Source organism: Ipomoea triloba, chromosome 6 (genome assembly GCF_003576645.1).
Source record: "Ipomoea triloba cultivar NCNSP0323 chromosome 6, ASM357664v1".
In the NCBI taxonomy this organism is placed as follows: domain Eukaryota; kingdom Viridiplantae; phylum Streptophyta; class Magnoliopsida; order Solanales; family Convolvulaceae; genus Ipomoea; species Ipomoea triloba.
The window spans coordinates 11,280,631-11,352,719 of NC_044921.1; the positions used below are offsets into that span (position 1 = coordinate 11,280,631).

At 38.0% G+C, this 72,089-nt stretch overlaps 3 protein-coding genes across 5 annotated transcripts; 1 reads left to right on the forward strand and 2 right to left on the reverse strand.

Moving 5' to 3' along the window:
• Positions 1 to 4,396: 4,396 nt before the first annotated feature.
• On the reverse strand, positions 4,397 to 11,368 carry LOC116021627 (NADP-dependent malic enzyme-like). Of its 2 annotated transcripts, none has more exons than XM_031262076.1 (18): positions 11,181 to 11,368; positions 10,699 to 10,886; positions 9,820 to 9,940; positions 9,617 to 9,691; positions 8,933 to 9,084; positions 8,701 to 8,806; positions 8,456 to 8,521; positions 8,229 to 8,324; positions 8,042 to 8,113; positions 7,863 to 7,946; positions 7,672 to 7,770; positions 7,526 to 7,573; positions 7,293 to 7,445; positions 7,025 to 7,192; positions 6,865 to 6,942; positions 6,671 to 6,761; positions 6,401 to 6,529; positions 4,397 to 4,667 (listed from the first exon to the last, which is right to left on the reverse strand). In XM_031262076.1, the coding sequence occupies exons 1-18, from the start codon at positions 11,220 to 11,222 to the stop codon at positions 4,579 to 4,581; spliced, it is 1,857 nt and encodes a 618-aa protein (XP_031117936.1). In that variant the 5' UTR covers positions 11,223 to 11,368; the 3' UTR covers positions 4,397 to 4,578. The 2 variants fall into 2 exon arrangements, with proteins under 2 accessions (XP_031117936.1, XP_031117938.1); XM_031262078.1 differs by having other exon boundaries at positions 10,699 to 10,902; positions 11,181 to 11,313.
• A 1,520-nt stretch (positions 11,369 to 12,888) lies between these two features.
• LOC116023471 lies at positions 12,889 to 13,323 on the reverse strand. Its single transcript, XM_031264473.1, has one exon. It carries the CDS (start codon positions 13,321 to 13,323, stop codon positions 12,889 to 12,891), a length of 435 nt encoding a protein of 144 aa, XP_031120333.1.
• Positions 13,324 to 33,466: 20,143 nt separating this feature from the next.
• On the forward strand, positions 33,467 to 39,869 carry LOC116021868 (protein SAWADEE HOMEODOMAIN HOMOLOG 1-like). 2 transcript variants are annotated; one of them, XM_031262373.1, is made up of 9 exons: positions 33,467 to 33,660; positions 35,217 to 35,302; positions 35,421 to 35,466; positions 35,552 to 35,699; positions 37,188 to 37,251; positions 37,962 to 38,013; positions 38,083 to 38,226; positions 39,244 to 39,363; positions 39,473 to 39,869. In XM_031262373.1, exons 1-9 carry the CDS (start codon positions 33,607 to 33,609, stop codon positions 39,536 to 39,538), a joined length of 780 nt encoding a protein of 259 aa, XP_031118233.1. In that variant the 5' UTR covers positions 33,467 to 33,606; the 3' UTR covers positions 39,539 to 39,869. The 2 variants fall into 2 exon arrangements, with proteins under 2 accessions (XP_031118233.1, XP_031118232.1); XM_031262372.1 differs by having other exon boundaries at positions 37,962 to 38,226.
• Positions 39,870 to 72,089: the final 32,220 nt, after the last annotated feature.

The following is a 72,089-nucleotide window of genomic DNA, read 5'->3' on the forward strand; positions in this document are numbered from 1 at the left end:
GGAGAAACCCTACCACACAGGAATTGAATTATATATATATATATATATATATATATATATATATATATTAAGAGCATTTTATCTTGAATAAATCACTAACTACTAATATTAGTATGTGATCGTTTATGATTTGTGTTGAAGATCATGCATTAAATTTACTTCTTTAAATAATTTTTTTCATATTTTTCTACCTAAGTGTACATATTTTTGCCTTTCTAAAGTTCAAGTGCATCTTTTTATGCTTTCCAGAGCACATTGTTGTGTCTTCCACTTTTAAGATCGTAGGTATATATATATATATAGAGGATCACGTTGCCAAAGACCTTGTGATCAAGTGGCATCCGGTGTTCCGATTAACACTCCTACATGGATGATGGGAGTGGGTTCGAGCCGAACAGATACTACATTGTAACAAAGTCAGTAGTACTCAAAAAAAATATAGAGGATTGTAACAAAGTCAGTAGTACTCAAAAAAAATATAGAGGATTGTAACAAAGTCAGTAGTACTCAAAAAAAAATATAGAGGATCACGTTCAGGTGCGTACTGGCCGCCCAAGAGAGAACTGCGGACGAATCGCAACACGCCACGTGTCCGGAATGTAGTTGCACCTAACGTTATAACTAGGTGCACCCAAGTGCATAAATGTTAACAAGGTAAATTATTTGCACTTGTAAGTGAAAATAGGTGCACACATGCAAGTTACTTGTATTACAAGTGCAAGTAAATTGTACAATGAGCATCAATACTAAGTGCACCTGATGTTATAACTAGGTGCACCTAATGATATAACTAGGTGCACATAGGTTGCACCCAGATGCACGAATGTTAACAAAGTAAATTACTTGCACAAATGCAAGTAAAATACTAAGTGCAACTAATGTTATAACTAGGTGCACCTAATGTTATAATTAGGTGCACCTAGGTTGTACCAAGTGCATGAATATTAACAAGGTAAATTACTTGCATTTGTAAGTGAAAATATTTGCGAAAATAGGTGCATGAATATTAACAAGGTAAATTACTTGCACTTGTAAGTGAAAATAGGTGCGAAAATAGGTGCACTTGTAAGTGAAACTAGGTGCACTTATAAGTGAAACTATGTGCACTTGCAAGTGAAACTAGGTGCACCAAAGTTCCAGTTATTTACAAAAATGTCACCGCATCATTTTTAAAAAATTGCATCTGATTTGTTGATCTGGACACATGGACGGCTGTGGAGCGTTCTCATTTCCTACCTGGGCGGTAGTTCGCACGAGAGTGCAACCATATATATATATATATATATATATATATATAAAGAGTTGAAGATCATGTATTAAATTTAGTCTTTTCAATAGTTGTTGCATATTTTTGTGCCTTACGGTGCACATTTTTGTCTTCCAGTACATATTGTTATGCATTCCAGAGCTCATTGTTATGCCTTCCAGTGTACATTGTTGTTGATCGTAAATGAGAAATTTTTTTTATAGATAAGTTTATCTGTGGCTGAGATTCAACCCCATTTTTCACATGCGGCCTTCATTGCACTAGAACCTAAGCATATATATATATATATACACACACACACACACACACACACACACACACACACACACACACACACACATAGAAATCTGCTCAAATGTGGTCGCGTCTTCCCATGCGGTTGGTGTGGTATACACCACTATGTATACAAATATACAATACTCAATGTTAGAAAATGCACAACAATGGAAATACACAAAAACACTAAAAAACACACAACACAACCAAAAATCCAAAATAATGCACCATAACTCTCATGTCCCTAATTGTGCATTTCCGGACACTATGTGGTGTATATTACATACCTAGTGGTGTGTTTTTCTTTTGTGATGCGTACCTAATAGTGCATATTTGTGTTGTGCATTTTCTAACATTGGGTGGTTTATATTTGTATACATAATAGTGCGAACGCACCAGAACTCTCCTATATATATATATATATATAAACACACATAAACACATCTCTGTAGTATAGTTTACATATTATTGCTTTCTGTACCTCTTTTATTGCTGAAAACCTGAATCTATTATGTTAAAAGATGTTAGTTGTTAAATATTTAATCAATTGTTTGTGGTTCTGATTTTTCATACATATTCTTCACCGAAATATAACATCTAAAAATAACTGACAGATATGCATTTGAAAACTTATTTAATTTATTAAATTTAAATTGGCCTCATTATGTGAAATCACTTTTAGTGTTAGAGATTTACCTGTTAAGGACAAGTTTTTTCAGAACATGTTTTCCTCCAAAATGTAAGTATAGTGTTTTATATCTTCATTCATAAAGTGTTAGTGTTTTCTGTATATTTTTTTTAAACATAAATATCTTTTTCTTTCAACTGGTATTCTCAATTTAAATTATATTTATATTCATTAATATTGTGAGCATAAATATAATATGTGCAGTCCAACTATCAGTTTAGGCTTTTAATTGAGATGGAGCACATGTTTTAATTTGGTATCAGAGCAATACAAAAAGTCATGAGTTCGAATCTCCGCGTCACCCAAAAACGAGACTTCCACGTGTTGCGAAGTCATGACCCAAAAACGAGACTTCCACGTGCAAAAACGAGACTTCCACGTGTTGCGTTTGGAATCCACCGCACACCCAAAAACGAGACTTCCACGTGTTGCGCTTGAAATCCACCGCACACGTTTATGTGCAGTCCAACTTTTAGTTGAGATGGAGCGCATGCTTTAATTAATATAATAAATGAATTTTAAATGTTTTTATCATAATAAAGCACATTTGAATATTGTAGATGTAGGAAAATACTCCGTAACTTAAAACCAATTATCTAAAATCATGTATACTTATCCGAATAATTGTTTAAAATCTTTTATTGTAGATGTTTGTAGATTTCATAGTGAAACGAACTATAACCTCAATTTGAATTTAATTTTTTCTTTTTCTTTTTTTAACAAATAAAATTAATGTATACAAAATATATCATTAAACAGTTGAATTTGAAATCTTTGACACATACATATTATTTAAATATTTTAATTTTTTTTTAAAAAAATAAATCTATAAGGCGGTTCAATGAATCTTGGATTAATTACCCCAGGTAATGAATTACCTCTAAGGAGATAATGTGAGATTTTGGGAATGCAAGATTACCTTGGTCCTGTTTGGTAAATGACTGTTAGCTCATGCTATTAGCTGATTGGGTTAGAAAGTATATTAATTGATAATATTATATTAGCTAATTGTAGAAAAGTGTTTGATAAATTAGCTGTTAGCTGATAAATGTTTGATATAATTTCTTTTATCAAAAGACTAATTGAAAATGTTGCTTTGAGTAGCTTTTTGAAATTTAGTATTTTGGAGTTACAAAAAGTTTATTAACTAAACACTTATATTGATTTTTTAACCAAGTCAAACAACTAATAATAGTCAAATAGACCAAAATTGACTGATAGGCTAATTATTTACCAAACAGGACCTTGTGTGTGTTGGTTTGAATTGTGAGAAATAATATTTACCTTATTTGGTTAAAAGTTTATTTTATGTTATATGAATTAATTTACTATAATTTACTCAATATTCTTTGGTTGACTATTATTTATACTTACACTTTTTAATTTTGTGATTTTATATTTTCTAGTGTTATTGTATATTTTCTTATAGATTTATTATTATAAGTATTGATGTAATTTGTAATGTTAATTTTTATTTATAATTTTAAGGATTTAAAAATTTAGTTAAAAAAAGTTTGGTTAATAGGTTAACCGACCAATTAACGGAAAAAAATATCAGTTCGATTAATTCAGTAATAAAAGGTTCGATTCAACTAACACTTAAGTCTTTAAAATTTCAGTTCAATTAATCAAATGCACATTCCTAGGTGTGACTTATGTTTATTGGGTGCCATAAATTAATTAGCCCACACACTTTTAATTAAATATTAAATAATTCAAATAGATGGTGCCACATAAGGAGGGAAAATTAACCCAAAGAATAGCTCAAGGGCAAATTATTGTATGGAGCATGAATATAAGGTATATTATTTTTATATTGAAGGTACATTATTTTTGTACTAAAGGTACATTATTTTATAGTACTATAAAATAATATACTTTCAGTACAAAAATAATGTACTCTAAAATAATGTACCTTCAGTACAAAAATAATGTACTTTTAGTATATTAAAAATGTACTTTTTATTTGTGGTCCACACAGCTGTGTGAACCATGGTCCATGCAATAATGATTAATAGCTCAAGTTATTTGTGGGGACGCTTCCCGGAATAACCCGGGTTTCTATGCCTCTCGAATGAGGGAAAATTAAGAGGGATGCCTAACTAGAATGTAAGAAAAATCTCATAGAAGTCATAGTAAAAATATAAATTATAAAACAGTAACAGTAGTATTTAAAATGACAGGTTTTTTTCTTCTTCTTTATTGAATATGTAAAGTTGTATTCAATTTCATCTTCTTCCACACAACGTTCATGTAAACAAAAAGCTATAATGTAAGAAAAATCTCAATTGGGTACAATGAAAACTAATCAATTTCAACAAATACTTCAGTGGCAAATGGGAAAAAATTAACGATAGTTGCGATAGACTGGAGTGTACATGCATCTCTCAGCATACTTAACAAGATCCTTTGGGCGAGGAAGATGGGTAGCCAATCCTGAGAATCGAAGCAAGTAAAGAGAAATTAGCTTTGTTTGGTAACATAGTTAGCTTATCAGCCAATTTTGACTGGTTTGACCACTATTAGCTGTTTGACTTCGTGAAACAGTCAATATGAGTGTTTGGCTAATCAGCTTTTTGTAACAACTTATTAGAGTGAATTCCTTTTTTGGTCCTAGACTTATAGTGGCAAAGACAATTTTAGTCCTCCATAAAAAATTTGGACAATTTATGAACACATTTATTGTAACGAAGACAATTTTGGTCCTCCGTCTGTATTTTCGTTAGATGGCCGTTAGAGAGGGGGTATTTACGTCATTTCATGATAACCCCTTCTCTTCTATTCATCCCTGAGCGTTTTTTTCTTGATTGCAGATTCACGAACCAAATTTGTTCTCTGCACGGCGTAAATTGCGCAGTTGAGATCAGTGCGTTCATCTTAGATAGCCTTTACAACATACCAGAGAACTCACTCTCCGCTTCCACCGTCATTGGTGTAAGGGTACGGTGGAAGAATCCAATGGCTTTCTTCCTGTTCTGGCGCCCACCGAGCACGATTACGGCAAGCCGCAGCGCCCACCGAACACGATTACAGCAAGCCGCAGCACAGGGGCAAGTACTAGCGATATGACTGTGATCAGAACCCAATTCTCCATTAACCCAAAATTTCTTTTCGATCTAGAGAAGATCCAACTCTGAGAAGCCTATAGATTTCAGCAATAGTATAGAAGTGGAGCCCAACTCGGTTCGGTTCGATTTGGGTTGGTTTAAGAATAAAAATCTGTAATTAGGAGAAAAAAACCCTCAATATCAATCGCAACTTTGTTCAGTGAGGCAGAGGCGAGTGGTTACTGGCGAAAGGAGAGGAAATTCGAAGCCAAAGTTGAGTTCTTGATGGACTAATCATCCTCAGAATAATTGTTACTTGTTCGGGAATGTGGTGCTCACCGGGTTGCACAATCCTAGTTGGGGGCCTTTGGCTTGTATATATTTGATCGCTTGGTTTGTAGGCTTGTAGTCTAGCTCAGAGGAGTAAACTACAGAGGCCAAAACATGCAACATAATTGTTAATTCTAATAAGATGAGCTTCATTGTTTGCATGTTTTCTTAGCCGTCAGAATGCTGGGAAGGAGGAGTTGGCAATGGACTAATGAGTGTTGCCCGAAATCAAGAACAAAACACTCAGGATGTAATAAAGAAGAGGAGATATCATGAAATGACACATTTGCCCCTTCTCAAACGGCCATTTAACAGGAAATACAGACGGAGGACTAAAATTGTCCTCTTCACAATAACTATGTCCATAAATTGTCTGATTTTTTTATGGAGAACTAAAATTGTCTTTGACACCATAAGTCTAGGACCAAAAAAGGAATTGACTCAACTTATTACTTCAAAATGCTAAAATTCAAAAAGCTGCTCAAAGTAGCTTTTTCGATAAGCTTTTAAAGAAAATAAATTATACCCTTAAAGGCCATTTTGCATGTAATCAACTATTAGCTAACAGTTAATTTACCAAACATCTTTCTACAACTAGCTAATGCTAATAGCTAGTCAAACCCGCTAACCCAATCCGCTATCACTAACAACTATTTGCCAAACACCCCTAAGTATGGGGAATCTGGTAATAACTTGATCAACACACCAACAATAAGAATGGAGTAAGTGAGTAATTCATTTCATGCATGCATTTGGTATGTCTATTCATTTAATTCCAACATAGCAACTCACCAAGTTCATATGCCTTTGCAGCTACATTGGCAGCAATATGGGCTGATATCTTTCTGATCTTAGTGAATGGTGGATATATGAGTCCTTTAGCGTAGTTTTCTTCTGTCACCTCAGCTGCCAAAGCTTCCGCTGTTTCACCAAACAACGATACATAGTGTCACAACCAAACCATTCAGTTCAAGCAAATTAAAGGCGGTTTTATATTGCTGCAGAATCCTAAAGTTAGTTGAAACGAATGTATGCACTAGGACAGATAGGGGTGCTACTTACATGCTGCCAAGAGCATGTCATCATGTACGCGAATTGTGCCAGACATGATTAGGCCTAACCCGAATCCAGGGAATATGTATGCGTTATTAGCCTAAAAGTAACGAAAACCAAAAATTAGTTTGCAAGAAAACACAACATTATTGTTGTTCTAATTAAGGAGTGGAGTGGAGTATAGTATAGCAGGCAGCACGTACCTGGCCCGGGATAAATGTCGTCTTCTCCCCATATTTAACAGGCTCAAATGGACTCCCACTAGCAAAGATTGCCCGGCCCTGCAGCTTCGAAAGTTAATAATGGTGTTGCTCCAGGCAGTAATGTTTTAAAAGACACGAGCAAATTCCACCATTTACGTACCTCTGACCATGTATAAGCTTCTTCAGCAGTACACTCTGCTTGTGAAGTTGGATTGGATAGAGCCATGATCAAAGGTTTCTCATTGAATGTTGCCATGGCCTCCACAACTTCCCGGGTGAATGTTTTTCCAACTCCTGAAGTTCCTATCAGAACCGTAGGCTTTATTGCCTGTAAGGAAATAAGATGGACAAAAATGCATGTAACGAGGAGGCCGGATTCAAATTCAATTCCTATAACTTCGTAAAGATGCAACTAACTTCCACCATACCTTGACAGCATCTAAGAGTGACTTGACGGGTTGGTGATCATGAGCCCAAGGCTTTTTGAAGTGCTGAAGAGACTCAAACCGAGAACTTACGATCAGTCCCTTGGAGTCCACAAGCCAAATCTTTTTTCGAGCTTCTTGCAGTGAGACGCCCGACTGCAAAATGACAGAGGAGATCAGATTGACCCAACGACAAGTTCAGATAAACAAAATCAAATGAAATTACAGTTCAGTACCTTCTTTGATATCTCGAGTGCTATAAGCTCAGCAATACCAGTTCCAGCCTTCAGTACGTACATCAAATACCAAAGGTTAAAACAAAAACTCATAGGAAAGATCGAGATTCATAAATTAAAGAAAGCCACCCAAACAAGCTCGGTACCTCTCCAGCACCCAGGAATAAGAAAGTATGATCAGATAGAGTTCCACCGACTAATTTCAAAGCTGCCACAACCCCAGCAAGAACCACAGATGCCGTTCCCTGCAGGCACATACATGTAAAGAATTTCACAATTCCACACTGTGATAACACGGGGAATGCTTATAGTTAAGAGCTATAGCCTCAATTGTTACCTGTATATCATCATTAAACACGAGATGTTTTGTGCGATACTTTGCCAGCAGCTCGAATGCATTGTGGTTAGCAAAATCTTCAAACTGTGATTCCAAATTTAGGATTAAAATATCACAAGATAAGTTTTGGGAATGTCTTTTGGTTCAGTACTTAAAAAACTTCAAAGAAAAAGAAGCACCTGAACGAGAACTTTTTCTCCATAGGCTTTTTTAACAGCAGACATGAACTCATCCAATAGCTCTGCATATTCCTGTGTTGAAAAACAAAAATAAATGAGAAGGCAAACCTTAAAATACTAAAGATTGGAAACCTTAAACCACACATAAAAAAATCACAAAGGAAAATCAAAGATTAAAAAATAAAACCTGTCCAGTTGCTCTCCTCTGCTTGAGTCCAATATAAAATTCATCATCTAGTAATTGCTGATTATTTGTTCCTACATCAATGGTAATAGGCAGACACTGGGAAAAAAAAACACATACAAATGGGTTAATAATGGATACCAAATATACAAAAATTAAACAACAATCTGTTTCTTTTTCCGTTAAATTGCTGCTGAACAAGAACAAAATTTATCAAATATTCTACTTACTGCAGAGGGACGAACTCCTCCGAGAGCAGTATAAAGTGAAAGCTTTCCAACAGGAATTCCCATTCCCTGCACAATTTTTACGCATTTTAGCCAATATAACAACTCAGCATGAAATATAGACTTGACCAAACGTGTATCAGAAAGATTTAGGTAGACCCCTGCCCATTTATTTAATCATGAAGTTCTCTGAAACTCATATTTAAATGCCAGTTGATGGATAAGCCAATAGAAACATGTATTATTACCTGGCAACCAAGATCGCCAAGCCCCAATATGCGTTCACCATCAGTTACTACTATGACCTGTATATTCCTCTCGGGCCAATTTTTCAGCACCTCAAGAATCTTGCCCCTGAAAAATTCCCATGGCAAGAATCAATAATTAAACTGTTTGGCTAGAACTCTAATTAATATCAAACTGTTTGGCTAGAACAACTTTATGCTGAACTCTAATTAATATCAAAATAGAAGTAATTACTTCTCTTTTAGACTGATAAAAAGTCCCTGAGGACGCCTGAAAATACTTCCATACTTCTGGCAAGCTTCACCCACAGTTGGAGTATAAACAACTGGCAATAATTCTTCAACATTATCAATGAGAAGCTTATAAAATAACCTCTCATTTCTCTCCTGCAAATTTGCATAAATTCATGAAATTAATTTAGTACTGAAATGTTGTAGCAAAATGTTATCACTATTCAATCTACCTACTGTTAATGTCAAGGAGTATTATTATAAAAGGGAAAAGCAAATAAATTATCTCATGCCATTAAATTCCTTGGAAACAAATACCAAAGGAATTATGCAGGTAATCTACTGGAAGCTCAAATAAATCACAATGAAGTGATGAAATCCAAAGCACATGTCTAAAAGGATTCCACAAAAGAAATTATTTAAAAAAAAAAAAAAAAAAAGAGGGAGGAAATCTGAAAAAGGGTAAAGATATTCTTTGCTGTGTCTATGGAATTCAGCTCTTAAATGTTAGTAAGCTGCTGGAGTTGCAAACTACATGTCACAATATCGTTATTAGAGAAAAGAAGTCGCTGATTTTAACTGTCCACAAACTGCTGGACAATCCATTCACAACCATTTCTCAACCCATTCACATTCTTGAAATAAGTCAGACCGAGGTAAAATGGGCACTGTAGAAGAATAAAAGTACCTGAAGATCCATCATGGCTATGTATCTTTGCAATGGAACATCATATTGACGAAGATTATGCATTAGTTTCTTCTCCTGGACACGGAGATTTTGCGTAAAAAAAAAAAAAGGGATGATAATTAGGAACAGCTCAATTTTGTATAAGATTGGAATTCAAATCAAAATTAACATCTCTAATACGGAATATTTCATTATCAAGTTACCTGAAGTTCCTGGGACACAACAACGGGAGGTAGAAGGCCTCGCAAGTAATGCACATCTCTCTCTTGCTCAGTGAAGGCAAGCCCTTTGTTGAAGTGTGGATCACGCATCAAAGTATATCCACTATAAAATGACAAACAAAATTCATCAATCTGCAGATTGAAAGAGAGATAACTCCACAAAAATGACAAAATATTTATCATGCTTATGTTCATTGTTTTAAACATCACATTGAGTACCCACATAAATTATTACAGGGTAGCAAACTGCTTAAAGACTTCTAAAGATTTTTCAGCAGTTAACAAAAGAGGAAATGATCACCAATAGATGGCCTTGGTTAGTTAATTTACAAACTAAATTCATCCTAAACACAATCCAGCATTTCTGAACACTAGCTGATGAGGAAGGCTCATTGTTGGGCGGAGGCCGGTAAAGGCCAAGTCTTGTTGGGCAGAGGCTAGTAAAGGCCAAGTCTAGCACCCGGTGGATGAGAGATTGTTGGGAAGAGGCCAGCCAATAAAAGACCCAACGTCTCGAAAATGTGTGGCGTTATAAGGAAATAAAGTTACACCTTCGCTACGAGCTATAGATTTTGGTGTAGTGGTAAGCGTTTGATCCTAACACTAACTAACTAATGAGTTTTAATTGAGTAAAATCGATTCACATCCAATCAATATATTGGAACTGAATAAAATCAATCTGTCACGGTTTAGAGCTAAACCATTCAGCCATCCAAAATACAAATCAAAGAACAAAGAATGTGCCACTTAAATGGAAGAGAGAAAATAAGGAGTGCATAAAATATGCTTAAGAATTGGCTTCGAAATAGATTAGCAAAATCCAGAAAAATTAATCAAGATATTCAACATAAATTTACTTACCTAGCAACAGCAGAAGTCCAAGGGATGATAGTCTGATCCTCAGTGGCTCTATCCTCACCATAGATGTCCTTAACACCACCCCCAGCTCCAGAATTATCACTCAAGCCATTGCTAATCTCCTTCAATGCACTATCCATTACTACCTCTCTTCTTTGACACAAAGGAAACACACCTAATGCTGCCTTTCTCTGCCAATGACACAAACTGAACCACAAAACAACAATAACCCACAACGCAAATACAATTATAGACAAGAAGTTCACAGCCCGTTTTGTTTTGCGTTTCTTGAATCTTACTTAATTGTACTACGGGTAGCCAGGGGAAAACCCCCTACTTATAACCAAAGAAAAGCGAGAAAGTTCAAATCTTTCTGCAAACCCTTTGACGGAATCGAAATCTTTGGGGAGGGTGTGTGTGAATTTGAAATCTTGAGCCAATGTAGTTTGAAAGCAGCAATGTAGAAGAGAGGAATGGAAATTTACCAGAAGATTGTTGGCCTTTGACTTGAATAACGAGAGGGTCATTGTGAAAAGAACTTGTCCAGAAAGGAAAATATATGAAGCCTGGCGGCTCTGTTACTAGAAATGCAGAGAGAAGTTGGTGGTTTCCGCGTTCTCTGGAAGATGGTAAATGGCAGTTATACCGCTGTGTTTGCTGATAGGCTAATCATCTCTTTGCCACCATTTTTGAGATTTTTTTCTTTTCTTGTGAGTTTATTCCACTTTTGGATTTTTATTCTATTTTGTATTTTGTATTTTTGTATGAATTTAAAAAAGGGAAAAAGCGTCCACTTGTAGCCTAATTCGGTTAATTTTAATTTACTTCTTAACTTGATAAAATTCATTACTGAATTAAAATGCTTATGGCCAAACACATTGTGTTCAAATAGCATGTAGTGACTATCTCATATGTACTAATGTATATATATAAACAGTACAATGTATTATAGAATCTATAAATGTATATAACCAATACATATAAACATTGTATATATAAACAATTAAATAGTGAAGTGTATTATACATACATACATACATACATAAATATATATATATATATATATATATATATATATATATATATATATATATATATATATATATATATATAGAGGCCCCATCAAATGCGGCCAGCCTCCCCCGTGCGGCTGTGTGGCCTGATTTGCACCATTAGATCCCATGATCTAAGGTTTCATATTAATCCAAACAATACAGCGCTTGATCTTTAGTTACGCGAACGAGAATGATAATGTTGACAATTCACTACAATTTCAAAACCAGATCAGACGACGACGGAGACTTGAAGTCAACGAGCACTGGGTAACAAACACTAGACGAGCGTAGGAGGGACTCCATCACCGGCAACGAGTGCTCCGTTCTGAACAAAATGCACAGGTCGACTCCAACAGAGGAACAAGAATGGAGTAATTCGCAATAGTCTGTGCATTATCAACATTAATATGGCTCATATTTGAGATAATATTGGTGTAATTCGCAATAGTATGGCTCATATTTGAGATAATATTGGTGTAATTCGCAATAGTATGTCTCATATTTGAGATAATATTGGTGTAATTCGCAATAGTATGTGTATTTGGTGTGTGGTGGTTAAGTGGTGTGTTTTAATCTGAGAACTGGTGCATTTGAATTGAGTGGTGTATTTCAGTATGGTGGGGAATGGTGTGTTTTAATTTGTCCAGTGGTGCATTTTATTACGTAGAATGGTGTGTTTTAATACACATGGTGGTGAATTTTACGAGAGTAGTTGCATTTGGTGTGTGGTGGTGTGTTTTAATCTGAGAATTGGTGCATTTTATAACGTATAATGGTGTGTTTTAATTTTGTTGGTGCATTTGAATTGAGTGGTGTATTTCAGTATGGTGGGGAATGGTTTGTTTTAATTTGTCCAGTGGTGCATTTTATTACGTAGAATGGTGTGTTTTAATACACATGATGGTGAATTTTACGAGAATAGTTGCATTTGGTGTGTGGTGGTTAAGTGGTGTGTTTTAATCTGAGAACTGGTGCATTTTATAACGTATAATGATGGTGTGTTTTAATTTTGTTGGTGCATTTGAATTGAGTGGTGTATTTCGGTATGGTGGGGAATGATGTATTTTAATTTGTCCAGTGGTGCATTTTAAAACGTAGAATGTTGTGTTTTTTTTTTTTTTTTTTTGAGAAAAAAGACTTAATTCATTGAATCCGATAAAAGACAGTCAACAAGAAACGGAGGAGGGGTATCAAACCACTCCCCGCAACCTGACATAGAAACGGCCTCCCGAGCAAGTAGGTGGGCGGCACGATTCGCAGATCGCTTAGCAAAATAGAAGTCTACACCCTCAATCATAGATGCAACTTCTTTGACATCATCAATAATAAAACCAAAACTAGAAACAAAAGAACTAGAAGATAATGCATAATAGACAAGTTGAGAATCAGTTTCTATGTCCACATCTCCCATCCCGGTTCCCTTCAACCAGCTTAACGCTTCCCGAATGCACACAGCCTCGGCCTCTTGAACGCTATAGTTGCCATTGAACCTGAGAGACTTAGCTGCTAAAAAGATACCTCCTTCGGCACGTAACAACCACCCTAATCCCATAACTTTGTTCTGAGAGTCCATAGCAATATCAGTGTTCAGTTTTAACCGGCCAGTAATTGGGGGCCTTCATCTGTGCAGCAAAGGTTCATTCCCAGTGGACCCTACACCTGGCTCCAGTGCTGCTGTCCAGTTTGTCAAGAAGGAGATGGACGATTGAACCATAGCATTGCAGTTAAAAGCCTCCCCTTTCCAAACTGTTGCATTCCTGCTGTTCCATAGACCCCAACACAACATAACAAATTTACTTTTCATATCTTCATGCAAGGTGGCTATCAAATTTAAAAACCATTCAGAAGGAGTACCTTGAGCATTAACAGAAGATGAAATTCCCAGAGCAGTCCAAATACTCACTGCATGCTGGCATTCCATAAATAAATGACAAGCTGTCTCCTCAAACTGACCACACATATGACAAACTAGTGAGCAATGTATGTGCTTTGTACGTAAAACATCACAGGTAGGGAGTATAGACATGGCAAGCTGCCAACAAAAAATCTTCACCTTAGGGGGGACTCTTAGATTCCATATAATGCGCCATGGCCGATCATCATGCACCTCCCCTAGCAACATTCGATAACAAGATTTTACAGTGTAAGCACCTTTCGGCTCCCTGAACCAAACCCATGCATCATAGTGGTGAATTTTACGAGAGTTGTTGCATTTGGTGTGTGGTGGTTAAGTGGTGTGTTTTAATCTAAGAACTGGTGCATTTTAGTCGTTGAATGGTGTGTTTTAATAATACATTTGTTGGTGCATTCTGTACTCTACCATTACCTTCCCACTTACAATTACCATAAAGCCTCCACTTAAGTTACGCGAATTAAACTTCCTAAGTTCTAATATATAACCTCCACCGTTAGATCACTTCAATCTAGTGGCATACGTTGGGCCACACGACCGCACCTAATAACAAGGCCGCATTTGATTAATATTCTATATATATATATATATATATATATATATATATATATATATATATATATTTGTTTATACATACGTTTATATTACTTATATAAATGTATAATGCATTGTAAAAGAAAAAAATGGAATCAAATCCTTTTAATAAAAAAATGCCAATAATATTGGGATTGATTAAAAAAAAACAAAAAGAAGGCGGTGTGGTGGGGTCCCGCCTAGCCCGTGGGCCAAGGGGCGGGGTGGTCTGGGCCACTACAACCCAAGCCCGCAAAGGAGCGGGCTTTTTTTGGCCCACCCCATTTAAGCCCGATGGTTGGCGGGCGCCCCGCCCCGCCAGCCCGTATTAACAACTCTACTTCATGATAAGTCACAACTTCACATCTTGAATTGACCAGGGGTTGAATTTGGTCAATTCAGTCGATGCCCAACAATCCCCCTCCCAACACCTGTCACAACCTTTGATCACAAAGCTCAGTTGCACAGCATGCCTGACTCGGTCTTTAGCCTCTACACCCATTAATATCTTTCTCGGTATTGAACTTGGCCCGACCTACGCCATCCATCCAGGACTGGAATCGGCTACTGCCTTGCAAAAGATTCAAACTCGTGACCTCGGCTCTTATACCAATTAATGGATCTCAGCGCTGCACTATGCTTACTTCCCGAATATCTAACTCTTCAAACTTTTCGGTTAGATCTTTTACTTCTCTATTGACGTGTGTTTCATAAAACACCACATGAATTGACTATTCTACTACCATTGTCCTTTTGTTTAGCACTCTAAAAGCTTTGCTGGTAGTAGAATAGCTAAGAAACAATCATTTGTCAGCCCTTTCATCAAATGCCTTAAGGTTTGACTTTCCGTTGTTATGAATAAAACACATATTGTCAAATATATGAAAATAACTCAGAATTGACTCCTTGCCTTTCCATAGTTCATATGGGGTCTTCCCGTGAGCTTTATGAATTATAAACCTATTTTTGGCGAAACAAGTTGTGTTAACAGCTTCAGCCCAAAATCTCTTAAGCAATCCGAAAAGTAAGATCATTGACCTTGTGGCTTCCTTAAAAGTAAGCCCAAAATCTCTTAAGCAATCCGTGATTCTATTTTGTTGAGGTGTTCTAGTTGTAAATAGTTGATGTAGAATACCATTCTGACCACAAAATTCCTTAATAACTTAGTTGACAAATTCTATGTCTTGATCTTGACAATTGTTAAACCCTTTTCATTATGAATTTGTCGCATCAACTCTGGAAGTACCTTGTCCAAGTATACTTAGTGTAGTCATCTACTACTACTAAAGTATATTTTCTCCCACTTAGACTTACTGATCAACTAGTCCAAACAAATCCATATGGAGTAGACGCATGAGTCTAGTAGCTGACTCCATGGATTTAGATTTAAAAAAAGATTTGATTTGTTTAATGTTTTAAAATTTAAAGTAGTACTTATGTAACAAGTTATTTTAATTATTTATATAGTGTACAAATGGTAAAACTTAACAAAGCAACAAACTAACAACTTAAGAATAAGGTAAAAAAAAAAAAAAAAGGTGGCGGGATCCATCATAGCCCGCGGGCCAGGGGCAAAGCAAGGCGGGGCAAACTAACAAAACCTAAGCCCACCAAAGAGCGGGTTTTTTTTACCTGCCTTGTCAGCCCATTTTGACAACTCTAGCCACATGTGCTTGAGATATAGATGGTTGAAACTTATGTAAATGATGATCAATAAAAATTTTGAGACATGCATGAGCTATTTCTGCACACTGCATAATGATATGATAATCTCATGACTATTATTCCTGGCAAAATTATTTTTGGATACATTAGTAGTAGAGGCTAATACACAGAGCTATAATATATATATATATATATATATATATATATATATATATATATATATATATATCTTGCCAAAATCAACACCCCATAATGAAGATAAATTTTAGAAAAACATGCGGTGGCATTATGATATTTTGCATATTGTCGAAAGTTTAAGGTGCATAATTGTAAAGTTTAAGGTACATCATTTTAACACTTAAAGTGTGTCATTTTAACACTTAAGGTGCGTCAGTTCTACACTTAAGGTGAGTCATTTCAACATTTAAAGTGCGTCAGTTCTACACTTAAGGTGTATAAGTTTTACACTAATAGCACGTTTGGTTAACGTAATGAATTTTGAGGTAATAAGAATGCTATTCCATAAGGAATGGAATAGGCAAGGAATAAGGTATGTCATTTTAACACTTAAGGTGAGAGTCATTTCAACATTTAAAGTGCGTCAGTTCTACACTTAAGGTGTATAAGTTTTACACTAACAGCACGTTTGGTTCACGTAATGAATTTTGAGGTAATAGGAATGCTATTCCATAAGGAATGGAATAGGTAAGGAATAGAATATGAATTGTATTCTATTGTTTGGTTCATGGAAGGAATAGACTTTAAGAATTATATTACAGTGTTTGGTTGGTTTAAGGAATAGAAATTAAATATGTTTTAAAAGACATATGTTGTTAACACTTAAGGTGTGACATTTTACACTTAAGGTGTGCCATCTTACACTTAAGGTGTGCCATTTTAACACTTAAGGTGTGCCATTTTAACACTTAAAATGTGTCATTTTAACACTTAAGCTGCATTAGTTTGACACTATAAGGTGCACAAATTTGACACTTAAGTTTATTAGTTTGACACTTTAAGGTACATCAATTTGACACTTAAGGTGCGTCAATACGACACTTGAGGTGCGTCAGTTTGAAACTCTTAAGGTGCATTAATTCAACAATGGTAGGAAGATGATGCATCCAATTCCCAAGAAGCATGTTTTTTTTTTCCAGATTTTCCTTGAGTTGAATCATTGATCTAGAGTAGATCAACGGTTTAGATCTCAACCAGTTTATCACCTGGCATAAGTTATGCACCTATAGGGGATGGTTTATGTGCGAAACTTCTCCCAGGTGAAAATTAGTTGAGATATGAACCGTTGATCTAATCTAGATCAACAGCTCAAACTTTGGAAATTTATTTTAAAAAAAAGCTCTTCCTGGCAACATGGATGCAAATGATCAAGTGTATCGAACTGACGCACCTTAAGATTCAACTTATGCACCTTATGTTGGGAAATAATGCACCTTAAACTTTAAACATATCCACCTAAAGAGTTAAACTAATACACCATAAACTAGAAAGTGACGCACCTTAAACTTTAAACATACGCATCTTAAGCTATAAACTTACACACCTTAAGCTATAAACTTATACACCATAAGCTTTACACTACCTAAAGCTATAAACTTACGCACTTTAAGCTTTGAACTTATGCACCTTAAGCTGGAAAACAATGCACCTTAAGCTTTAAACATACGCACCTTAAGCTATAAATTAAACTTACGCACCTTATGCTATAAACTTACGCACCTTAAGGTTTAGACTTAAGCCCCTTAAACTTTAAACTTAGGCACGTAACGCTATAAACTTAAACTCCTTAAGCTATAAACTTATGCACATTAAGCTTTGAACTTGCACATAAGTTTTAAACTTACGCACCTTAAGCTGTGACCTTATTCAAAATAACCATAGTGCCAACACATTTTTTTTAATTGTTCTTCATTCTGAGCTATTGATTTTGACAAGATGAAAGGCTATGATAAATATGCATGTTTCACATCGGAGCTATTGACAAGATGAAAGGCTATAAAATAGTTGTTACATTGGAGATGCCCTAAGATGTCATTGATTAATAATTCTTTTAAATATAAATATATGCAATAATAATAATAATAATAATAATTATTATTATTATTATTATTAATTATTATTATTATTATTATTATTATTATTATTATTATTAATTATTATTATTATTATTATTATTATTATTATTATTATTATTATTATTATTATTATTATTATTACTACTTTTACTACTACTACTGTTGTTATTTATACACATATTGACATATATAACATTTCTTATAAAGAACATTTATATCTTTTGAATACTTATTTCATTTCTACTCTTTAAGCGAATCAAACATTGTAATACAAGTCATGAAGTCTATTTCTTCAACATGGTTGTAGTAAGCGCTAGTCAGGCAATAGAGTGCCTAGCGCCTAGGTGGGCGCCTATGCGACTAACTAAAAAAAATCAGTACATGTGTGTGGATGTATATATATGTATATATATATATATATATATATATATATAATGAAAAAAATTAGCAAGGCCGAGCCAACCGAATTAACTTGATAAAAATGGACGAATTAACTCACCCGAGCTGAGTTATGCGGTAGGCAGCTGCCTAGGTGGCCAAGTCGGCCGAATTAGGCGCTAGGTGGGTGCCTAGGAGTGAAATCGCCACGGTCTATGGACGCCTAGACCAATTTTTGCAATAGTGTTCTTCAACGAACCAAAGAATGGAATAGAATTTCTATATTATTCAATAATCATTACCTATTTAATTCCTTATTAAATAACAATTTTATTCATTCAAAATCTATTTTGTAAACTAAACATGCGGTAAGTGTTAAGAAGATAAGATGATTTATTCACTGTATGTGGTTATTTGATCGATAATATAAATTATTGTACATGTGCCTTATGAAAACTTAAGTATAATAAATCAATATAAATGTAATTGTTATTTATAAAATAATAATTTGATATATAATTTGATAATAAAATAATTACACTATTTTATTATTAAATATCTTTTATTATTAAATACTTATTTAATCTTACAAAGTAAGTTATTTGAATAATACATTTGTAAGTTTAATTTGAAATTCCAAAATTTGGATCAAGAAGATACGGGTCAAAATGTCTTATTTGGTAGTCTGTTGTTGAATCATTCTTATTTGGCATCGAAATCCAACTTGGTCGGCTGCATTCTGTACGCGGCGTCTGCCGATGCATCCAATATCCCTACCTACACAAATATTGTTTCTTCACAAGTTCACAACTTTAATTCTTTTTATCTTATTTAATTGTTGTTCGTACTCAAAATAATAATAATAATTATTATTATTGTTGTTGTTCTTTCTCTCTCCCTATTTTTTTTTATTTATTTGTTCAAAAATTTTCGCCTGTCTGACTAGAAGCAGATAACTTGTATGTACATTTTTATCTATATTCTATTTTTAATTTTTTCCCTTTTTAGTCCACTATTAATCTATTACAGTAGTAAGGGTGTGTTTGGTTGGTGGATTTAGGCATAAGATATGAGTATCAAAGTGATTGTTATTGTTTGGTTGATAGGTTTTTAGAATATTACTATGAGTTTGGAATACCCCATTAATTGGAAAACCTATACCCTAATGAAATAAAAGTTTCATTCCCCTTCCTCCTTTCTTCCCCAACTATTAATAATCATTCTCATTCCACCGTACCTTACTACCAAACATACAAAATATTTTCACTAAAACCCATTACCCTTACCAAGTATTTGATACCCATAACGATTCCGATTCCCATGTGCGAACCAAACACACCCTAAATTATGAATTTGATCAGTTTTTATTTTTCAACTTTCTTGAATTCACTAAGGCCTTCCTCAATAGTGGTGAGTTTTTGAAGAGATTTTGCAGGTGTGATTAGGAAAGAGAAAATGAGAGTGGAGGAAAAAAAAACAAAATACAAAACTGAAAAAAATACATTTACGCACCCAGGCGGGCGTGAGACCTGCGCCTCACGTGGTTTCTTTCCAAAGTGGGCCCCACTCCCACTACCAAAATCTCTCATTTTGCAGGAGAAAAATTTTCCCAAAATTCTCCCTCACATTTATTAAAAACCCACTCCCTAGATTTTACTATTCCAAAATCTTCCTAAAAACAATTAATGGGGATGGCCTAAGGGTGTGCTTGGTTCGTACATGAGAATCAAAATCGGAATGAGAATCAAATACTTGGTAATAATAATGGGTTTTGGTGAAAGTATTTTGCATATCTGGTAGTATAGGGTGGAATTGGAATGATTACCAATATTGATGCTTGGTTGTGTATGACCCTATAATGGAAATAAAAGTTTTAAAATACAAAAATAAAAATTTAAGGCAATTGATCCTAATATAATGACATCCAAAGCATCAATATGAACAAAAAATCAAAACAAAAATCTAAAAGTACTAATCCAAACTTAAAAATTTGATTACCAATAAGATGGAATGGTACCCTTTTTTAATTAGAGAATGAGATTTGTAATTGAAAGGATAATCAAATCTAATAGTTGTGTTTTAAAACAGTTGTCAACCAAACACTGACTATGACTTGATTCTCATTCATAGTGTACCACGACCACACAACCACCATCACTTATTCACCACCACCACACAACCACGACCACACCATCACCATCACCACAACCACCACCAATACCACTCCCATAACCTCCTCCACCACCACCACAACCATCACCATCACTACAACCACCACCAATACCACCCCATAACCTCCACCACCACCACCACAACAACTACGCCACTTATTATTATTTTATAACAAATAATGCAATTTATTAACTTTCAGTCAAACATAAAAATGTAGTTTTTTGAATGAAAATCAAACACCAGAAAATTAAAATGTTTTCCGAAAAATGAATCTTTTTTTTTAAAATCATTTTGTAAAAAACAATTTTAAGGTTTCCATACGAGGCCTTAGTATGTTTTCTTTCATTAATATTTCTTTGAAAAATGGTCAAATTGACCCCCTAAGTCAAACGGATAGTGCAAATGAGTCCTAAGTGAAAAAAATAACTCCATTTAAACCCTTAAATCAACAAAAGTATTCAATTGAGTCCAGAATTACCTTATTAGCAAGTCAGTTCATATCATCACCAAGCTAACAAATGTTCTTTTTTAATTTTTAATGAATTATTTTATTTAAGAGAAAATTATACATCTGGTCCTATGACTATAGAGGTCATGTTAATTTCAGTACTTAACTTTAAAAATTAACAATTTAATCCTGTGACTATGAAATTTTTAACACATTTGAGCTTGCCTTGTAGGGCCTGAAAACGCGGAGCTGGCAAGGGTTTGGTGAAGATGTCAGCCAGCTGATCCCGAGTAGAAACAAAACTGACAATCAAATCCCAAGAAGCCACCTTGTCCCGAACAAAATGATAATCAACCTCGACGTGTCTGGTTCTAGCATGGAAAATCGGATTTGCTGCCAAGTAAGTAGCTCCCAGATTGTCGCACCACAGGGTCGTAGGGTTCCTAGAGTGAAGCCCCAGTTCACGGAGCAAAGAAACCACCCATGTGACTTCAACAGCGATGTTAGCCAGGCATTTATACTCAGCCTCCGTGGATGAACGAGCCACTGTGCGTTGTTTTCGAGAGACCTAAGACACTAGATTGTCACCAAAGAACACTGTATAGCCACTAGTTGACTTCCTGTCCACCGGACACTCGGCCCAATCAGAATCGGAATAGGCATGCAAAGCAACGTTTGATGACGGAGTAAGTCGTAACCCATATTCATGTGTACCTTTAACATACCGCAACACCCGATTGAGCAGCCCCCAATGGTCTACAGTCGGAGATTGCATGAACTGGCATAACCGGTTGACTGAGTAGGACAAATCTGGCCGAGTGATTGTTAGATATTGCAGCGCTCCCACAATGCGACGATACTGCGTGGGATTATCAAAAGGCTTTAGAGATGGAGTGGCTGGTTGAGTGACATCGGCGAGTGTAGCAAGAGCCTTGCAGTCGGTCATACCCGCCCTAGTTAAACTGTCTTGCATATAGCGCTTATGCAATAGTAAGAAACCTCGTTTATAGGCCAAGGTCTCAATAGCCAGAAAGAAGCCGGGGGGTACCCAGGTCCCTGATCTTGAACATGGTAGAAAGACGATGAAGCAGGGAATCTACTAAAAAGGAGTCGTTACCCATCATGATGATATCGTCAACGTAGACTAGCAGAAACACCCGGGAGTCCCCTACTGTGTAATAGAATAGTGAGACGTTAGTCTTAGACGATGAAAACCCTGTAGTGGTTAGGAAGTCATGGAGCTGTTTGAACCATGCACTGGGGGCTTGCTTGAGTCCGTTGATATCTACTATTTTGTACAATAATTTACCCCTTATTTTAGTTTTTTTGGTGCTTATTTTCTTGATCCTAATGAAATTAGGAATTGTTTGTGTGTTATATTGTCCAAGTGTTGAATTATCTACAAGAAACAACAAAGGAAGAATTTTGGAGCATTTTGGACAAGTTCTGGAAGAAAAAGGAATTACAAGGATGAAAGGAAACAAGAATACAAATTGGAAAAGAATTGGAAGTTGCCTAATGGGCCAAGGCCCATCTACCTCCTATATATTCTACCTATTCTCTACAATTGAGGGGAGGTTCCCTTACAGAGTTCTGAACCCCAGCTTTTAGTTTATATTTCTCTAGCATAGTTTAGATTAGTTTCACATTAGATTATTTACTTTCAAGCTTGGAATCTTGGATTGAAGTTGAATTTGTTCTTTATCAGTTAAGTTTCTCTTCCCTTTTATTTCTTACAATGTTTATGGTTATTTATTATTGCTTTTCTTTGTTTACTTTAACCATGCGTGAGTAACTCACTTATGGGTTTGGATTAGGGATCCATTGTTAATCTTGATGTTCAATTTATGATTAATTGCATAAAGGGTTTGAATCTTTTACTTAGGGTTTATGTTGATTTGGGGATTTCTTTGCACTAGTTATTGGTTTGTGGCCATAATTAATTGCTAGTCTAAGAGAGGGATTCATTACAACGACAGTTAGATGGAGACCTCGAGCCTTACCAATTTCAACCTAATTTTCCTGCTATGAAAGTAGAGGTAATTTTGGGGGCTTACAATAATGCTTAGGTGCTTAAGATTATGATTGATGCATCACGACAGTGGGGCAATCTTAGTCTAATTCTCTTATTGATTACGAAAGTAGCTAAGTAGAATTCTTTTGTGCATTGCCCATATATCCCTTGGTTAATTATTCCTTCCCTAATCCTGAGTTTGTTAGAACATCAAGGTTACAATCCCCCTAATCTGTCCCATACCTTTATCATACAGTTTACACCTTAATCAATTGCTTTCTTTTATTTCACATCATTCAGTCTTTGTTGCTTGGATTCTATTAATTCATATACTCTAGTGCCTGGCAATTCACACAATTACGTGCCATAGCCCCAATCCTTAGCGGAACGACATTACACCCTTTTTACACTCATCATTTGTGCCCATCACATTTTGGCGACGTTGCCGGGGATTGGTTTATTTGGTTTTGATTTTGTGATTAATTTCCTACTAGCATTAGAGTTAGTGAATTTTAGGAGATCAAGTTTTTATCACAAAAAAAAATAATAATAATAACCAAAAAATATTGTTGCTAATGTGCCTGCAAGTCTATATCTTTTGATTTGATTGAAAGGGATTCCCGTGATGGATCAAGGAGGATACTACGGTTGTCAATCTTATGAGGGCAACCAACATGATGGATATGGAAATCTTTTCCCAACTCAAGCCCCACTTCATACCCATTACTATGATGCTCAATCCCAAACTTTCTATCCACCACAATTCCACCCCCAAAACTCATACTCTCAATACACTCCAAACTACCAACATCCATACCCACAACCTTCACAAGATTTCAATCCACACTACCAAAATCCTTACGCACCACATCCTCAGAAGTACCAATCTTTCCCTCAAGAGTTTGGTGCCAATATGAATAAAGAAGTTTTTCAAGGAGGTGCACCACCAAGGTTCATGCCACAACCTCTTTGGTGTGCCATATGTGGAGGATCACATGAAGCCGAAAGATGCTACATCTTTGATCCTAACTTTCGATATCCAGGCCAAGTTCAAGTACCTGTACATCAAGAACATCAAGAGCCATTCTATCAAAAACCTCCACAAGCACGCAAACCTATTGATGAGGAGACCTTAGCATTGGCTAGGCGTTGGGGAGTCACTATTGTAGCTGATGATGACACTGAGGATGGTGGATATTCCATGAGACAAAGTGAGGAAGAATATGCCAATGATCAATGAGAACCTCAAAAGCCATTTTATCAAAAACCTCCACAAGCAAGCAAACCTATTGATGAGGAGATGAGGTCCATGATGAATAAATTAATCATTCAAATGAACTTGTTACAAGCTCAATTGGAAGATCTTAAGGCTCAAGGAAAAGGCTTGACAACTCAAGAACCCATTCAAGGTTCAATTCCTTATAAAGATGTTATACATGAGTTGTTCACGCCAAGTGAAGGTGGTGATTCAGAGGAGATGGAGGATGCAGCTGATGAAGATGAGAAAGTGAATGAGGAGATTGAAATGGAACCTTTGAATTGGGAAGGAAGTGTGGAGTTACAAGGGAATGGTGAACAAGAGCAACTTAAAGATAGTCCAAGTGAAGAAGTGTTCAAGAATGATATAGTTGATGAAATTGATGGCATAAACGAGGTATGTCTTTCCTTTGATGACACTCCCTTGGGTGAGAACTTTAGACTAACTTGGGAACCGGGAGGTGTCAATGTTTTTGAATGTGGAGGCCCCCATTGGCCAATTTTCATGTCCAAGGATTCTTACTTCATCTTAGTGCATAAAGAAGACCCAAGGTTTTCCCTACTTGCTCAAGGAAAGGAAAATCAAGGGGAAAATAAGAATGGATTTGGTGAAAGTGTGTGTTTGAATTTTGAATTCATGGAGAACCAGTGTTTGAATTTTATGGTGGTAGACTTGTAGATAAAGGAATTTGTTGATGGCCACCATTTGAGGCACTATCTTGAAGAAAAATTTGCTAGGAATGATGGGATGTTCTTTCTCAAATCCAATGATGGTTGATCTTGAGAGGTTGAGTCGAGCTAGCGACATTAAACTTAGCGCTTCATGGGAGGCACCCCACGTTATCCTTTACTTTCTTGCATTTTATTTTATTGCATTTAATTTATTTGCTTTAGTTAGATTTTATATTTTAGTCTTTATTTGGTTTTCAAGAGGTTTGACAAGGGAATATTTGAGTGAGAATTGATTTATTTTACTTCTAAGAGAGCGGGGAATGTTTAGAAATTGAGTGTTTATGATGTGTTTAGGTGTTGGAATGCTTTGGGGATGTTTTGGATTGATCTACAGGTGAAAACATGCATTTGGCGCGAAAAACGGACATTTTGCATATAGAGAGCTCGGGGTCACGGCCACCATCACGGCCATGACCCCGCCCGTGACCTTTTCCGCGCATTCCAGTACGTTTTCGCATATAGAGAGCTCTGGGTCATGGCCAACATCACGACCAGAATTAATTGCTAGTCTAGGAGAGGGATTCATTACAACGACAGTTGGATGGAGACCTCGAGCCTTACCAATTTCAACCTAATTTTCCTGCTATGAAAGTAGAGGTAATTTTGGGGGCTTACAATGCTTAGGTGCTTAAGATTATGATTGATGCATCACGACAGTGGGGCAATCTTAGTCTAATTCTCTTATTGATTACGAAAGTAGCTAAGTAGAATTCTTTTGTGCATTGCCCATATATCCCTTGGTTAATTATTCCTTCCCTAATCCTGAATTTGTTAGAACATCAAGGTTACAATCCCCCTAATCTGTCCCATACCTTTATCATATAGTTTACACCTTAATCAATTGCTTTCTTTTATTTCACATCATTCAGTCTTTGTTGCTTGGATTCTATTAATTCATATACTCTAGTGCTTGGTAATTCACACAATTACGTGCTATAGTGACATTGGAGTTTTGTGAGTAGGGTTGAGGTGTCAAAAGATATTTATGATAAAACAGAAAGTCTATGACTCCCCGAGTGTCGGTCTCGAAGGAGGGACGTGGAGGTGTGTCAAACGTTCGGGAGTTTACTTGATTGGATCATGCATACGATTCGAGTGTGGTGAAAGGAGAGTAGTTCATTGGTTGGTTTGAGTGCAAGAGAGTAGTAAAGTAAAAGTGATTTTGTGAATATGAAAAAGGGGTAGGGATTGGATAGTGTTCATGAATATTGCATAGTGAGTGTCTAAGGCTTGAGTGCAAGAGTGTGTTGTCTTAGTCCTTTTCCACCCTTTGTGTACTAAGGCTTCTTTGACTTAGGAGTGCCTTCAAGCATCCAAAGTTCTAAGAGGAATTTTATCAAACACTTAAGCTACACACTATCCTACTATTCTTAAGAAGTCCATAGGAACTTTGATTGTGTCAAGCTTCAAATCCTAACTCTAATAAAAAACATGAAAGAGTCAAGAGCTCAATCTCTCATCTAGATTGGCCAAATCCAAACAAGATCTCATCAAAACAACAATCAAAAGACAAGAATAGATAATCCATCAACACAAACTCATAGATCCAAGATATAGAAATAAGATCATCACAAAAGCAATATTCAATCACACAATCCAAATCCCTAGACTAAATTAGCTACTCATAATATGAAATGCAAGCAAAAGCTAATTTAATCCAAGAACAAGATAGCTAAAATTATAGAAATGAAATAGACATCATCTAGAGAGAAGAAGATCTTCAATCCAAGCTTGTTGTCTTCTACAATGGAGATTGATCTAATCTAAAAACTAAGAAAAATGGAGAAAGTTCTCCAAAGGAAAAACTAAGAAAAGGAAAACTAATTTTCTGGGATCCCCCTTTGAAAATTCATCAAAGGGGTATAAATAGTCTCCGAAATGACAACTCTAGCTGAAATTCGCGCATCACAGCCTCCACGCCTCTCACACGCGTGTGAGCGTGCGTGGGAAGCTTCTGGAAAGTTTTCACGCCTGCTCACACGCGTGTGGCCTTCCAGTTTGGTCCTCCGGGGCTCCGCTCTTGCCTGGTTTGCTCTTTAAGCTCATCTTTTGGTCCTATTTGCTCCCGGGGCTCCTGTTTTACTTCTTTTAAGCTAAAAGTAGATTCCGTGCATCAGTTAGTGATTTTCAAGCATTTACGCACATAATTTACCAAGTAAGGATGCTATAGACGCGATAAAACACCCTAAAATGTGCCTGAAATAAGGGTATCTCGGAGTCTTATCACATAGCCCCAATCCTCAGCGGAACGACATTACACCCTTTTTACACTCATCATTTGTGCCCATCATCCGTATAAGGACCATTGGCGGTGACATACATGCACTGGGTGTAATGGATCTTCATAACCGGGAGGTTGCTTTATATATACTGTTTCATGTAAGTAGCCGTTTACGAACGCATTGTGAACATCAAGTTGTCTGAGAGTCCATGAATGTGTTACCGTAAGAGAGAACAACAGTCTAGCAGTTGTCAGTTTGACCACCGGGCTGAACGTGTCAAAGAAGTCTTCACCAGCCACTTGGTTGAATCCTTTGGCCACAAGACGCGCTTTATAACGATCAATGGACCCATCACCTTTGCGTTTGGTGTGGTATACCCATTTGCAGCTGATGATATTCATTTGCGGGGTAGCAGGTACAAGTTTCCATGTGTTGTTGTGCAAAAGTGCATTGAATTCTTGATCCATAGCATCTCGCTAATGTGGGTGCCCTATGGCTTGTGAGTAGTAGGTTGGTTCAGTAGTAGTATGAAGAGCATAGAACTGCTCACCTGTACCACGTGTCTTTCGACGCGTTCGCATGGCATGGCCAACTTTTTGGACCTGATCAGTGGTGGTTTTAGTTCTAGAAGGCGATGTGAGGGCCTGTGTGTTAAGCTGTGTCCCGGATGATGACATCGAAATTTGTATTGGCACAGCTCAAGATGCGGCTGATAAAGGAAGAGCTATATTAAGTGGGGCCGGCTGAATAGGAGTGAGAACCGGGCCAGCTCCCCATGGTGTGATGGATATAGCCTAAGACGAGTCCACCTGTAAGGGAGCCTATATAGCAAAAGGGAAAACATTTTCAGCGAAACGGACATGGCGGCAGATAAAGACTTTTCCAGTGTTAAGGTCCATGCAACGGTATCCCCTATAGGAAACTAGGTAACCTAGGAAAACACAGGGCGCCGACCTGTATTCAATTTTGTGATGATTGTAAGGCTGGAGATAAAGGTAACAACGACACCCAAAGACTCGGAAGAAGGTATAAGGACGATGTGTGTTATGTAAACGGTAATGAGGACTTTGAAAGTTGATAGCGGAAGAGGGTAAACAGTTACTTAGGTAGGTTGTAGTCTCGAAAGCACAGTCCCAAAATTTTAGGGTTGCTGAGCTTTCAGCGAGTAAGGCTTGTTTGGTTTCTACCACATGCCGATTCCAGCGTTCAACCCTCCCGTTTTGTTCGTGGGTATAAGCGCATGATTGTTTATGTAAGATGCCAAGAGATTCAAAAACAGAATGGATACGACGATATTCTCTGCCTAAGTCAGACTGGATGGCTTTGATAGAACACGAAAACCGACGTTCTACCATTGCTCGGAACACATTAAAAATTATATATATATATGATTTCACCCTTAACGGATAAAACCAGGTGTAGCAGGAATAATCGTCTACAAAGAGAACAAAATAACGACATCCAGAAGCAGAAATAATAGGTGACGGACCCCAAATGTCCGTATACAATAAATCTAGTACATTTTGATTACTACACGAAACTCTATCTAATGGAAAATGGGATGATTTCCCAAGCTGGCATGCCGAGCAAACTTCTGACGAGGTGGCTTTATTGGTAGTAACGGGACAATGTTTCAAGACGCGCTGTAGAACTTGACTGTGCAAGTGACCCAAACGTTGATGCCAGACTACGGATGACGCTCTAGCGGAGAGGAACGCATTATGACCACGAGGAATCAACAGCTTGTACAGCCCACCCGCAGTGGACCCCCTAAGAAGAATCGCTTGAGTTTTGCAGTCCTTCACAAGAAACAGATTTTTATGAAACTCGAAATACACGTTATTTTCATTAGTAAATCTGTAAACTAACAATAAAGGGAGAGATAATTTAGGGACATGGAGAATATTTGACATCTGAAGTTTATGAGAATCAGAATGGATAACAGTGCGACCCACACTAGAAACGCCCAAACCTGCGCCATTATCGACCTTTAGAACATCGCTGTTGTGTAGACATCGGAATGATCAAGCATATGCGCATCAGGAGTCGCATGCGACGTCGCCCCGGTGTCGGGATACCATGCATTTCGCCACCTCTCCGGAGTACGCCATGTGTGCGTGAGTTCCTGGTCGATCATCATAACGTTTGTAGCAGTATACGGCGGTGTGGTCGTGTGACCGGCAAATTTGGCAGAGAGGAGAGCTGCCGCGTCCGCGACCTTGAGCACCACCGCCTCTGCCACGTCCATGCCGTCCGCGACCAGACGAGGGGTGGCGACCACCGGTGCTGGTGCCAACTTTGCCACGACCTGCGTAAAAAGCCACCGGCGATCCTGCTGGTTGCGACGCATCCGCCACGGCAAAATCATCCGACTAGATGAACTCTTGAGCCTGTAGGTGGTCAACGAGTTGTGGAAGGGTGACCGGTGTGCCGACGGCGGTCAACGAGCTTGCCATGGCTCAGAACTCCGGGCGCAAGCCGCGGAGGACGTATAATATCTGTTCATCAGCTGAGAGTGGACAATGATAAGCACCAAGAATAGCTTATTTTAGGGGTCATTTACGGGCTAGAATTGTAGAGTTTATTACCCATTTCATCAGAATATCATGTATTTAGACTCAGATGTGACCAAAACTTCTAACGAGAGTATGGAAGATGTTTTTATGGTATTCTACAGCCAAAGGGAGGACTTAAGGCCAAAACTGAGCAGAAAATGAAGAAACCCTGAAGCAGGAGCTTCCCACGCAGCCTCACACACGTGTGGAGGGGCGTGGAAACATTCCAGAAGCTCCCCACGACCACCACCACGCGTGTGGGAGGAAAATGACCAAAGAACGTCGCGTACGAGGTCGCGTACGAGCGTACGAACCCTCGTACGCGACCCAGATTTGCACTATATAAAGAAGCTTTGGCGGAAATCAAAGGAGAAGCAGTCTTAGGATAGTTTTAGATCTAAATTTCTTTTAGGGTTTTCTCCCCTTGGGGGAAAATTCCTTTCCTTTTAGTTTAGATTAGATTGAAGATCAAGATAGAGGATTGAATTTCAAGAACAAGATTGTAAAGATCCCCTTTCTAAGGGTGGTAATCATTCTCCCCATTATCTAATCTTATACTTGTTTCTTTGATTATTTCCTTTCTTGTTCTTGTTTCTTTATAATGTTAGAGTAGATTAGAAAGGGGATTGGTGGCCCCAAGGTTAATCTATGTGGATGTTTGATATAAATTGCTAGATTAAATGTGAGTTTTTTGATTGTTGGATGATGATCTTGTGTGGATGATGTTCATACTGCTTTGTGCCTAAGTGTGCACCTTAGGTAGCAAACTCAAAGGAAGTGAGTGTGTGCGCGATAGCGGCCACTCACGAGTCTCACTCATTCACATCTCCGCTCTTAGTCCGAAAGGACAAGATCCGAGAGGAGTGGTAGACAAAGTGTTTGATGAAATGCCCCAACTGAATGAGGATGTGGGAGTCCAAGTGTGATGCCACTTGGTGATGTGCCATGAACTCCCTAGCCAAATCCTAGTCTCTTGCTTGCAAAACCAATAGATAGTAGACCACATAGGTTAGCCACGAGCCCCAATCTCCGCCTTTCCTTTTCTTTTACAAAACCAATTTCCACCTTCTACTTTCTTACCAAATGAATCCTACCCTTAGCCATTCCCGTAACTCTTTCTCTTCAACCTCTTAGATACCAACACACTAATTCGATTCCCATTCGCCATCCTTGAGAGACACGACACTCGGGGAGTCTCGACTCTTCGTTTTACCACCTTCACATTCACTCCCACTAAATTACATCCTTCAGACAACCGGCGAGGGAGAGAGCTTCGACCAGCATCTGCGCTTGACCCAAGTACTCGGCCGGCGTGCAATTACCTTGCCGGAGAGTCTGGAATTGTCCGAGAAGACTCAGACAGCGAGATCGGGAGGATGATGCAAGGGATGCCGTGATGGAGTCCCAAACGACACGGGAGGTGTCTTTGTCGACGACCAGGTACATTACCTCGTTTGTGAGCGAGGAAACGATCAGCGACAGGATCGCCTAGTCTTGCTAGATCCACGCCAAGTACGCCGGACTGGGAGAAGATGGCGACGTGGTGGTTATGGCCGTCGGAGCAGCGGGAGGAGTACTCGTCGGAGGGCACGACAGACTCCCATCGAGGTAACCAAATAAGCCTTGACTATGAAGGAATGGCACAATTTGTGTTCGCCAATAGAGGTAATTTCGGGCATTTAACTTGATAGAGATGAAGTGGTGTGTCGGCAATGGAGCAGCGGTGGCGGTGGCGGCGGTGGTGACCGTGCCATCAGCCGCTGGTGTGTTCATGGTGGTGTTTTACGTGAAAGGAGGAGGAATAGTAAAGGGAATCCTAACCTAACGCAACTGGTACAAAATAAACGATTGTTTTACTCTACTAACTGTTAAAAGAGAGATAGAGTTCCTATATGAGAGTTAGCATAAAACTCTCCTAACCTATAGGAACCTATTATTGACTGAATAGTAACCACAACTATAACACCATATAATATAACACATGTAAATAGAATATCACTAATACTCAATTACACTATTCATTTGACTTAGGACTTAGGAGACCAATTTTACCCTTTTATTTTTTTAAATTTAAACAATAATAATAATAATAATTATTCATATTTTTTTTAAATTTAAACAATAATAATAATAATAACAATAATAATAATAATAATAATAATAACAATAATTATAACAACAACAACAACAATAATAATAGTAATAATAATAATAATAATAATAATAATAATAATAATAATAATAATAAAAGCTTAAATGATAGGGGTAAATATAAAATATTTATTTCTTTTTTAGTAACATCTAACATTGATATTTGGTATTTCTAATAATATTTCAATGCATTTATTTGACAAATTTTGATATCTTGTGACAAATTTCAATATCTAACATGATGGTAAATAAAGATTAGAGCCCTATATAATAACTTAAAAATATGTCAATTAAACTAACTAGAACATTGGGGACATCTGTCTCATATAAGGAGAATAAGAAGATATTAAATTCATGATTACTCTTATCATTGAAGGGTATATTTATAAATTCAAAAAATGCCTTTTGGAAGTTATTTTTATTGTTTTTCTTGTGTTTGGCTATCAACAGAAAAGTAAATCAACGCAAAATATGCATTTTGATCAAAGTAAAAATAACTCATTTTGGTGAAAAATGTGTTGAAAATTTTAGCTAAAATAGTTATTTTGAGTGACTATTTTGTGGTACAAATATATGTGGGGTTCACTTCTAATTTGGGTTAGGTCAACGTGAATTCGAGTTCTTCATAAAACTGATATATTGAACGTTCAAAATATGTAATAGGTGAGTGAGAAATTGACTCTCGAAGTAAAGCTTGAGAGTTGCAAAAAATAGTGCTAATTTGTTAGCACTCACGAATGGTGAATTAAGCATTCAAATGGTGCTTGATATAATTAGATACTGTAAACACATTTTTACATGTGAACACAATGTTGTTTGCTATATAACAATGTTATTACCTTTTGATGAAGTTTTTGGCTGGCTGCAATGGTGTTGGAATGAGAAGAACTGGTGCGGTGAAACTCGTAGACGGCAAGAAATTGTGCTTTGGAAAAAATAGTGGAGCCAAAATTGTGCTTTTTGCTATATTAAAAAAAAAAAAGAAAAAAAAAAAGAAGATGCACGTTGCACGCACGTCATTAGATAGAGGAAACAACCGTCGTTTCATCTTAATTAATGAAACAGCGACGTTTTAAGATAATGGTCTCCGCTGCAGTGTGAATCATGGTCTACCGTATAACAATTTTGGAGATTTTTTTTTAAAAAAAAAAGAAGAAGAAGAAGAAGAAGAAGAAGAAGAAGATGCACGTAGCGCGCATGCTATTGGATGGAGGAGACGGCCACCGTTTCATCTTAATTAATGAAACGACGACGTTTTAAGATAATGGTCTCCGCTGCAGTGTGAATCATAGTCTACCGTATAACAATTGGAGATTAAAAAAAAAAAAGAAGAAAAAGAAGAAGAAGATGCACGTAGCACGCACGCTATTGGATGGTGGAAACGGCCGCCGTTTCATCTTAATTTATGAAACGATGACGTTTTAAGATCATGGTCTACACTACGGTGTGAACCATGGTCCGCGGTATAACAATTGGAGAGTATTGCAAGATAAAGATAGCCTAAAGGAGAATGAAAAACCCGAAAACAGAAGTTAAGAAGGCGCCCAAAACCCTTTGCCTGTCATCTCAAATTCTCAATAACTGAAAATCAATTCTTCTATCTTCAAAAAAAGAAAATCTTCTTCTCGATCAATTTAGGGAGGACCAAAACTCCTTCTGCCAAGAGCTGCTGAAATTGGGTATAATGGATCTTCGTCCCAGGCAGAGGCAACACTTCTCTGGTTTCACCGAAGCTGAGGTGCTTCTCCTCTCTCTCTCTCTCTCTGTAGTTGCTGTCCGTACCCATTTCTCATCCCGTCCTAAATTTGAATTCTTTGCCACTGTTTTAATCTGGGTTTTGAGAATGGCGTAGTTTTTATGTTCGTTGGTGTATGGTGATTGCCTTCATGTTAACACCCTTAATCACTAATTCTAAATTGCGCATTGTGTTCTCGTTACTTTAGCTTTTGTGTATTTTTAGAAAGGGAATTTTTCTTGAGAGGGTTATCAGCAAGGTTAAGTTTTGAGAATTTCCTTTTATTGAGTCTCATCGGTTGTGAAGATTAAGTGGTCTCGAGAGGATATCAGCAAAATATGATTTGTGTAGCACTCCGGAGTTAGTTGTAAGGTGCATTTCGGCTATTTGCTTTTCCATCAGTTACTCTCTTGCTTTGACAAGAGAGGATGAATTCACCATTTCAACACTGAAAGGATCAGAAACATTAATTGCTTATGCAATAACTAAGTAACAGCTCTGTGAATATAATTGGATATAAATTGTGAAAGAAAATAATTTTATTGTGTATGTGTTGTGGATTCATGTCATGAATTTGTTTGCTTATATATCTTACATTATATTATGGAGTATATTATACTGCTATTTGGTCATGCTGTCAACTTTATGTTTTTCTATTGTCAGCTGTTAGTCTATGCTCAGATTATGGTCTGAGTGAAATTGAATGCCTTTGTCTTGGCCCACACTCCACAGCAATGCCTTAGGTGTGACTCTTTCTGTTAGCTTATGATTGGAATGCCTTAAGTCAAGGGTCAGTGCCTTGTCATGAATTATAATTTACTTAGATTCTTATTGAGATGATTGTTCTTCACTGGCAAGATTGTGAGAAACTCTTCAATCAAAATTTCAGTTTCTATTTATTAGTTGAGAAACTCTTGAATCATAGTGAAAACAGATAAGGATTCAAGGCATGATAGTAACATTTATAGCAGAGCATTTATTTATTGAAAAGAAGAAGTAGAAGAAGAAACAGAGAGAATAGCTGGCTAGTTTTCATTATTTTAAAACAGGGATCCTATTTATTTGTTCCTTTTATTTAGAAGGGTGGATAGTAGGGTTATTAATGTATCAAAAGTAACCATCTATAGTGCTATACAAATTCCCTTTTATTTGCCTAGAATTTCAAGTGGAGATCCTTCTTAAGTTAGTTTAGAAGAGTCTGTCTTCATACAAGGAATGCAGTTCTTGTTTGAGTGAATGTTTCAGTGTCTCTTTGATCCCTTTCAGCTTTCTGACCGGTTATCAATCTGTGAATAGCATTTAGATATTAAGTAGTCTTGCCAGTTTGTGCTTTATATGGGCTTCTTTCTCTCATGCATTCATGGTGAGTCATTTTCAATAGGCTAAAAATGTATTCAAGTCATGTTGGTTGTATTGTGATGCTTCTTTTTCATATTTGAGATATCACGACACACTTGGTGCAATCATATATTAGGATTGTCAAGGCTAGTCATATTTTATCACTGTCACTTATAAACAATGGGATTTTTGCATTATGCTTTCTCTCCTAATTCAAACAGATTCAGAGGATGGACTGCTTACTTAAGGAGTCAAAAGAAAAGGTTTTGGACCAAGACTTCTGCAAGAAATTGGCAAAGGTTTTCAAGTGAGTTACTTTTTATGTTTCATTTTATTTTATTTTATTTCATTTCATTAGTCAAACAAACAAATATGTCCACATTAGTTCTGTATATGGTGGCTTCTTATTTTTGTCATGTTTTCAGCCGGTCCAAAGGTCGTGCAGGAAAACCTATTGTGAAGTGGACAGAGGTGCACATACCTGTCTCTTGAACTAGTTATGTCCATCTTCATCATACTCAAATCTATTTATTTAGTTTGTTATCATTTTATTTAGGTGCAAAATTGGTTTCAGAATAGGCAGCAAAACTGCCTCCAAACAGATACTCCAGCTGATGCCTTCAAAGTATTGCCTGATGTTACAGAACCAAACCATCTGGACAAAGCAAAAGAAAACTCTCCGGTTCAAAACGGTGTCTACATCGGTAAGGTGTTTTCTGTTTTGTTAGAAATACTAGACATCTGACATGATGATATTTCCTGTTTACCTCTCTCTTTTGTTTGCTTGGGGGGAAAGCTGCATTTAATAAAGTATTGAGCTTTGTTGAAAACAAGAATGTTGTTATGTTCATGCCTTCATGGGCAAAAGGTTGTGCCAACAGGTGATGGAGATCATGGAGGGTGGTTTGCCTATTTTGTGAGATTTAAAAGGGTGAAAGAAGAATAAGGGAAAATAACTTTGGAATTTTTGGGAGTTTTCCTTCTCCTTAATTATTGACTTAATTCTGTTGTGTTTTATTAGCAAAGAAATCCCACTTATATAGAAAGATTTACATGCAGTCAACAATCATATACTGGGACAGGAATAATAACCAATATTACCAAATAATTGCAAAGGAAATAGAATAAAATTCAAACTGCCAATCAATCAAAATAATTGAGAGAATCAATCTAGCTTTATTTCCTGAGTTGAATTCCCGTGTCATGTCATCACTCCCCTTCACCCATTGGTCATCACAATTATAACACTTGCCCATTTTTCTTCATTCTAACATTTCTATCAATGAGAGACACTTAATGTGTGGGGGGTTTGAAAGGTGGTGGCTACTTTACCGTGAATAGTGTTGCCAGATGGATACTAGCCCATTGAAGAGTGATTTTGTCCAGAGCTTTGCTTGCATAATTTTTATATTGTCCATGCTTCACGCCCGGCAACAGGGCCATTATTTTACTGGCAAAAGCTTGTGTCATCAGGCGATGGAGATCATTAGAAGTGGAGGGTGGTTTGCCTACTCTGTGAGATTGATGAGGGTGAAAGAAGAAAATGGAAAATTACTTGGAATTTTGGGGAGTTTTCCTTCTCCTCAATTTTGCTGTGTTTTATTAGCAAAGGAATCCCCACTTATGTAGAAGGATTTACATGTGATCAACAATCATAAAAATGGAAAGAAATAATAACCAAAATTACCAAACAACTGTAAAAGAAATAGAATAAAATTCGAACTGTCAATAAGAACAATTGAGAGAATCAATATTGCTTTATTTTCCTTGATTTCCTGTCATATCAGAATGCTATTGCTTGATAACATGTATGGCTACATCCAATTATAGATCAGCACATACTGCTTGCAGTAATGGACATCATCTACAGTTAGGCATTTGCATCAATAGAGTTATGGTCAACTCGTCTGGCATCTGGTTTTTTATTATATATTTCTGTAAACCTTCTGATTACCAAGTTTTGCATAGTATCAAGAACTTAACCTTGTCTCTCAATCAAAGCCATAATATCTATTTCTTCTTACAAGTTTTTATGTTTGTTTGTATAAAACAATTTCCACATAGCCTTCAATAACTTTTGGGGGCACCTAGTTCATTCTATTTGTTTTCAGGAAATGACTAATCTGCCCTTCTCTTTATATTGAATAACAGCTATTTTGATACTAACTGAGTGATGGCAAACTTTCTTCCAGCTGAAAAAGTTCCAGATCTAACAGAGTTAGAATTCGAAGCTAGATCTTCAAAAGATGGGGCATGGTAAGCATACATTATCAAGCAAGAACGTTTTGGTCATTTCAATCAGAATTATTACCTGGGTACATAGCCATTTCAGCATTACCTCATGCATGCATATCATGCCCTTGAAGTCTTAACACTTAGACATTTAGACCGAATGTGTTTTCTCTTGAATATCACCTTTTGGATGTGCATGGTTCTTTACTTCTATGTGTTGTGTGTTCTGCTATTGCTGTTTCAGTACAAAATCAATAAAGCCGAACACCTTCTGTATTTTTTGTTGCATGCAGACATCCAGTAGTTGGTAGAATTTATTCTTTTAGCTAAAACGTTACCCACTAATGTACTGTGCTGCTATTCTTTAAGCAGAAGACTATTTTCTGGGAGTATATATTACAGATGGGAAATATTGAAGATTTGAAGTATTTAGTTGTATTGTCTTTTGTCAATTGAGAGTGTAGGTGAAACCATCATGTATGGTTATCTATTGAGAGTGTAGGTGAAATCATCATTGTCCATCTATTCAAAATTGAATGTCATCAATAGATACTCCAGCAATCTTGTTTGTTTCCGATCGAATAGTAGGGAATGCTAGGATTTTGTTGTTATGCCCATTTTTCAGAGTTTTACTTAAGAATTTTTCCCTCTTATGTGTTGCCTATTGTAAAAAACTATGCTTCTTAATGGTATTTACATTGGTTTATGTGACCCTTTTTGTGGGGACTTTACAGGTATGATATTGATTCTTTTCTCTCTCACAGATATCTAAGCTCAGGGGATGCTGTAAGTAATTATATTTGGATGGATTGCCTTCTGAATTTGAAACAATTTACGAAATGTCATATATTGCAGGAAGTTCTTGTAAGATTTATTGGGTTTGGGGAAGAGGAAGATGAATGGATAAACATTAGGAAGTCAGTCCGTGAACGTTCCATTGCTTTGGAGCATTCAGAGTGCAGCAAAGTGAGGGTTCGAGATCGTGTATTGTGCTTTCAGGTACCCTTTCCACTATCTTTTCATGTACAACATGGCAAAAGAGTCTAGAGAACATGATAGAAATTAAATGTCATGAATCAGTATAATTTTCACACGGTAACCTTTTTTTTTGAGTACTACTGACTCTGTTACAATGTAGTATCTGTTCATAGCTACTTTCTCAATCTACTTAAGCACAAAGAGTCAACAGTTGCCTCCACTGAGGCTCGAACCCACTCCCATCATCCATGTGGGAGTGTAAACCGGGACACCGGGTGCCACTAGACCACAAGGTCTTTGGCACACGGTAACCTAAATTGGTCATATGCAATCAACAATCGTGATAGAACTGTAAGTATAACAAGATAGTCAAATGGAAAAAGGGGAGATGAAACACAATGGTTCTGGATTCTGGTGGAGAACATGTAAAGTTATCATATATCGTTAGAAATAAGATAATGGCCCTGTTTGGTAAATGGCTGCTAGCTGATTGGGTTGGCTGTTTGGGTTAGAAGGTATGATTCTTTGATAACATTAGCTGATTGTAGAAAGTTATTTGATAAATTAACTGTTAGCTGATAGCTGTTTGGTATAATTTCTTTTCTCAAAAAGCTAATTGAAAAGGCTGCTTTGAATAGCCTTTTGAATTTTAGCATTTTGGAGTTACAAAAAGCTTATTAGCCAAACAACTAATAGTGATCAAATAAGCCAAAATTGGCTGATAGGCTGATTATTTACCAAACATGGCCAATAAGAATGACATTGTGCAGCCATTGATTCATTGTTGCAGTTGTCTTTTTCCATTCTCCTTCCAATTCAAAGCTGTCCATTTTTATTTATTCTAAAAGGAATAAGAACAAAAGATCTTTGTTGATGCATCCCTGTGCCCCTCATATCCTTCAAATATCCAAAATATCCTTTTCAAGTTGAAATTGTTCATTTACCATTCTTTGGTTGGGATTGATCCATATTCAGTTTTTGAATCCCAAGAATTCCTTCGTGGGCTAAAAAAGTTTCTGCTTGATATATATAACGCAGGAGAAAAAGGACCAAGCAAGATACTTTGAAGCTCAAGTTACTGAAATTCAAAAGAGATTGCATGATATAAGAGGGTGCAGATGCCTATTCACAATTCGATATGTTCATGATAGCACTGAGGTGGTGGATATTATGATTCTTCCTAAAATTTGACATTAAAACATCCTCGAAAATTATTTAGCCTTTTCAACTAGTTGTCCACTTTAACAGTGTCCGTGTCTTTATGCAGGAAACGGTTCGGTTGAGGAGATTGTGTTTCCGGCCTAGCATACTGGCCCGCTCAGAGGAGACTTAGTTCCTATATATGTATACTAAAGGGCCAAGAGTCAACCAGAACTCACAAAATGGTCGCTATTTTGAACTGTTTAGCATCGCCCGCCCGCCTGCTGCTACATTTGTGTATAACAGACAGCGCGCTACAAGATTTTTAGGTTTTGACGTAGAACAGAACGAACTATTATTAGCAGCTAATCCGCTGTATCTCGCATCTCATCCTATAGCCATTTTGAGTAATGATAGATAGTGTGGGCTTTTTAATTGTGGTTGCAGATGCAAGTAATGATAGTGTGGATTGTGGACTATTATAGCCATTGTGGTGAATGAAGTTTCATCCTTGCCTTGCTTTGCCTTGCCTAGTTGAGATTGGTTGGTTAACAAGTTTGTTCTGGAACCTAGCTTGCTAGTTGTGGTTTGAATTTTACTAGTATGCCATATATGTGATGCATAGATTAAAGATTTGAAATATTTAAATTATGTAATATTATTACAAATTATTAATGTTATTAAATTTTATTATATATAAAAGGAGATATGAGATTCATTCATTCATATATATAGTTTTATTATTTAATAATTCTGTCGATTTGATATGAAAAGATTATTAATATCGGTATTTGTAATTAAAATAAGAATTGATATTTAAAATAGGTAATTAGTTAATTAATAATTTTTATTAAAAATTTAATATAAAGTATTTAAAATTATAAATTATTAAAAAGAGTTAATGCCATATGAGGTCTTTCAAGTATAATAGTTTTGTCACATTTAGTTATAAACTTTTAAATTGATTACTCGTGGTCATTCAACTTTCAAATTATTATTATCTGTGGTCCTATTTAACCACATATGGTCCTTCAACTTTCAAAATTTAACCAGTCGCGACCCTCCTTAATTACTCCTTTATATATTAAATAATTAGGGCACTTCACGTGCTCTGGATCTAGCAGAGTGAGCAATTGCAAATGCAATTGTGTTGTCGACAACATTTTTCATAAATTTCTTCCATATTCATACAAATTCATAGCAATTTCAAAATCAACCAAATTATAGTCATTACCGAAAGATATTCAGATTTGGCCGTTTTGCATCCCAATATTATAATTATTTGGTGCACCACTGGTTTTTTTGCCTTCTAAACGAACATCTTCAAGACATAATTAATAAATAGATATATATTTGACAAATATTAATTATCTATTGAACCTCCAATTCAGTCCAACTAATACGTGAATTTAAATATTGAAAATCTTTACATATCATGAAATTTCTCTGCATTCAAATTTTCAAATCAAAATTTTAATTTGGGCTCACATCTCCTCCTAATGTCGTGAAATGACATGTATGAATTATGCAGTCAGCATCTCTATTGATCTCCTTATCATGGGCTCTAGCCTCTAGGTATTTATACAATAGACAGATGTTTATAACCAACATGCATACCTAATTTTATTTAATAGCTCATAGAGATACGCTATAGTGGTGTTATAATAAAATAAAATGCGCAATAATAATAAAATACAAATTGGGAAATGTTAAATTTTACACCATGTACTAGATGTGAGGGGAAATATGTGTGATATGCAGTATGCCAAATTTTGATAAAAATAGTAGTATTTAAAATTTAGTGTCCCCTAAAATAAATAGATAATTTGAAAATTTTCATTTAAACATGCTTCATAAAATGCTCATGTAAATATGGAGACTACTGTTTGACATATATATATTATCCAACAAGATTATTACAAATTGACTTATCATATTTAGCTCAAAGTGACCCAATTGCTCATGTCATAATTTAAAAGGATTTGTGTCTTTAAATTTTAAAATACATCGCAACATATTGATCACTCAAAAATATATTCAATCATATATGTAAAACTAGTTATCACACGCGCGTTGCGCGATTAAACCAATGCCCAATGCGTATTTTTAAATTAGTGTTCCTTAACTGGTTAAAGTAGTCATATAATAATGAGAGAAAAAAATGCTAAATTAATAAAAATCAAATAAATAGTCTCGACGCTTATATATTTTAATAAAACATAACGAAATTGTAAATAGCTAAATTGCAACTAAAATAAGTAGAAACAAATAAACCACTTACATGTGAGCAAATGGCGTGTCATCATTGTCACTTGTTTGGGCACATGTCCGACCATTTAAAATCCATGTGTAATTGTATTTGTGATCAAGTACTTTATAGTTCATCCGGACAGGTTTGACAATAACATTTGAGATAATGTACCATTTGTTGGTTTGTAAAGTGATATCATACATTCCAATGTCATTATCAAACACTATTGATTGAACCCGAGTTTCTTGCATTTAGATATAGAATTTACAATGATGTTGGTGGTGAATGAGAGCATCTTCATAATAATAATAATAATAATAATAATAATAATAATAATGATAAAAATAAAATAAAATAATAATAATAATAATAAAGGGAGAAAATTTTACTATTTACTTACTGTTTCATCCTCAAGTACGATGAGCATATACTTTTTCTCAAGCGTTCCAATAGCTTTTTTTGGTTCGTTTTTCTTAATGACATGAACTGTACAACTCCAGCCACAGTTTGTGTGTCAATATTAATTAACTTTACTGCATTTGTCATTACTAATATCATTGTGTCATAGAAAATATGTTCATAAAGGATGTTATGAAATAATATAATGGAAACCACAACATAAATTCAAAAACCATAGATTAAGGAGTTAGGAGTAACTAAAATGTGTATATTATAGAGGAATATAATGAGAACCATAACATTACATACAAGGATAGATACAAGTATAGATGAACAGATTCTACAATAGATATATTTACATAACGATATTGAAGTTATACTAATTAATGAGTATACCATCATTGATTTTTTTTTAAAAAAATGTAATCATTATGAGTACAAATACAAATAATAGAATTAGCATGATAATATTTTGACAATCATACCTATAGAATGTCAAGTAGATGGTGTGTTGCAGATCAGAATATGTTAGCTTTAGTTTTGGGTGGATACCAGTGAGAATGGGAGGGATTTATATACTGTTGTTTTGGGTAGAATAATGTTTTAGTTAGGAATATATACAAAATTGTATTATAGAATCTTATTAAGACTTCAATATTCTAATTTTAAGTTAGGAATCTATATAGAATTGTATTATAGAATATTGCCAATTTGTTTGAAAACTGCAATAAAGAAACAAATTGCCTAAAGAATTTAATGTTAAATTTCCGTTATATTTAACGGAAAAATTTGGTAAAATTATAAAAGATTAGGATATATTAAGAATTTAATTGGAGGTTGCACAATAAGAATAACACAAAGTACAATATGCTATAACAAACTATTACACCAATATTTTTTTTAGTTTCAGTTAAGGGTCTAACATTATTGGCTCTTATTATAAGTGTAGAAATAGAGAAAGCATACATATTATGATGCCAGTCAACAATTATGTGGAAGTTAAATAACAAATAAATGCAATGCAATAACATATATATTCTAATATGAAAAAACATATTATAATGCTACTCAAATAATCATATAAAGGTTAAATGTCAAATAAATGCATGGATATTGATATCATTCATGATTTCTAAAATCCATTTTCTCAATTTATGAGAAGTCGTCATCATCATCATCATCATCATCGTATATCCAGACTGACCTAATTGGTCGTTGATAGGGGTAAAATCCCGCTCTACGTTCCGTCGACCTCCCGGTCTATTTTCTACACTAGAATCGTAGTCTTAACCCTCCAGAACTCTCTTCCCGGTCAACTATGACCGTGCAGTGTCGTGTCCCGACCTCGCTATGGGTCCTTTGGAGATTCGAACCAAGAACCTCCTAAATCTGCACACTTAACCGTGGGCAGATTGGGCCAATGCGCTGACCGGTGCATGTTCAACACGCGTACCACATGCCGCCAGATCGGAATCCACTCCGAAGCCCCCTATAAAAGGCGCATTTATTGCAGCCTAATGGACTTTTGGCTATTTTCCTCACTTGAGTAGCTAAAGAGACCGGGAACCTCTGACCCACTGTCACGTAGCCCGGTTTCGTATGGGGTATTCCTACTTGTACCCGTTTTAGTATAAATACAGTACGTTTGACCCGTATACGCGTATTTTGCTATATCAGTCGTGTCAAATCTTAAAAATCATTCAAATCAATAAACTTTTAGTTTACAACAAGATTAGCTGTTGGATATAATTCTCGAAAAATCCAAGAGAGTGGAGAAAATAGAAAATCCATAGAAAATAATAAACCAGGAAATTAACCTACAAAAGGTTAGAAAAACCTAGAATAGACGAAGGTGGACGCTCTTTGGGGTAGGTTGTAAGTACGAGCCGAGTTGCCTCTCTTCTTAAAACCTTATTTACCGCCTCCCGGGGTGCTGTAGCGTTGCGGTCTAGGCTTCCTAGGATAAAACGTACTACGGTTCCTGCGTTTGAGCACACAAACTTGGAACCCGGCGAACAAGAACGTGGGATAAACACAGGTGGCTAGAAAGAAATGATGGATAGAATTTCGAGGTGGAAAATTCACTTTTGCAGAGTGATTTTGTAGCTTATCAAGCTTCTGTTCGTTGCCCAAAATGCTACTGCTCAACCTGGGAATTTATAGGAGATGAAGGATTAATGGCACATTAACATGGCATTCATTTCTGGTATTGTAACCTCCTCCACTAGCAGGTATTAAATCTGCCACTTAATTCCCCATTTAACCACCCACTTACTAGAGATTAATTCTAGATGTTAAAAATTAATAAGTAATTCTGTAACATATTGAATTAACCTCTTGAACAGTCACGGTAGAAGAAGAATCGACTCACTTTAGCTACGCGCAGAAGACCGTTTACGAGAGATTTCGGAAATACGGCATAACTTAGCCCGGTGTACACGAGTCAAGCATTTTCAAGCTCAGTTTGGGATTTGATTTGCACCCCCCTGCGCGCGAGAGAGAGCATCTATGCTATACAAGTTAATAAGCCATGAAAGGACCCTTGTATAAATAGTGGGTCAAATCTTCTTTCCCAACCAATGTGGGAAAAAAGCTTACTCAAAGCTTTTTCCACACAAATTCCATCTCAAATGGGTCTACTTTGAGAACCAATTTCTCATTCACCCATTATCCATTTTGAGCATATAATATATCGATCTCTTCGTCTAACTATGAAGAACCTGAATCCACTTTGACCCAACCCAAATCAGAAGTGAACCCCACATATATTTATACCACAAAATGGCCACTTAAAATGTCATTTATACCAACAGAGGGTGCTACGCCACATCCAAGTTCAACCACAACCTAGATGCTAAGGCGAATTCAAACATAAGTCTCAAAATCCTCAAAACCAAACATAATCTAAAGATGTTATTACAATCATAATGTCTAAGGTACGCAGGCCAAAATGTCTACTCATCTCCTCCGCTGCAGTCCAGCTTGGGCATTCTGACTACCTCCCGGTGCGCTCCCATTCTTGCCTTTAGTCTCTTTCTGAGGTCGGGTTGAAGTCTGTGCTCCATTGGTCCCACCGGGTCTAGGGTTGGACGACCCTCCACTCCCGGATGTACACTCAAAGGCCCTATGACCCCTTCGGCCATAATTGAAGCACTCGACCAAGAATCCATTGCAATCCTTCCAGGGGTGATCCTTCCCGCACCTCTTACAATGGAAGTGCCTTTCCTTAGCCCCATTGCTCCTAAATCCTTGCCCCACCGTAGGTCGTGATGTACCCCCGCTGCTAGCATTGCTCTTCTGAAAGTTCCTTGCAGGACCGGGACCAGCCGGCCTAAGCCTCTTGGAATCCGATGTGCCACCACCTTCACTGGGCCTCTTGGACCGATCTTGCACTCCCCGCCGAATTGACATCACCCGATAATGGTCCGCTGCGCTACTGTATGCCTCGCTCAAGGTACAGAACTTGAACACCACCAACGCCATACGAGTATCCAGGTTCAACCCAGCCACGAACTTCTCGACCTTGCTCGCCTCGGTCGGTACCAGAACTGGGGCAAAGCGAGCTAACTCCAAAAAGCGCTTGTGGTAGTCCTACACCGATAGAGATCCCTGCTTGAGGGGCAAGAAATCTTCCTGCATCGCCGCCTTCACATGTGCGGGGTAGAAATGAGCAGGCATCTTGTACTTGAAGGACTCCCATCCAAACCCAGGCTCCTGCCTCATCACCGGCCATGCGTGAACCCACCGAAGGTCAGCCTCTTGCTGCAGATAAAAGGTGGCCATCTCGACACGACGTCCCTCCGGGCACTCCACAACCTCCAAGATCTTGTCGAAGGCGCGGATCTAGTCTTCAAGCACTACGGGATCTTCCTGACCCGCAAAGAAGGGTGGTGCTGCCCCGCCACCCTCCGGATCATGTCCTGCTGCCCCGACTGGTTATTGTTGACCATCGCGTTGCCCAGAAATTGGGTGATCTATGTCAGCTGGTGAAGGTTCTACATCAACTGCTCGTTGATCGAGATGTCGCGGACCTCTTCACGTCTTCTAGGCGGCACCATCGCTGCTACAAAAGGAATACTCGTGCTATGGACTGGCCTTCCCAAGTGGCATAATCCAAGACTGAGTGCACAGCCGAGGACAGGACAAATAACACAATAAAGTCAAGCACAAACAAATGCGAGTAAATAAAGCGCATCCTCACCGCGAGTCCTAGTTTTCACACATCCTAGGATTCACGCTTACCTTAACTTCTACTGATCAGGTCTTAGAGTCTCAGATTCTCAAGTCCTAGGGTCCCCTACTTAGACCTCAACATAGGCTCGGATACCAACTGTAACACTCCTAACTTTCAGGCTGAGATAAGCAATAAACTTAAGGCAAAGCTAACAAATCTCAACACTAAACAATATAAATGCGGAAGGGTATCTATACCAACAGGGGGTGCTACGCCACATCCAGGTTCAACCGCAACCTAGATGCTAAGGCGAATTCAAACATAAGTCTCAAAATCCTCAAAAGCAAACATAATCTAAAGATGTTATTACAATCATAATGTCTAAGGCACGCAGGCCCAAATGTTACACATCACCAAGATCACTAACCTAGAAACATAACGGAGGAATAGAACTACAGCTAGCGCTCTCACGTGCAGATTCTACTCCATACCTGGAAAATAGTTAGAAATATTAGCAAAGAAATGCTAAGTAATACTCCACTCACACTCGTGAGAAATACAATAGTATAGCATAACTTTGTAAATAGATTTTACACACGCATATAGAATATATGCCAACGAAACTATCCTTTGTTTGAAAACCAGAGGACTCAACAACAATAAGCTGAATAAATCATAAACCAATGACACCTCAACGAATTCAATATCAAGGAATGAATCCACAATACCACAGTTCCATAATAAGACACTTAGCTAAGCACAAGCTCAACTGAACAACACAAGTGTAACCAACAAATCAATAACCTCACATCACTCCCTTAGAGTGACGCCACCAAGAAACATAGAATAAGCTCCCAACCAAAACCTCCAAACCATCATATCAATAACATATCACAGAGGCATATAAGCCCAATCACAGAGGTATATGAGCCCGATCACAGAGGCATAAGAGCCCAATCACAGAGGCATATGAGCCCAATCACCCTCCTTCCGTAATAATAAATACATACAGAGTCGTAGCTCAAATAACCACCTCACCAAGGGTATACATGACACATGAAACTAAAAGAATCACTCACAAGAGTTCAAGACCTCAACATATCAAACTCAAGCTCATTTCCAAAGGAAATACCCATACCAAGAAGTACTCAGATTCAGAACATGAACAACAGGACATCATGCTCATAACATTAACCCAAGAGTCAAACCAACAATACTCAATCAATATTCCAAGATAAATGACCAACAACCTTGAATCAATACTCAATAATTAGGGTAGTATACTCAAAAAAATGCTAAGAATATACTTCAGGAATTAAAGATGAAACAACAGAGCAATAGACCACAAACTGAACTGGAAATAGAGAGGGAAAATACATTGGCGGAACACCTCCGTAGAACACACCACTCCGCTGGACTTATTTGCACGAAGGGAGCGGAACCACTGGGCGGAACACATCACTTTGCCACTACCCACAGCTGGCTCATGTGGAAGGGTTCAGCGGGACAAATTATACCGCTGGGCCTTTCCGCAAGAACAAAACCAAACCTAGAACACTCAGACTCAATCAGACACGATGCCATGAACATAGTAGGTCATTCCAGTACTCAAATTAGGATCAGATTACACATCTTAGAGGCCAAATAACACATGGAATCTATCAAAATAACAACCAATCATAACAAGGATCAAGAATGACTAACACAATCCAAAGATATACAAGATAGGCTCAAGAATCCAACAATATACAAGCTATTTCAAGGAAATAATTCACAGGATTCCACAATACACGAAATCACATATATAAGAGAGTGAAAGTAGATCTTGTGAGACATGGAGTGTTACCTTATTATGCTAGCTTCTCCAAACACACCTCCTAGCTCACCCAATCAAACCACCACCATCATCATGATCATCTTGACCGAAAGAATACCCCAAAGAAACCATAAGAAAATCATAAAGGCTAAGGAAATGAAGAGCAAAATGCAACCTAGTAATGATCTAACACTTACCCAAGTGTAGGAATCTCTAAAAGATAAATCTTGACTTGAATCCTTGCTAAGAAGAGAAGATGATTTGTGTAGGGTTTAAGAATGGGAAATGGTGTGTGATTGCATAAGGAGGATGAAGAAAACTAGGTCAACTTTGTTTATAGAAAGCTTTTATATGAATCCCACAAAAACTATACAAACATAATATATGTAGTTTTAGGGTAATTAAATTAAACATGGGCCTTTAAAATAAGAATGGGCTATGCCTTATTCAAGAATTAATTAAATGGAATAAGGCTTGAATTATCAAGGAATTGGGCCAATTAAATGTGTACAATTTATTATTAGGGATGAAAGACTCCAATTGGTATCCCTTACACAATTCAATTAGAAAATTGGGCCTCCTTAGAAATTTAATAGGCTAGATTAGGAATTATAAATTTATTTTGAAGAATAGGGCTTAATTAATTAAATTAACCCCTCAAAGAAAGAATTAGCGGGGTACAAGGCATGATTTAAATTCGGGGTATCACAAATACACCATCCGTGCCCATACACTGTGATTCTCAAACTGTCATATGTGTGGCAGAGAATAGTGTCTATAATGAAAAAAAAAGACACATAAGAGTCAGACATGAGTCTGTACGCCAACTGATTACAAATGGAGTAATCACATTACAATATTTGAAGTCCGAGGGGAACATTGCAGATCCTCTCACAAAAAGGACTAAATAGAAAAGCAATCATTGACACATCGAATGAGATGGGGCTTGAAGTTTGTGAGGTAAGGAATTCATAATGGATACCATAGTGGTGGTCAAACGCAGTTATGAAAAGAGTTACATACACTGAGAAACTGAACATGAGTGATAAGCACCCAAGATAACTAGAATAAAGGGTCTAAGATGGGGTTAGTTAGTAGTGTTTAGCATCTTTTGGTGAGTTATTTATGACGTTTTTGTGCTCTAATGCGTAGGTCTAGTGCAAAACTATATCTTTGGTGTATTCAAGTGTTTTTATAGGTCCCGAGAACCAATGGGCAAGACATGAGGACTTAACAAGCACACAGAGCGAAGAAGGAAGTCCCGGGGCAAGCTGGAAGACCACTCCACACGTGGAGCACGCGCGAACGGGAGGTGCGGAATAAATAAATGAAAGGGGCAATTTTGGGAAGGCTATTTAAAGGTTTAGTTAGAAATTTTGTAAGAGGAAGATCATTTTTCATATTACAATTTTTAGATTAGAATTTACATTCAAGAGCTTTATAGAGAGAGAATGGAGATCCTAGAGATTATCTTCAATTGATTCAAGTTTGAAAGAACAAAGTTACATTGAAGTTGTATTTCAATTCTAGTAGGTAATCTCCATTCCTAATCTAGTTTTCTATTTCAATTGTGTTTGCAATTTACATTCCTTGAATGCAATTAAGTTTTGTGATTTCAATTTCATAAGATGAGTAGCTAATTTCATTGAGGGATTGAATTGTGCAATGTTGTGAATGCCTAGTGTTGATCTTCAACTCTAATTTGTGGAAGTTGATTCATTCTATTTTGGAATTCTATTATTGTTCCTTGATTGTAGCTTTGATTTGATTCTAAGAGTATTTGGCCAATCTCTTGGAAGATTAAGGCCTTGATCTAAGCATGATTAGTGATTAGTATTGAGGTTAGCTTTTGCAATCATGATTCATATGGAAATCAAAATGTAGATTAGTAGGAAGGTGTTGAAACCAAAGTGTTCGATGAAATGCCTCTAATGCTTTTGGTTGCCTAATAAGCATTCCTAAGCTAGAGAGCCCTAGTACACTAGTTGTGGAAAGGAATTGAGTATGAACACCCTTGAATAGCCAAAGTAGATGAATCAACGTTGCCCTTGCATAAGTCCACGGTGAGGCATCACAACCAAGCATGATTCATTCCCTTGTTTCATTCAATTGATTGTTTCATTCTTTGTTTACTTTAGTTGATCAAACTCTTTACCAACCAATGCTTCTTACTTTGTGCACCATGACAACCTCCCAAGTTCCACTATGCATTCTTTATACTAATGGCTAAGTAATCTTCCTATTTACCTCCTTCGAGACCGACACTCGGGGAGTTTATCTCTTCGTTTTATTCTTTTAATACCATCATCCATCCATCGCTAGACTATATATCACACTTTTCAATGAGATGTTCTAAAAGAGAAATTTTACAAAGAAGTAGACACAAAGGGGTCAAAAATGACTTAAAATACACACTAACAAGGGCTAGTGTGTGCACCTGAGTTCAAAACAAATACTCCTCAATGAGTTCAAGATTCAATTCACTCATGTGGAGTAAGTTACTCAAGTCACTACATGTCAGTTCAAGTTTGATCACTGACATTAAGATCAACTCTCGCGCTCTGCTCAGACATTACCTGATTCTACTCCTGCTTGAATGTGTGGGGGATTGTTCGAGTTCCCATTCAAAAAGTAGAGTTTGCTCTAGTCTTTGTCCCACATTGCTTTTGTAGGAAGCTTTTTCCCTCCTTTTTAATACCACCTTGATTGAAGCATTTGAATTATTATGGAGGGAAAGGAAGGGGAAACCCCACGCGCGTGTCGCTGCCGCCGCCCGCCCGGCTCGCACTCGTGCAAGGTGTGGCGAAATTTCCACGAATATTCCCATCCAGAATTAATATTGTAGAGTTCGAATTGGTCTTCCCAATTTGTGGCACCTCCGCGTTTTTTGCGCATATTGTGGCTGGCATTGAGAAGGCAATTATTTCAGAAGCTATAAATACTTGCATTCCCAGAGCATTCTAATGATCCCATTCATCATTCTCTTCTTCTCTTCTCTCGATTCTCTCTTCGTCTGAGCATATTAAGTGCGAATTAATTGTGAATTAATTCGTAGTTGTTCTGTGTTAGCCAGTCAAAAGCGACCGGTCCCCGGCAAATCACTTTTAAGGCCGTGTCTCGAACACGTCACAGATTTCCTCCTCCTTTTTGTTTAAACACCAGCCTAGCAGCGTAGCCTGTTCTACGACATTTTCTATGCCCAGAATCTTACAATATACATCGGAGGAAAGAGTAAAGAATTTTTCCAATTCTTCCCTTATACTACCTTTGTAATTTGAAGGAATTCTTGATTCCTTTCTTTTATAGCCTCAACATCATATCTGTTATTAAGAATATCTTTAAAACTTAAACAAATTTCTATGAGATTTCGGAGAGAACAATGAATTTCAATTTACAATGCATTATGTATTATAAATTTTGTTCCCGAAGCAATAATATATTAGTTCTACTAGAGCCCTCAATCATTTTTGTACTACCAAATATTGTTGTAACAAATCCCTTATTCTTTTTCAAATGTGCATAAATACTTTGCACTTTAAATATTGTATGTGTGGTTGCACTATCCACAACACATACATATATTTTTCTCATTTGTCCTAGATCCAATCAAGAGTCATGGTATATTCATTTGCTTCTTTAATAAAGCAAAGAAAATATTTAATTAAAAATATCATATTCCGTAGTATTAAATATCATTATTCACATCCAATTTTTTTAATATGACATTTAAGGTTATCATGCATCAAGATGAGCATAAATACACATGTTTCTCCAATGATTTGATAAGCATACTCAAAATAACTTTTATTTATAAGATTTGAGATAAATTCAATATTTATGGCATATAACAAATAATTATTATCATAAGAGGAAAATGATAAATTTTCTTTAGCCATAAAGCATAAGAAAGCAAATTGTGATACAAAAATAATCGTCATTTGACAAACAGAACACTCGCCATACAATATAAGGAATGATGATTTCTAGAAGCTTATTACAATATTTTATGTTTCAATCATGCTCTCAAATAAATTAGATGCAAAGATATAAGTCATATTCTCATATAAATTCAATTATGCAATAATAATAGTTTTTAGGAAAAATATGGCCAAAGCCCAAAAATAATATATGACTAGTGCACAAAATAATCATTTGCACATAGTAACATATACATTTTATCATAATCAAAATAATTAAATAAAGGCATTTTATCATATTAGAATAAGGTGGGGACAAACCTCGCCAAAGTACGGTCGAAACTCTAGCATAATATTTTAATGATTGATTTCCATTATACTCACATGCTTGGTTGTCCATGCTTCTTCCTTTTGAGTAACTTCAAAAACTAATACGACTATGGCAGCCTTAGAATCCACTTTATCTAGCCTTTTAAGGGATCTGGTTATTTTCCTATCAAACTCAACAATCAGAATGTCAATAACATCTTCCAGGTCTCTATCATAGTTATCAAGACCATTTGATTTTGCTTCCTCATATTCTTTCCTCAATTTCGATGAATGCATCTTCGGGTATGGTTCCATATCCACTTTCTGAAATTTGTTCTCCAACCATAGCTTTCTTTCAGTCATAACTTTCCTTTCACAAGGAAGTGCAACATCCCCTCTAAAAGCCATCACCCCTTAACTGAGTACGGCCTGAAGCAAAAACATCACCACTAAAATAGCTTAGAACATATCAATGATACTATCATGAAAGAAAGAGAATATGGGCTAGTTGTATACATAATAACCACCATGTACAACCAGCAAAAGTCAAAAGCTTATGATCTCAATCCTAGTAGCAACAAATTTGTATACTAGTACAAGCTAATTAAACTGCAAAGTTGGATATTGAAAATACAAAACAAAATACATTAGCACAAATACGATAATTCAAAATAAGCCACAACTATTGATATCCTAGTCCATGTGCTCACAAACTATTTTAGAAAAACTATTGAAGTCCTCATAAACACACACACTCCGTACATTTTATGGATTATGCAACACCTTTCATAAAATGCAAATCTAAACAAACGCAATTAGATTTAGATGGCATAACCAAAGAGAAACCTAAATCCATATAGTATAATTTGACTTGCATATATAGAATGCACATCTGATTGAGGAATTAATATATTCAAAGCATCAAGATATATGCAAAGATTTTAGAAGCATTCTAAATTCTAGATAATACAGTTCACCAAAGGATATAAAGCACTCGTGTTGATAACGTGTTATGAAATAATTAAACAATAGAGAGAAAATAGATAAGGGAGAGGATCTTTCATTGATAACTTCAATATGTACATCATGTTGTATATTGCAAATGAAATATATGATCCTATATATAGAAAATAAACATGACCATTCAATAATCCAAGGGATACATAACCCTTTTTTGGTCCTAAACTTATTAGGGATTGCACACTTTTACACCATCATAAAAAAATTTGCCACATTTTGGTCACACTAATTAAATGTTGGACACTTTTAGTCCTCCGCTAGCTTCTCCGTTTGTTCACTGTCAAAATGAAGGGTGTTTTTGTTGTTGGTCCTGATAGGTGAGTAAGTGAGTCTAGAGGGGGGGGGGGGTGAATAGACTCACTAGCATTTAAAAAAAATTCTTTTACAAGTATACTCTTTCGAGATAAGACTTGACCAAGAGTTTTTGTAGCGGAAAAGTTATGTTGTTTGTTTTAATATTAACTTTGCATAGATTTGAGTTATGAAAATTTTAGGCTGGATTGGTGGTATGCAATGCAACAAGTAAAGAGATAGCAAATAAAATAGTAAGGGAGAGAGAGAGATTTTATAGTGGTTCGACTGTTAACGAAGCTTACTCCACTCTTCTTCACAACTCGTGAAGGTTTGCACTATTTTCTCCTTTGATAGTACAAGTCGTCCCCAACGTGCTCCTTTGATCACTAAGCCAGGAAATTACGTTGTTGAAGGTTTTTCAACTCCTCCTTGAGTTTACTCCTCATCTTTCTACTTATCTCCAAGTAGAGGTTGGTTTGTGAATGGTTGAACTTTTTCTCCAACTTGAAATCTTGGCTTGATGATCTCGATCAGCACTTGAAGCTTGCCAAAGATTTCTTTTGAACACTAGATCAGAATTTTGCTTTTGAATATTTGCACACTTTTAGCTTGAGAGTATTTGCGATATTTCGCATGAACCAGCTGCTCCAAATGAATGAGAGCATGGTGTTAGGAACATTTTGTAATAGGTTTTGATGATACCAACTGTAATATATAATCCCGTAAGTCTCGATATATAGGCAATACATGTAAGTTCGACAAGTAAACTAAGGGTGAAAATACAACCAAGTAATTGAGCTCAACTCGGAAATTATTTAAGCTCAAAGTAAACTTGGATGAACACCCTAGAAGGTTCGTGATGTAAGTTTTCATTAGATAGATCAGAAGAAGACACGAAACATCACTGGAGGAATAAGGATCTGCGAGACATCAACTAAGTCTCGAGACATCAGAAGAGTTCGAGACATGAAAGCTCTCGAGACAACGATCCAGTTCGAGATATAAGATCGAGACATCGACCAGTCGAGACATCAACAATGGTCTCGATGGTCTGGTACTTCTCCTAGGTCTGAAATACGATCAATACTCATAGAAAAGGAGTAATCTAAGTTTGGAGAAAAAGAATATCATGGAGATAAAAACATTAAGGAGGTGCTGAGCATGAGAACTCGAAACAGCTGGAAGTGGATGACACATCAGACTTCCACCACAAATGGTTAAAAGGTGCACCAATCCTAAGTCGGTCTTATTACCTAAAACAAGGTTTAGTGGGAATATAAAAAGGATAACTTTTGCCAAAAGAAGAAAGTGGAGCATGGACTCAAGATAGTGGAATATGAGATATTCACTACAAGACAAAAGGCTCAAGTTACAAAACCACCACTCCATGAAACATGTTGAAATTGTCCAAGTCCCATAATCGGCATGGGAACCAGATTTCAAACGGAATAATTTTCCCTCCTACGGAATTATTCCATACTCTCATATATAAGCACATGAAGACACAGAAATAACAGAGATTGAACAAGCGAAAGAAGTTCGAAAATTCTAAGCAATCATAAGAGGTGTCCAATTCAAACGTTCAAAGTGCAAAGTGCTTAATCTGGAATATCATCTTTGATATTCACAAGTGCGAGAAAAACACATCTAAGTGTTTTGAGAGAGTAACATAGCTACAACTCATATACATCAAGAAGGTGATCAAAGCTGCTCAACAAAGAAGATTATCAGACGATAGATTTTGATCAGATTAGAGATTGTTACACAAAGGTGATAGCTTTTGTCTTCATCTTGTGAGGTGTTGGACCTAAACATCCTAAGTTCAATACACACGAGAGGTCGAAAAGATTTGCAAAATCTTATATAAGTCTATTCACCCCCCCCCCCTCTAGACTTGTACCCCATCTCCTCGGGACCAACAATTGGTATCAGAGCAAGTTCTCTGATCGATATAAACCTTTGTTTATATTGCCTAGAGATCCCTCTTTGAAAATTCTTCAAAAGTTTTTTTTTAAAGCACGAGATAAATTTTTTTTAATATGGATAGCATGTTGTCGAGACATCTCCTTTTTTATCTTAGCAGGTTCGATGACTGGAAAACACGCATGCTTGCATACTTATCAACCCTCCATGACGAGATGGCCGAAGTTATAAAATCTGGACCAGTCAAAATCCTAATGGTCAATACTGCTGCAGAGCAAACCAAAGACACACCAAAGTACGTTCCAAAACCTAAGGAAGAATGGACAAGTGATGATAGGAAGAGAAACAACCTTGACAACATTGCCAAGGACATTCTCTTCAGAGCAATAGACGAAACCATCTTCCCCAGAGTAAGAAAGTGCAACACAGCAAAAGAGGTATGGGATACTTTGATGTTAATTGGTGAAGGTGACGAACAGGAAAAGGAGAACAAGCTCACCGTGGCAATGAAGAAGTTCGAGGACTTCAAGATGAAGCCAGGAGAGAGCATCGACAGCATGGAATCCCGGTTCATGAAGCTCTCAACCGAGATTAGAGATCTCAAGAAGGAGATCCCACAGAAAGAGCTAAACCTGAAGGTCCTACGAGGCCTTACCAAGTAATGGGAAATGAAGGTGATCACAATGCGAGATCACAGAGATCTAAAGAATACCACAACCGACCAACTCTTCAGAGATCTCAAAGCCTTCGAATTCGAGATGTTCCCGAGAGATGAGGACGTACTGGACCGACGGAACGTGGCACTTGTTGCTGATAAACCATCCTCGTCCTCAAGGTCAGACCCTAACCCTATGAATCTTATGTCTGATGAACAGTTTGCTCTTTTCTTGAGAAAGTTCAAGAAGTTCATGAAGAAGAAGACACCAGAGAGCAATATCAGTTCACCTTCCTCCTCAAGAAGGAAAAACGAGAGATATCCATCCAGAAGGACGGAGGAGGAAAACCAGGGTCTATGCTACAACTGTAGAAGACCGGGACCATTTCAAGGCCGAATGTCCTTACCCTCCAGTAAGCAAGTATCAAGGCCAAAAAGGCAAGGATTCCAAGAGAATGGAGGAATCCAGGGAGAAGCCAACACAAGGTGGCTTCAAAGGAGTATCAAAGACACATTCGCGCAGAAAGGCGCTTGTTGCTGAGGAATTCGAGAAGGTAGTCGAGGAGTCCGAGACATCGAGTTCAAGCGGAGATAGCAGCAGCTCAGAGGATGAGAGGGGGCTCATCTGCTTATACACTACGGAAGAGGAGGATCAATGCTTAATGGCAATTGACAATGAGGTAACCTCCACTTCTACATCTCGCTGCTCTACTTCTACCTCTCGCTGTTCTTCTTTTAGAAGCAATGAGGACCCCTTCGAGACCATAGAATTGCTTGGAAGGGATCTCAATATCGCTAACAGCACTCATGCTAAGATAATGGAAGAAAACAGCAAGCTAATTGCTGAACGAGAGATGCTTAAGAATGTCTCGAAAGAGAATTCAGAGCTAACTCTCAAAGTAAGCAACTTAGAAGCTGAAATAATCCAGCTTAAGGAAGAGTGCAAAGCTCGAGAGACAAAAGAGCTTAATCTTAGAGAGGTCATTGCATCATATACTAATTCCTCCAAAGTTATGGAGAAAATGGTAAATGATCACAGACCTACAAGTGATAGAACCGGACTAGGGTTCCGTCAAAACTGTCTCTCGAGAGATAAGCAGACCAACGGTTTGGGGACTTCAAATAATGAAGGATCTAGACCCAAACCGAATAAGGGTCATAAAGGACCAATCGAAAAGACCAGAGTAGCTATTCACAAACTGTCCCTATACACCAGCAATGGAAAGTATAGGAAATCTACGAAGAATGGCCGGGTAAATCATATCGAGAGGTCACCTAATCACCTCTCGCAAGGCCATTCCAAGTACAAGAGAAGCTACATTCCATATAATGCGCCTCAAGGCAAATATGGAAGGTCTGAAATCCATAGAATTAGGAACTCACGGATGTGGGAAGGCAGACACTACCCATCCGATGAGGACTGGTCACAAGAATATGAACCGTGGAAGAAACCTCAGTTCCAACGGTACCACATGACCAAACAGGCCATGAAGGGCATGGTGCGTAAATTCGAGGTCAGGCCTCAACCGAAACTGATATATGTACCTAAAAGGCCCAGAGTCTTTGCTAGCATTCCTTATGATTATCAAACGTATAATGGCTACATTGCACCTAGGCCTGGAGTAATGGGCCCAAGGTATAAATGGATGCCTAAACTCACTAACCAACCAGGACCCAAAGTTTGGGTACCTAAATCTGCTTAATTTCCTTGCAGGACACCAGGGACGTATGGTTCATTGACAGTGGATGTTCGAGACATATGACAAGAAATCTTACATTGCTGGATAACATCCATCCTATCGAAGGTCCCTTGGTGACATTTGGCGACAACGAGAAGAAAAGACGCACGAAGGCTGTTGGTGAGATCCATAAGAATGAATTGGAGATCAAGGGGGTATCTTATGTTGAAGGGCTCAAGTTCAACCTCCTGAGCACAAGTCAATTTTGTGACAAAGGCTACAAGGTCATCTTCACCAAAAGCAAGTGCCAAATCATACAAGAGGAATCTCTCGAAGTCGTCTTGGAAGCAGCAAGGAAAGGAAACATGTACATAGTGGATTGGAGATCTGCCAAACCATCCCTATGTATGCTAGCAAGGAGCAAAGAAGACTTATGCTGGGATTGGCACAGTAAGCTTAGTCACCTGAACTTCAAAACCATCAACAAGCTTACTAAGAGAAACCTGGTGGAAGGACTGCCTAAAGTAACATTTCGAAAGGACAAGATTTGCGAGGCATGTCAACGTTGTAAACAGATCAAATCCTCTTTCAAAACCAAAGCCGAGACATCATCTACTAGACCTTTAAGTCTTCTCCATATGGATTTATTTGGACCTGTAGATCCACCCAGCATGAGAGGAAGGAAATACACTCTTGTGGTAGTAGATGACTACACAAGATTCACCTGGACCGTGTTCTTAACTAAGAAAAGCGAGACAAAGGCTGCCTTACCAAATCTTTTAAGGCAAGTTCAAGTGGAAAAGGATGTCTCGATACTTAAGATTCGGTCAGACCAAGGAGGAGAGTTCGTTAATCAAGTTATCGAGAGCTACTGCAACGAGAACGGGATTCATCATCAGTTGTCAGCTGCTCGAACACCTCAACAGAATGGTGTTGCTGAAAGGAAGAACAGAACTCTTAAGGAAGCTGCAAGGACCATGCTTTCACAAGCCAACATACCACAAGGATTTTGGGCAGAAGCAGTCAACACAGCATGCTACACCCAAAATCGGTCCTTGATTGTGAAAGGAGCTGGAAAAAATCCGTATGAGTTGTGGAACGGAAGGAAACCGAATGTAAGCTACTTCCACACATTCGGATGCAAATGCTATGTTCACAACAATGGAAAGACTCATCTAAGAGCCTTTGATGAGAAAGCAGACGATGGAGTATTTCTGGGTTACTCATCGACAAGCAAGGCATTCAGAGTCTTCAACGAACGGAGATTGGTGGTTAAAGAATCCATACATGTCTCCTTTGATGATAGAGCATTAGTAGATCAACCATCAAAGCCAGAAAAACCGGCTGAAAACTCTGGAGAATTTTAGCCAGAAACATTCGAGAGATCAGATTTACCTCTCGATGGGAAGCAGCCGTCAGTTCGAGAAGTAGCAGAACTTCAGTCAGAATCAGACGATGAAGAGATCGCAAAGAAGAATGTTCCTGACTCAGTTGATCCAATTCAGATCATAGATGAACCTCCCACATCTCAACCTACAACCGAGGAGTCAACTGAGGAGCCACAACCCGATCTAAGATGGCTGAGAAGTCACCCCGCTGATCAAGTAATCGGAGATGTACGGGATAAAGTTCGAACTAGATCAGCATATAGAGAAAGCATGATCGCTTGCTTTTTGTCTCAAATAGAGCCTAAGGTGATTGATGAGGCTCTAAGTGATCCAGATTTGGTGCAAGCCATGCAAGAGGAACTTCATCAGTTTGAAAGAAACGAAGTTTGGGAACTAGTTCCGAGACCTCATCATCAAAACATGATTGGAACAAAGTGGGTTTTCAGAAACAAGATGAATGAAGATGGAGTTATTGTTAGGAACAAGGCCAGACTTGTTGCTAAAGGATACTGCCAAGAGAAAGGAATAGATTTTGATGAAACCTTCGCTCTGGTGGCACGACTCGAAGCTATTCGCATCTTTCTCGCATATGCCGCCTTCAAAGACTTCAAAGTGTATCAAATGGATGTCAAGAGCGCTTTTCTAAACGGACTTCTCGAAGAAGAGGTGTACGTCGAACAACCTCCGGGTTTCTTGAAGGACGTGGGAGCTGACAAAGTTTACAAGTTGAAGAAGGCACCTACGGCTTAAAGCAAGCTCCGAGAGCTTGGTATGACACCTTGTATTCCTTTCTACTTCAATGTGGGTTCACCAAAGGCCTAGTGGACAAAACACTGTTCAGAATTAAGGATGGGGATCATATCTTATTGGTGCAAATCTATGTGGATGATATCATTTTTGGGAGCACCAATCCAGACTTGTGCGAGAAGCTCTCCAGTTTGATGAAAGGGAAGTTTGAAATGAGCATGATGGGAGAGCTAAATTACTTTCTGGGATTACAAGTTAAGCAGCTCAAGGAAGGTATTTTCATCAACCAGGAGAAGTACACCAAGGATCTGCTCAGGAAATACAACATAGAAGGGAAGTCCTTAGTTAAGGTACCTATGGGAACCTCTCTACGTATCGACGTTGACAGTGAAGGTCGAGAGGTCGATCAGACTACGTATCGAGGTATCATCGGATCTCTTCTTTATTTAACTGCAAGTAGACCAGATATATCCTTTGCAGTAGGTGTATGTGCTAGATTTCAAGCAAGTCCTAAGGAAAGTCATCTTAACGCATCTAAAAAGATCCTTACATATCTCAAGGGTACGCAAAGTGTTGGACTTTGGTATTCGAGAGGTGGATCTTTCGAACTTACGGGTTATTCAGATGCGGACTTTGCCGGTTGCAAAATTGATCGAAAGAGCACATCTGGGACATGTCAGTTTCTAGGTGGGAGACTTGTCTCATGGTTTAGCAAGAAACAACATTCTATAGCTACAAGCACCGCTGAGGCAGAATATGTAGCGGCCGGAAGTTGTTGTGCTTAGATTTTATGGATGAAGCAACAATTACTAGATTATAGTGTTGAGTGTAAGGAAGTTAAGATTATGTGTGACAACACGAGTGCCATAGCTATCACTCAGTGCTACACTCAAGGACGAAACATATTGATATCAAGTATCACTTCATCCGAGACCATGTTGAGAAAAAGGATATAATCTTGGAATATGTTGCAACGGAGGAGCAATTAGCATATATTTTCACAAAAGCTTTATGTGAAAATCGATTCTCTCAACTAAGGTTAGAATTGGGAATGATAGAATTGGGTTGAATAGTCAAATCTTATCTCCTTGTATTTAGTGTCATGAACTGTTTCGCTTGTGAGGGGCGGTTACATCAACTTTATGGCAGCCTTGGAGTTACATAGCATTGAATGGTCATTTATGTAGCTTCCCGTGACTCCAACAGCATCTTAGTTTTTGCTATAAAAAGGGGTGTTTCTTCCTCAGCTTATACCATCAAAATCATCTCCATCTCAATATGGAGAAAAAGAAAGGAAAAGATGATATACCATTCTGGTATAAAAGAACGAAATCAGCAGTTAAGTCCAAGGATTTTCAAGGAGAAAACTATCCAGAATTGATGAAGGATGAAAAGATAGCGGAGCTTCCTGATAATCCAAGCAAACATCCTATTCCCATCAAAGGTGAATGGATCCCCAAATGCGAGGAGACCCTCAAAGGTGGGATACTGGAATCAGGAGAAGAATCTTGTATAAGTGGACCTCCCATAGCTGACCATTCTGGAAAAGGGGCTCCCTCAGCCAAATGGAGAACCAAGGGAAAGGGAGAAGGAGCTCGTGAGGAGCGCAGCAGCGGAGAGGTAGAGAAGAACAAGAAGAATTAGCCACCTCTAGTTCTGTAACTAGAATAAATAGGATTTTAGATGGCTAGTTCCTGCTCTAACGTTAGAAACCTAGATGGCTACTAAAGCCTTAACAAAAGCCTCTAGGGAATCAAATAATATATTGATTCATATGTAATGTTTCTGGAAATCACTGAATGAACTTAAGGAAATGTTCTAAGTGATATCTTTTGGATGAATCAATCTTGCTCTTTACCGCAATCTGTGTTCGAAAGGTCAATCGAGAGATACAAAAGTCAATCGTTTCAAACATAGTTATGTCTCGAAGAAAGGTAGTTCGAGAGATCACTTCGAAAGATAAAAGACTGACTCTTTATGATAAACAACTCACGGTTGTATGGAGGAATAAGGGGGGTTAGGGATCAATCACTCAGGGGGAAGATCCTTAACTATATTCCATGCCATCAACTCGATCAAGACAGGAGGTATAAGGAGGTTTAGGGATCAATCACTCAGGGGGAAGATCCTTAAACTCATGTGGAAGAAAATTCACCTTCGAGAGGTGAAACTAAAGGCTCCAACGGATATATGTGGAAACGGCTAATTTGGAAATTAATATTAGCCACGTGGTCTTCGGTTACTGACGGTTTCCCTATTTTTGGGACATTATCTTGATTAGTGGGAGCATGCTCATAACGTCCTATGTATTATACTATAACCCCACTTTCTCGAGTCGCAAACCGTCACATGATCTACCGAAAATACCCTTACTAAAAGATCTGCTCCTAACCGTTACAGAGGGGTATTTCTGACCTTTCACTCTTTTTAAATTAACCGGGATCACTTATCGGGTCAAGTTCTTAAACCTACCCATCTATCCGACCCATATCCACAACCTATAAAAGTCTTAACCCGTCTTCTTTACCCGTTACCAAGCTAAAATCCGCATACCCAAATTTCCCAAATCTTAAATACTGTACACATTCCCTCCAAAACACCGAGCTTTCAACAATGGCGGCCGAATCATCATCTTCATCATCATCTCAACCCTCCGACGCATACCAGAAGGAGCTGGACCACATACGCACTCTCATCAAGCAAGTTAAGGCTGGGATCATTCTTGACAAAGATGGCTTCATTGCTCATTCGGCGAAGCCAAAGCAGACGACGAAGGTTCTCAAAAAGTTCGAGGAAGCAGGTCTGATGAAGTATATGACACATGATTATCAGAACACTCATGCCCTCGACTTCACCGAGTGGTTCGCAAATGCCAAAGTCACGAAGGACAAGATTGAGAGCCACGTCAATCAATCCGAAATAACCTTGGTGGTGGGAGATCTAAGGGCCGCATTTGAGTTTGCCACTTCAGAAGAGGCAATCACCAGCCTATCGGATTACAATCTGGACAAGCAAGCTTTTTGAGATAAAATCCGATTGGAAACCGCACCGACCAGCGCAACCTCTGCCCTCCGAAAGTATCATTTAAAGGAGAGGTTTGCGATAGCAGCTGACCTAATCATGAAATTCATCATCAGCAAGGCCTCTGGGACAGATGAAATCAATCTGGACATCCTCAAACTCCTTCATGCCATCTGGAACAAGGTACAAATGAACTGGGCAAGCATCGTCTTCAACTTCCTAAAGCAACAAGTGCAGGGCTCAGTCTCAAATGCCAACCAATCAATTTCTAAAAAGGTAGGTTTCGGTTTTCTTGTTCAATACTCGATAAGTTTGAAAGGTTTCCAATTGAGGGACGGGAAGAAGATTCATCGAAATACCTATATGGGTAGGACGAGGTCTCAAGCCCCGAAATCTAAGGGTGTAAAGGTTGCACCCTCTCCCTCAAAACCTAAAGGAAAGGGCAAGAGGAAGGCCCAATCTGTCGATGAGGAGTCTGATACCACACCCCTTAATGTGGCTTTCAAAATGACTACTAGCAAAAGGAAGGCTAGCCCTGCTGCTAAGATTAGAACCAAGAAGGCTAAGTCTATTTCTAAGCCTCGAGAGGTAGCACCATCTATTATTTCTGTTCCATTTGAGGACAGGACACAGGCCCAAGGGGAACCTCAGGCTGCACCAGCCGCTGAGGTTGAGAGAGTGCCCCCTACCAGGTCCATATCTAGTGAGATTATTGTTGATTTGGATGCTGGTATTGCTGATGAGCCGGTTGATATGTCTCGAGAGGAGGCTCGAGAAGTTGAAGGCACTGGGATCAGTGATCTAGTGCAGGCTGATGTTGAGGAACCACGAGAGGTTGTTCGAGAGATGGACAGCACAGCAGAGGAGGTTCGAGACGTAGTCGAAAGTCTGGAACCAGTTGAGAATGCTAATTCAGAGGCTGCTGTTGTTGATCTGGGCACTGTGGTCAGGGACCCAGTGCTAGAACCTCAAAATGTTGAGTTAACGCCCATTGAATCTGCTCAAGTTAATACGTTAGTTGCTCGAGTGATAGCAGATGTTGGGCTGGGTGATGATCTCTCTGATCAGGATCGAGAGATCACTGAACAGGCTGTGCAGGATGCACATGTAGTGGTAGATCAATCTGCTGGGCAGATTGACATGGAAGAAGAGATAGCTACTCAGTTGGAGTCAAATGATGAAACAGAAGCTAGTTTGGATGACTTCTCCAAAGTACTTCGATGGATCAACTGGAGAACAGGTCCATTTCACCAACTGATAGCACAGGCAGCAGAAATGGAAGCTGAGGAAGTCTTTGCTCTTCAATGGTTAAACACAACCGAAATCCCAGCAAATGAGCTGCAAGTGCTAGCCCATGAAATCAACGTGACCAAGATGAATCTTGGAAGATCTGACAAAGGAAAGGGCATAGCTGCTGATGAGCCAGAGGATGAGCCTGAGGTAGATACTGAACTTAATGCAAAATTTCGATAAAACATCAGGCTCGCCACTGCTCTATCTTTGGGACACCAAGTGGTGGATACGAGAGGTCTAGGAAAAACCTCTGGGGTTGCACGAGATGATCCGACAGATCCAATTGTTGTTGCAGCAAATCCCGTGTCCCAAGTGATTCTGCTCTAGACAGACAAGAGACAGCTTCGAGAGATAGCCATGAATCCTCTGAAGCACTTGAGGCAGATCCAAACGCAATACTACTACTGCCAGCTCCCGAGTCCAAACCCTCCATTAACACAGATGAAGCCCAGACAGTTCCAGAGGGTGAAATCCCATTGCTCACATATCCTGGTTTTTCAGAGGAAATGGAGCAGTCGTCTCCTTTCCTACTACCAGATGATACTGCATCAACCTTTGCAGCCAGGATGCTTGATAGGCAAAGATGGAGTGCACCAGCTGCTCCTGAAACCATTGTCATTCCTGATTCTCCTGAGCAGGCTGAAGTGCAACCAGATGAGCAAAATGAGCAGACAGTCACAAGTCCTGCTGGTTCGAGAGGTAACGAGGGGGAAGATGTTCCCATCAATGGTGGAAACCAGGAAGCACCTGTCGATGCACAGACTCCCTCTTCTGATCCAATCCCTCCAGTAGATGATCTAGTTCCCGGCACTGGTTCGAGAGGTAATGCTGAGGAGGCTCTTCAATCGGATGGAAACCGGGAAGCATCCAATGCTGAAGTCCCTCCCTTGGCTGATCCAATCCCACCAGGCTGTTCGAGAGGTCACAGGTTCGAGAGGTGACGAGTACGAAGTGATCCATCCCTCAGGTGGAAATCGGGAAGGGCCTAACATGGAGCTATCTTCAAGCTCTGATCCCAGTGCTCCTGCTGACCCTCAGACACATGTTCGAGAGGTGGACTCTACAACACAACAACTGGGTGGAATTCTAGAAGCACCCAAGTCCCCTCCTCGTAAAGGTACATCTCAACCTCCTTCTCCTTCTTCTGATAATGATCGACAGGCCGAAGATGCTTTCATTGGCGAGGTGCGCCAGTTTATGACCGATCACTCTCAAAGAATGGCCCGAATTGAACAAAAAGTCACACTTGTTCACATCGCATCCATGCCCACTGCTGGATCGGAAGTTGATGATCAATCCAGCCGTGAGGAACTCCTAGAACAAGTGGCTTGTGCTGAGGATGCTGCCCTAAAAGCCATATCTGAAGTTGCTGAATTAAGGGAAGAACTTCAAGCTTTCAGAGCATCAACGGAACATCGACAGGACACAATGAAAGCTCTACTCGATGACCTGTCGAACGAGGTGCTGCTCAGCTTCAGACCTTATTTGAAGGTATGTCCACCATCCTTTCCCGACTGGATGATGCCAACAAGGGGGAAGAAAATTCAAGGGGTTCATGGGGGACATCCGGGCAGAAAACAATAAGCAAGAAAAGGGCATCCAGTGAACCTTTAGCTTCTGAACCACCTCCAAAGATTCCAAGAACAACAAGCAAGAAACTTGAGGAAGCTAAAAGGATGGAGGAACTAAGAGTACAGAAAACACTGGAAATGGAGAGAAGGAGAGAAGAAGAAAGAGAAAGAAGAAGAAAAAGACAAGAACAACAATTAGAAGACAAAAAGAAGATCGATCAAGTCATGACCAACTTCAAGTTTGGTTTCAAAGATGACACTGACCAAACTCTCGCTCATCTGATTTTCAACCTTCTGAAGATTACTAAAGTATCAGCCCACAGCAATATGACTCCAGAAGAGTGCATTGAATGGTGGAGAGATAGAGTAATTGATGGAGAGTTCATTGGGGAAGCATACAAAAATTACCGGCACTTTGATGTCATGGATGAATACATGAGCCTGGTAGATACAAAAGACCCCATCAAGACACGGGCAGCTATCAACGAAAAGAGGAAAGCTAACAAGAAGTAAGCTCTCGTAGTCCAAACTCCATCTAAATCCAATCTGTTGCTGATTTATGTTGTTCTTCATCTTCTTTACCCTCTAATTGTTTGCTAAGTATAAACTCTGTAAAACACTTCCTTGATCTTAATATATATATATCTTTTGCTGGGGTGTTGCATGAGTTTTCAATATGTCTTAGCAGATTAGATCTCTTTGTCAAACTTACCGTATGCGCTGAAAATAAAATCAAAGTTTATTTTCTTGAAAATCAGCCATATAAGTATAGTGTTGGCATCATCAAAAAGGGGGAAATTGTTAAGAACATTTTGTAATAGGTTTTGATGATACCAACTATAATATATAATCCCCTAAGTCTCGATATATAGGCAATACATGTAAGTTCGACAAGTAAACTAAGGGCGAAAATACAACCGGGTAATTGAGCTCAACACGGAAATTATTTAAGCTCAAAGTAAACTTGGATGAACACCCTAGAAGGTTCGTGATGTAAGTTTTCATTAGATAGATCAGAAGAAGACACGAAACATCACTGGAGGAATAAGGGTCTACGAGACATCAACTAAGTCTCGAGACATCAGAAGAGTTCGAGACATGAAAGCTCTCGAGACAACGATCCAGTTCGAGATATAAGATTGAGACATCGACCAGTCGAGACATCAACAATGGTCTTGATAGTCTGGTACTTCTCCTAGGTCTGAAATACGATCAACACTCATAGAAAAGGAGTAATCTAAGTTTGGAGAAAAAGAATATCATGGAGATAAAAACATTAAGGAGGTGCTGAGCATGAGAACTCGAAACAGCTGGAAGTGGATGACACGTCAGACTTCCACCACAAACGATCAAAAGGTGCACCAATCCTAAGTCGGTCTTATTCCCTAAAACAAGGTTTAGTGGGAATATAAAAAGGATAACTTTTGCAAAAAGATAGTGGAATATGGGATATTCACTACAAGACAAAAGGCTCAAGTTACAAAACCACCACTCTATGAAACATGCTGAAATTGTCCAAGTCCCATAATCGGCATGGGAACCAGATTTCAAACGGAATAATTTTCCCTCCAACGGAATTATTCCATACTCTCATATATAAGCACATGAAGACACAGAAATAACAGAGATTGAACAAGCGAAAGAAGTTCAAAAATTCTAAGCAATCATAAGAGGTGTCCAATTCAAACGTTCAAAGTGCAAAGTGCTTAATCTGGAATATCATCTTTGATATTCACAAGTGCGAGAAAAACACATCTAAGTGTTTTGAGAGAGTAACATAGCTACAACTCATATACATCAAGAAGGTGATCAAAGCTGCTCAACAAAGAAGATTATCAAACGATAGCTTTTGATCAGATTGGAGATTGTTACACAACCTGTGACAACCGGGACAACCTTGTTTTGGAGAAAGCAAGAAGAGGCGGAGTAACCTGGGAGCTGTCTTGTGAAGATCTTGAGGCTTGAGGCGGGCTTGGTGATCAAAGCTCAAGTGCTCGAGAGGTGGAGTAACAGAAGCGGGGCGAAAAACCTGAGGCTTGAGGTGGGCTTCGTGATCAAAGCTCAAGCGCTCGATATTGTACTAAAAGTGAAGTTTTAGTGCAATCCTTCTAGGGAGTTTCTAGAAGAAGAGTGGACGTAGGCGGGTTGCCCGAACCACTTAAAAATCTCTCTCGCATTTACTTTCTATTTTTATCTCTCGCTAACCTATCTCTCGATCTGCACTGCATATAATCACACCTCTCGAACTAACTCACACTCGTGCAAATTAAAAGGGGATAACTTTTCCGCTGCGCATAAAACTTTCTCTTCATCTTGTGAGGTGTTGGACCTAAACATCCTAAGTTCAATACACACGAGAGGTCGAAAAGATTTGCAAAATCTTATACAAGTTTATTCCCCCCCCCCCCCTCTAGACTTGTACCCCATCCCCTCGGGACCAACAATTGGTATCAGAGCAAGTTCTCTGATCGATATAAACCTTTGTCTATATTGCCTAGAGATCCTTCTTTGAAAATTCTTCAAAAGTTTTTTTTTAAAGCACGAGATAAATTTTTTTAATATGGATAGCATGTTGTCGAGACATCTCCTTTTTTATTTTAGCAGGTTCGATGACTGGAAAACACGCATGCTTGCGTACTTATCAGCCCTCCATGACGAGATGGAAGAAGTTATAAAATCTGGACCAGTCAAAATCCTAATGGTCAATACTGCTGCAGAGCAAACCAAAGACACACCAAAGTACGTTCCAAAACCTATGGAAGAATGGACAAGTGATGATAGGAAGAAAAACAACCTTGACAACATTGCCAAGGACATTCTCTTCAGAGCAATAGACGAAACCATCTTCCCCAGAGTAAGAAAGTGCAACACAACAAAAGAGGTATGGGATACTTTGATGTTAATTGGTGAAGGTGACGAACAGGAAAAGGAGAACAAGCTCACCGTGGCAATGAAGAAGTTCGAGGACTTCAAGATGAAGCCAGGAGAGAGCATCGACAGCATGGAATCCCGGTTCATGAAACTCTTAACCGAAATTAGCGATCTCAAGAAGGAGATCCCACAGAAAGAGCTAAACCTGAAGGTCCTACGAGGCCTTACCAAGGAATGGGAAATGAAGGTGATCACAATGCGAGATCACAGAGATCTAAAGAATACCACAACCGACCAACTCTTCAGAGATTTATAGCCGTTTTTCTACTTTTGTGTTCAGGCATTTGTCTTTTGTCTTACACTAAAGGACATAGCATTTAATGCTCATTGGGATTGCTTTTTAGGACTTGTTTGTTAATGATCATCCATAATATCAAGCTAGGCTATGGACAAGACAAACTTCGAAAGAATGTCTTTAGACTTGTCATTATGAGTCAATACCGACTCATGTCTTAACTGCTCTCAAGAATGATTGACTTTATCATTCTCTCACCATTTCCTCAAATGAACTAGCTTGATCATTCGGCCTTCAAGAGGTTGGCGCTTCCAGTATTCGACCTTTATGTCTTCTTGATCTTCATCAACAAATCTTCGGTCTTCAGTATTCTAAGTCTTCGTTCATGAGTATGACTTTTGTTTGGTTGTGAGCCAAACATCACGAGTCCTACTATGTACTCGGCCTTCTGATAATACACAATCAAGACAACGAAAAATTTGGGGGTCTCCTCGGGTGTTATGATATCATCAAAATCAAAGACTCGGGATTCCTAACATTTGTCATTTCATGGGTTCTTCTTCTCAGCCTTTATGTTTTCTCCAAGCCCCCTCTACCATAGCCTACGCCACAACCTCCCCTACTCCATCGCCTACTTCCGCCGTCTCCACCACTGTCGGCCCATCCCTTACATTTCTCGCATTCCTCCGCCTTCGACGAGCCGCTAAATTATTCCCAAATTAACAATACCTAGAATAGAAAGCAGGAACATGCTTGTATTCAATCCTCTGCCAGAAACCCCTCTCCCATCCTTCTCCATTCTCAATTTCAATCCAAACATTATCTTTTTTTTTTTATAAGAAAGAAATATCATTATAAGTCACACATGTCCCGAATTACAGCATAAGAAATAAAATAAGGTCCAGAATCAATCTATACAAAACTAACAAGATGCGAAGAAGTAAAAGCAACTAAAAGAAGAGCAACCGAATTGGTCGTTCAGCGAACATGAGTAAGCTCAACATCCTAAAAATGAGAAAGAGAGGATTTAATATCATCTAATATCAAACCAAAAGGAGACAGATTTAGCTTGTTGAGATTGGTAAGCAGCAGTTCAGCGTTCGTTTCAACAATGACACCATCCCAACGATTGTCATTTAACCAACTTAACGCTTCACGAACCGCTAGAGCTTCAGCTTCTCTAGGCTACAAAGTACATGCACATACAATGGAGCTTGCCGACACAAAATGTCCATTATGATATCTCAAAATTCACCTGAAACCCATAGAATTGGAGTCAATCCGCAAAGAAGCATCAACATTTAATTTGAATTTTCCTAGCACAGATTTTTGCCAATTTGCAGTTATGTTACGTGCCAACCCTTTTTTTTTTTGAGTACTACTGACTCTGTTACAATGTAGTATCTGTTCATAACTACTTTCTCAACCTACTGAAACACAAAGAGACAGCAGCGCCTCCACTGAGGCTCGAACCCACCCCCTTCCACATGGGGTGCAACCGGGTGCCACTAGACCACAAGGGCATTGGTCGTGCCAACCTTTTCTTCTCACTGCCAGAATTGCAAATAGATTTCCAGTCTCTAAGGTAAGAAAGAGACCATTTCACCACTTCATGAGGATGGGCAGTAACCTGGTTCCAAAGTTTCTTGTTTCTAGCATCACAAATCCCCTAGCAAATGGTAATAAAATGAGTGAGTTCAATCTGAGAAAGTATCAAATTTCAACTTCAACCAGGTTGTTAAGTCATCATCTTGTGTATAACCCCAAGGCATACCATAAGCCACCCAAACCAACTTGGTAAAATCACATTCTGCAAAAACATGTAAATTGGTTTCCTCCCTCTTGCCACAGAAAGCAAAGACTGTCACAAGGTACATAGCATTATCGAAGCATGATTTTTGTAGGCAAGGTAAGAGAGCAAAGACTCCAAAAAAAACATTTGATTTTTGGTGGAATTAAAAAATTCAACATGGCAGTCCAACCCTTTCGATCAGCATCTAGACACTCACCCAATAAGAATTTATAGCCACTCTTTACCGAATGGAGACCATTAATCTCACCACTCCAATAAATACAATATGGCTGATTGGTGAAGGATATAGGGATTTTCCAAATCAACATCTTATCACGATCACAAAACAAATCATTTAAAACATCTCCATCCCACGCATTGTGTTTAAGGTTCATAAGGGAGATAGGTTGAATATTTTGAAGGTGTTCACATAAAGGAGTCATAATAAAAGGATTCGTGTTATCTGGGAACCAAGGATCATCCCAAACACTAACAGTCCTACCATCTCCAACTCTCCATCTAAAACCCCTCTGAAGAGCATTTGCAGCTTCCCACACACTTCTCCAAACATAGGAATGATTACTACCCAATTTTGCATGAAGAAAAGAGGTAGAGTTAAAATATTTGGCTTTAAAAATGCGAGTAACCAAAGCTTCAGGTCTAGTTAAAAAAACCCCACCCTTGTTTCCCTAGTAAAGCAATATTCATTTCATGAAGCCTCTGAAAACCCATATCCCCCAACAATTTCGGTTTACATAAATCAGGTCATTTCTTCCAACGAATACCTTTCCTACCCACCCTCGTCTCACACCCCCACCAATAGGAATTCATAAGGGTTTCCAAATCATCACACAAACCACGAGGCAGCATGAAGACCTACATGGCATAATTTGGAGCAGATTGTAAGACAGTTTTACGAAGAACTTCACGTCTTGCTCTAGACATAAAACAATTACCCCATTGACCAATTCTAGCCTTGATTTTATCCTTGATCCAACCCAAAACAACCATATTTCCTCTCCCAATAAGACCTGGTAAACCCAAGTAATTACCCTCCAAAGCAGCTTAGCGAATGCCCAATTCAGCACAAATAACATCTTTATCCTCCCAACCCACATTCTCACCAAAACTCAAAACAGATTTGTCAAAAGAGAAAATTGTCATTTTGGTCCACTGACTATAGGGGTCCTCTTAATTGCAGTCCACGACTTTTAAAAGTGTTAATTGCATACCCTAACTATTCAATTTTTGTCAATTTTGGTCACTCCGGCCAAATTGCCGGCCAAATCTCATCGGAATTTCCTAAACCTTAAAATAATGAGGGCATTT

Bases quoted from the DNA above. Each gene is read 5' to 3' on its own strand.
- LOC116021627 (XM_031262076.1), bottom strand. From the start codon at position 11,222: ATGACCCTCTCGTTATTCAAGTCAAAGGCCAACAATCTTCTG. The intron at 9,085-9,616 runs GTACTTTTATTC...GCAAATTTGCAG, and splicing joins TAGCCATGATGGATCTTCAG to GAGAGAAATGAGAGGTTATT. The intron at 8,807-8,932 runs GTAATTACTTCT...GGAATTTTTCAG, and splicing joins TTTATCAGTCTAAAAGAGAA to GGGCAAGATTCTTGAGGTGC.
- LOC116023471 (XM_031264473.1), bottom strand. From the start codon at position 13,323: ATGGACTCTCAGAACAAAGTTATGGGATTAGGGTGGTTGTTACGTGCC.
- LOC116021868 (XM_031262372.1), top strand. From the start codon at position 33,607: ATGGATCTTCGTCCCAGGCAGAGGCAACACTTCTCTGGTTTCACCGAA. The intron at 33,661-35,216 runs GTGCTTCTCCTC...TAATTCAAACAG, and splicing joins CTGGTTTCACCGAAGCTGAG to ATTCAGAGGATGGACTGCTT. The intron at 35,303-35,420 runs GTGAGTTACTTT...TCATGTTTTCAG, and splicing joins AAATTGGCAAAGGTTTTCAA to CCGGTCCAAAGGTCGTGCAG.